This window comes from Arachis ipaensis, chromosome B7 (assembly GCF_059453495.1).
Source record: "Arachis ipaensis isolate K30076 ecotype BB chromosome B7, ASM5945349v1, whole genome shotgun sequence".
In the NCBI taxonomy this organism is placed as follows: Eukaryota; Viridiplantae; Streptophyta; class Magnoliopsida; order Fabales; family Fabaceae; genus Arachis; species Arachis ipaensis.
The window spans coordinates 73333191-73405279 of NC_142442.1; positions in this window are offsets into that span (position 1 = coordinate 73333191).

Genomic DNA, 72089 nt, shown 5'->3' on the forward strand with positions numbered 1-72089 from the left:
TCTACAAATCGGCAAAGATGAACACAGAATAATGCAAGAAGTTATCGAAAGTGATCCGAAAAAAGAACCTGACGAGGTCTTATGGATTGCTAAATAATAACTTAAAAACTGGCTGGCATAAAGAATTCGGACCAAGTCAACCCAAGTTATCAGCAAATCCCTGGAAAGAGGTCTGGCCAACCCTATAAAAGAGGAATTGCTATAACTTAGAAGAGATCGACCTAACGAAGTCGGTCTCCTACAAAAACAAGTTAAAAAAGTAATCCCTGAAAGAGACCTGACAAAGGTCCAAGAAAGAGGATTACAAAAATAACTTAGAAGAGGACGACATGAAGAAGTCGACCTCCTACAAACAAGTTATAAAAGTAATCCCTGAAAGAGACCTGACAAAGGTCCAAGAAAGAGGATTACAAAAATAACTTAGAAAAGGACGACATGAAGAAGTCGACCTCCTACAAACAAGTTATAAAAGTAATCCCTGAAAGAGACATGACAAAGGTCCAAGAAAGAGGATTACAAAAATAACCTAGAAGAGGACGACATGAAGAAGTCGACCTCCTACAAACAAGTTATAAAAGTAATCCCTGAAAGAGATCTGACAAAGGTCCAAGAAAGAGGATTACAAAAATAACTTAGAAGAGGACGACATGAAGAAGTCGCCCACCTACAAACAAGTTATAAAAGTAATCCCTGAAAGAGACCTGACAAAGGTCCAAGAAAGAGGATTACAAAAGTAACTTGGAAAAGGACGACGCAAAGAAGACAGTCTCCCACAACCAACAAGTTATAGAGTAGCCCCTGAAAGAGACCTGACAAAGGTCCAAAAAAGAGGACTACAAAAATAACTGGAAAAAGGACCAACAAAAAGAAATCGATTATGGATTGCTAGTAAGAGCCAGAAAACCGAAATACAAGTGGGATCCAAGCTACGAGCAATAAGCACAAAAGCAATTAAAAGAGGCCGAGCAGCAAGGTTTCAGCATCCTCAAAACCCAGAAAAGTGCCAAGACAAGTGCAAACAAGCATGATATAAAATACAATATTATAAACAAGCTTCAGGGTCGAGCCCAAAAGCTTGAAAGCTACTTGTTGGTTTTTCAAAAATCAAATGTTGTTGAACAAGCAACCGGAAGGAGTATCAACAGTCAGTAAAATATTCAAATTACAGAAAAAAAAAGTTTAAAAAGCCCACAAGTCGGGCTATCTACACAAACATCCAAGAAAGATTAGTTAAGATTGGGAGCCTTCTCAGTGGCATCAGTCTGGGGTGAAGGAGGGCGAGTTTGGAGAGGCACTGCATCCACCGTACCATCGTCCCTGTTCAGAATTTGACAATCAGGATCTAATTCTGGACGAGCAATCCCAGCAGGAGGAACTATAGAGGTCGACACTTTAACAGCAGGCGAAGAGGGTGGTTCGACATCATCGTCATCTTGGTCGTCGGGAACAATTTTTCCATCCCTCACAATATTGTCCAAGCTAAAAATAGTCAGGTCAACCTCGGGAGCAATAATTCGGACCTGGTCCTTTAGATTCTCATAAGCAGCATTCACACTGCCAATGAGATGCCCCTGGAGCTCGGAGTAATCAACTCGGGCAGACTCCAGCTCCTCCCTCAGATGCACCACCTCCTGATAAGATGTAACATAACTGTCCTTATGCCTCAATGCCATGTCCTCAGCCTACCGCACAGAAGCCGCCAGAGCAAGAGAACTTGCCTTCTCATTCTCCAGATCCTTCTCCAGTTTGGTCACCTTCATCTCAAGCTCCTCTTTCAAGCCCTTCATCCGATCGAATTCCTATTTGGCCTCCTCCATGAAGGCTTTGGTGGCATGGAGAGAAAGATTCTGAGCCGTTCGGTACAAGACAGCTCCCATATGTGCCATTTTTACACTACTCCGAGTTATAAAGTCCAAATGACGAAGGAGTGATACATCATCCATAGGAAGGACACCGTAAGGACCGATCTGCTGATCTATGAACTCGACCGCGTCAAAGTCAGGGGCATCAAGGTTGAAAGGCTCAATTGTTTTTTGTTCCTTGTTGGGAGGAGCACCAGAGGTAGCAGCGAAAGACTGTGGAGGCTCGGCCAGGCGAACCCGAGGAGTGGGAACCACCTTCCTCGGCCCAGGAGAGCTCGCTACGGGTGGCTTCACCTGAACTTGCGAAGACCCCTCTTCCGCCGCCTTGGCCGAGATATTTTGAGCAGCAGCAGCCTTCTTCGCTTTTTTGTAGGCCTGTATAGAATCGGTGTTCTTCGACATCTTTGAAAAAACTGAATCAACCATAGCAATGGGTTATAAAAGAAGAAGTAAAACTAAAAAGCAAGTATGTAAACAAGTCGGACAGTACCTAAAATAGTTCGAACCAAAGACGGGTCACTCAAAAACCTTTTTGTATCAAGATGGGGTGGTTTCCCCCATAAATCTTCGAGAACAACTACAAAAGCTCGTTCAACCTCGTCAAGCATGTCCCAGGTATAGTGAGACACTCTCACATTCTTTTGCCATTCCAGAGGAAAGGAAGGCTCATCATTTTCATCAAGAAAAAAGGGGCGGGCCCTCTCAACATCACGGACTCAGAAGAAATAATTCTTAAAATATTTAAAAGATTCATCATACATGGCAAAAACTTTATGCCCTTGGGCAGACCTGAAAGAAACCCAGGAAGCTTTCTTTTTGGCAGACCCTCCGGGCTTGGCGGATAAAAAAAGATAGAGAAAAAGAGCCTGAGAAGGTGTTATGCTTAACTCTCGGCAAAGCAGCTGAAAAATATTGATAAAACCGCAGGAATTCGGATGAAGCTGGGATGGAGCAATATTACAAGACCACAACAAATTGTTTTCGAAAGCAGTAAAGGGAAAGGTAATGTCCAACTGGCTGAAGAAATACTCATAGGCATAGAAAAAGGGATGCTCCCCCTCAACCGAAGTAGGAAAACAAATCCTCTCATCAGAATCGGGAACTACAAGCTCATAATCCCTCTCTCGGGCGCCGCTACCACAAATCCTATGACGTTTCCTCAGCTCTACACAAAAATCAGCATCCACCACAGAGACACACATCAAGACAAGTGAGTCCAGCCAATCAGACATCCCCTCGGGAACTTTAGAAGACATCTCTACAATGTTATTGCGAGAAGACATGAGGCCAACTAATCCTACAATAAAGAAAAGAAGATGGGATTACCAAAAAACAACTCGGACAAACGGTAAAATAACTCGGCTAGTATACAGAAGAACAAACAAAAAAGAAAAACCCCAAGACTCAAACCAAAGTCCTGGGGCATCCTTTGGAGGCAATAACAAAGCAAGGTTTCAGGGGAAATCTACAGCTTACGTCTCGGCATCCCCCAAACAAGAAAAGAAGAATTCAAACAGCAAGCATTTTCATAGGAGAAAAGACAAAACACAAAAAAGTACAAAAAGTCAAAGCCACTGTCTTTTTATAGTCTATCAACAAAAAGCTTCGACAACACCAAAAATGCCAAACAGAGAATCGTAAAAAACACAACCTTTTTGAACCAAGCAAAAAACCATCATCAGAAGCACAAGCAGAAACGGCGACAACATGCAAAAAAACCCTAAAAGCATCAAGCAACAGGAAAGGCGAAAAATACGAAGAAACACCAGAATACGCAATAATCAGGTGCAGTAAAAGCAAAAAGATCCAAACTTTCTCCAAGCAAAAATCAAACTCAGGCATAAAATGATAGAGGAGGAAAAATCGAACCTGGAAAATAGAAGAAAACCTTGAAAGAAAGCTGAAGATCAAAGAAGCGACAGAGCCACCCCTCGAACGGAAAAAATTCGCCGGAAGAAGACAGAAAGAGAAACCCAGAATCACTCCTTTCCCACATGAAGTGGTAGAAGAGCAAGCGTCACAGGAAGAAACTGTGAAACTCTAAGGAAAAACAGAAAATGAGAGAGTAAAGGGAGAAGTTACGAAGAGGAACGAAGAAGAAAAACCATTTCTGATGGCAAAATTCAAAATAAAACCAAGGGGAAACGGGGCATTTGAAGTCAATTAATGAGGGTATTAAACCCTCGCACATTTCCAAAGCGCTGATATAAAAGCACGCACCTTTAAAGGAAAACATTCCACATTCAAAAAAGGCTCTACAAAGAAAGGAATCGACAAAATGCTTGAGTTCGACATCGCCAGAGAAGGACCGAAGTCAAAGACTCGACCTCAACAAAAAGACCGAGCTCAGGCAAGGGCACTGTTCATACCCTGGGTCGAGCTATCCGACCTGGGATGATTGGCGACAAGCAACCGACCTCTTCAGGTCAGACTACCCGACCTCTTCTCAAAGAGGTCGGCCAAATCGACAGGAAAGCCCAATAAAGGGCCTAAATAGAAGAACACGACCTAAATCCAAAGGCAATCCAAGCCTATAAAGATAAAGGCGGTTCCCTTGAAGATAAGCTGACTTCACTCAAATAAGATAAGATAAGATAAGATAACTAACTTATCTTATCAGAAAGGTTAGCCCACACTACTATAAATATACTGGAGCACCCAGGTATAACTCATACTCTGATTCTACTAAAAACCTGCTTAATACCCGTGCTAACTTAAGCATCGGAGTCTCTTGCAGGTACCCCCACCCTCTGGTGGCCAAGGATCAGCAGTACAGCCAGTCAACAGGTCAGACACGACAGCTCCGGCCGCTACTCACCAGCCGGACACGTCGGCACCGACCAGTACAAAAGATTTCGACCGAGATCGACCTCCAGTTTTAGGTAACCCTCGAAACAGTTATAATTGTGTTTTGAATTGTGACATTATCTTGAATTGAATTTTGATTGAGAGGATCCATTGCCGGTTTGGACTATACTCACAATGGAATTACTTTATCTAGTCTTCTGAATTGGCATAAATTCCCTCTCTATAACCTTTTTTAAAGAGCTTTTCCTAGGCAGTATGAATGACCAAACTGTTCCAAGCATAGGTTCATTAAGTCTATGCTGAGCCAATTTAGTTTTTCATACTTTACTAAGCTAAAAACAAAAACCATTCACGGCCTTCGACCTATCACATAATCAATCACGGCCATAGGCCCAAACATTTCAATCAACAGTCAATCCACCACAATCCAACCAGTTTTCAGTCACAAACACAAGTAAGAAGGTTCAAACACAATCAAGCAGTTATATCAAGTAGACAAATTATTAATTAGACATAATTATTCACGTAGGTAAACCAATTACAATATGCACACCCAAACAATGTTGTTCACACCCTGGGTCAAGCTATCCGACCTGGACTGATTGAAGATAAAGAGACCGACCTCTTCAGGTCAGGACCCCCGACCTCTTCTTTAAAAGAGTTCGACCAAATCGACATAAGAAGCCCAATCAGGCCCAAATGAAGGGACACAGCCCAAATCTAAAGGTAGCTAAGGCGTAGGAAGATAAAGGCGGTCTCCCTTGGAGATAAGATGACTTCACTTAAAGATAAGATAAGATAACTAACTCATCTTATCTAGAAAGGTCAGCCTACGCTACTATAAATACACTGAAGCACCCAGGTATAATTGATACTTTGATTCTACATAAAAAACCTGCTTAAAGCCCATGCCAACTTAAGCATCAGAGTCTCTTGTAGGTACCACCCCCTCCGGTGATCAAGGATCAACAGCATCACCAGATCCAACAAGTCAGATATGACAGCTTCGGCCACCACAGTAGATCTCCTCCGAGATCGGCTTTCGGTTTCAGGTAACCCACGGAACATTGGCGACATTGCTGGGGAACCTGGAAGTCATCCCATCATTATGACAGATAACCTTGACAACGATCACAACTCTGGTCTAGAAGAAAGAACACCGCATAAGAATGCGGACATCACACCAAAGGATACACCTCAACCGAACGGAGACAAGCATTCTCCAAATACATAAATTTTAGATGTCCTTCGAGAGTAGTAGGATCGCCTCAAACAGCTCGAAAAAGAGGCCGAGCATCAATGAGAAGCTGAGAGAAACCTACAGAGAAAAACTAGGCGACAACGAGAGCTAGAGGACAAGCTCCTAAAGCTCGAAATAGATCTCAAAAACAAAACTACTCATTCCAACAATGAAGATAACTCCCACAAGGATCAAGATCCCTTCACCAAAGAGATCATGAAAGCTAAAGTTCCAAAGGATTTTAAAGCTCCCGACATGACGTCATATGATAGTACCTCAGATCCCAGCCATCATCTCAGCAATTTCAGAAGCAGGATGTATCTCACTGATGCCTCGGACACCGTTCGATGCAAAGCCTTCCCGACCACCCTGACAAAGACAGCAATTAAGTGGTTCGACAGTTTGCCTCCAAGATCCATCACAAGTTTTGACGACTTAGCCAAAAAATTCCTTGCCAGATTTTCCATCCAGAAGGACAAAGCCAAACACGCCCCAAGCCTATTAGGGATCAAGCAAGGAGATTGGGAAAGTCTTCGCAACTACATGGAAAGATTCAATAAAGCATGTCTGGACAAAGTCTACTAACGGAAGCAGCCATCATGGGTCTCATCAATGGCCTGCGAGAAGGACCTTTTAGTCGCTCCATATCAAAAAAGCATCCAACAAGAGGTACAAGAAAGGACAGAAAAGTACATTAACATGGAGGAAAACTCTCGATTAGGAGAAACCTCAAAATCTGGATTTTCCTACCCACATCGGGACAAGGATAAAGAATCCAAGAAAAGAGGAGATCAAATCAATGAGAAGCCTAGAAAATACCATAATTACACCCCCTTCGGGTGTCTCTTGTAGATATTTTCCGAAAAATATGCAGCACTGAGAAGATCCCACCACCCCGTCCAATCAAAAGCAAAAAAAGAGGGGGAAATCGGATAGAGTACTGTGAGTACCACCGAATTTACGGACATCCCACTAATGAATACTTCGACCTGAAGAATGTCATAGAAAAAATGGCAAGAGAAGGTCGACTAGATCGGTACTTAGCCAACAAAATAGATGAATCAAGAAAAAGAAGAAGGGATGAAGAGGTCAGACGGACTGAACGACCACCTCACACTCTTGAGAGACATGTCCATATGATAAATGGAGGATTCGCAGGAGGAGGGATCTCTAAATCATCTCACAAAAGACACCTTAAAGAAGTATATCATGTAGGGGAAGGAGAGAGGTCATCCGACCTCCCCACTATTACTTTCACCCAAGAAGATGCAACAGGCATCATCCCGGGACATGATGATCCCATGGTCATCACCATTATATTAGATAATGCTAACCTCCACAGAACATTAATCGACCAGGGAAGTTCCGCGGACATCTTATTTAAAATTGCCTTCGACAAACTCGGCCTACAAGAAAAAGAGCTCAGAGCATATCCAAATAGCTTGTTCGGACTAGGAGACATCCCGATCCAACCACTCGGGTATATCTCACTACACACAACCTTTGGAAAGGGAACCAGGTCATGGACACTTAATATAGACTACATTGTATTCGACGTGAGTTCAGCTTACAATGCCCAAATAGGTCGGACAACACTGAACCAGCTCACCGCAGTGGTCTCGATTCCACATCTATGCATGAAGTTCCCAACTCCAGAAGGGATCGCCACGATAAAAGGAGACCAAAAAATTGCACGTCGCTGTTATAATGAAAGTCTGAACCTCAAAGGCAACCCAAAAGGGGAGGAAGTCCACACTATAGAACTCGGAGGAATCCGAGCTCACAAAGAACTTTGTCCTCAGCCAGAAGGTGAGACTCAAGAAGTTCAAATTGGAGACGATCCAAGCAAAACAACAAATATAGGGGAAAATTTGAGTGAAGATTTAAAGGAACTACTAATAAAGCTCTTAAAAGACAACTTCAACCTCTTTGCATGGAAGGCCGCCGACATGCCTGGTATCGATCCCGGACTAATGTGCCACAAATTAGCTGTTTACCCAAGGTCTCGGTCAGTACAACAAAAGCGTAGGAAGCTCGGCCCAGAAAGGTCATAAGCTGTAGAAGAGCAGGTACAGGCCTTATTGGAGGCAGGGTTTATAAGGGAGGTAAAATACCCATTATGGCTAGCCATTATGGTGTTGGTCAAAAAGTCAAATGGAAAGTGGCGGATGTGCACCGATTACACCGTCCTCAACAAAGCCTGCCCAAAAGATCCCTATCCACTCCCAAACATCGACACACTAGTTGACGCTTCGTCAGGATATCAGTAACTCTCCTTCATGGACACTTACTCAGGGTACAACCAGATCCCAATGTATCAACCTGACCAAGAGAAGACATCATTCTTGACCCCAAAAGCAAATTATTACTACATAGTTATGCCCTTCGGACTCAAGAACACAGGGGCTACATACCAAAGATTGATGAACAAAGTCTTTGCAGAACACATTGGGAAGTCGATGGAGGTTTACGTAGACAATATGCTGGTAAAAACACAAAATGAGGAATCTTTGTTGCCCGACCTCGCCAAAGTATTCGACACCATCAGAAAGCATGCAATGCGACTTAATCCCGCAAAATACACCTTTGCAGTAGAAGCTAGCAAATTCTTTGGCTTCATGCTCACACAAAGAGGAATTGAGGCGAACCCAGATAAATGTCAGGCCATACTCAACATGAAAATTCCGACCTACATTAAAGAAGTACAACAGCTCAATGGAAATCTTGCAGCCCTGTCCAGGTTTCTAGCTGGGTCAGCCATCAGATCTCTCCGCTTTTACGACACATTAAGGAAAGAAAAGAGGTTTGAATGGACCACAGGTTGCGAGCAAGCGTTCCAAGATTTTAAAAAATTCTTGGGGCAACCACCCATTCTTACCCGACCACGGGAAGGAGAAGCACTCATATTATACCTCGCAGTAGGAAATCGGGCAATAGCCTCAACACTAGTCAGAGAAGACGAAAGTGGGCAACAACCCATCTACTTCATCAGCAAAGCCTTACAAGGGGCCGAACTGAACTATCAAAAGATAAAAATGTTTGCGTACGCACTCATACTCACTTCTCACTGACTTCGCTCGTACTTTCAAGCGCACTATCAAGGTTCGGACCAACCAGCCCATAAAAAGCATCCTACAGAAGACAGACTTAGCTGGAAGAATCCTACAGTGGGCAGTCGAGTTGTCTGAATTCGATCTTCTATATGAAGCTCGGACAGCCATCAAGTCACAGTATCTGGCCGACTTCATTGCTGAGTATACGGATACCCCGGAAAATCCCGTAAAATGGAAACTCTACGTGGACGGCTCTTCGAACAAAACTGGGAGTGGCGCAGGCGTGATAATAGAAAGCGATAAGGGAACTCAAGTCAAACTCTCATTAAAATTCGACTTCCCTGCTTCCGATAATCAAACCAAATATGAAGCATTACTGGCTGGTTTGAGGCTGGCTAAGGAGGTAGGAGTCCAAAAGCTCACCATCTTCAGTGATTCACAAATAGTTACCTCGCAAATAGAAGGGAATTACCAGGACATTGACCCCACTATGAAAAAATATCTGGATAAGACCAGAGAATAGCTCAGACAACTCGAAGAATATGAGATCCAACATATACCTCGGGAACAGAATGCTCGAGCTGATGCACTCCCAAAACTAGCCAGCACCAAACTAGGGGGCAATAATAGAAGCCTCATCCAAGAAACATTGCAAAGCCCATCAATCCTAGAGGAAGAAAATGTCCTAACCATATCAGGTCAGGATCAGGGGTGGATGACCACCATAATCAACTACCTCAAGACAGAGGCACTCCCCACAGATAAGAAGGAGGCAAAGAGGTTGATACGAGAAGCACAATACTGCACCATAGTAGGCAACATCTTATATAGAAGAGGGATCTCAACACCCCTCCTAAAATGTGTACCAACCTCCAACACAAGGGAAGTCCTGGAAGAAGTACACAGTGGCATGTGTGGCAACCACTTGGGGCGCAAGCTCTTTCCAAAAAGGTACTCCGAGCTGGATTTTTCTGGCCAACCTTACAAAAAGAAGCAACAGAGTTCGTCAAGACATGCCCACCATGTCAGAAGCATGCTAACTTCCACGTCGCCCCACTAGAAGATCTCATCAGTATAACGTCACCCTGGCCGTTTGCAAATGGGGGCTAGACCTCCTTGGACCCTTTCCCCAAGGATCGGGACAAGTCAAATTCCTCATTGTATGGGTGGACTATTTCACAAAATGGATTGAGGCAGAGCCCCTAGCCAATGCCACTGCTCAAAAAAGTCAAACTTCTATACAAGAATATTATTACAAGGTTTGGAGTCCCTTACTCTATCACCACAGATAATGGTACTCAATTTATTGATACAGGTTTCAGGAACTTGGTAGTTGACTTGAAAATAAAGCACCAATTCACATCTGTAGAACACCCACAAGCTAACAGACAGGCAGAAGCTGCCAACATAGTCATACTAGCCGGGTTAAAACGGAGACTACAGGACACAAAGGGATCTTGGGCCGAAGAGCTCCCACAAGTCCTATGGGCATATCGGACAACTCCGCACTCCACCACAGAAGAATCACCCTTCCGACTTGCTTACGGAATGGAAGCAATGATCCCAGTAGAGATAGAAGAAAGATCTCCCAGAATAATCCTCTACAATGAAGAAGCCAACTCCCAAAACCAAAGGGAAGAACCTGACCTACTACCCGAGGTCGGAGAAAGAGATCGGATAAGAGAGAAAGCACTAAAGCGTTGAATGACTTCAAGGTATAATTAGAGGGTAATCCAACGAAGCTTTGCCAACAACGACCTCATTCTAATCCGAAATGACATCGGAGAAGTCGATCAGGAGAGGGAAAGCTAGCAGCTAACTGGAAAGGACCTTACCGATTTGTAGAGGTACTGGGAAAAGGCTACTACAAGGTATCCGACCTCGAGGGACGAGAGCTACTAAGGTCATGGCATGCCTGTAACCTAAGAAGGTACTATAGTTAGAAAGTAATAAAGATCTTAGGTTAAGGAGCACTCTTTTTCCTGAAAAGGTTTTTTAATGAGGCCTCAAGCCAAGATCTACAAAATTACCCGATTTAGAAGGGTAAACACTCATATGTATATATTCTTGTCTATATGCCTATTTTCTACTTGAATAAAGTTTTTCAGATTCCCTAAATAGTTTCCTACCAAGACGCATTGATCTGAGCGCAAAAATTCACCGCCCGATCACGACAAGGTCGGCAAGGTGAAAACCAAATTCACCGCCCAATCACGACAAGGTCGGCAAGGTGAAAACAAAATTCACCGCTCGATCACGACAAGGTCGGCAAGGTGAAAGCAATCAAAACAGATCAATGCAAGAATTTATAAAAAGTAATCCATAGAAAGAGGCCTGACAAGGTCTGATTAAAAATGGACTACTAAAAATAACTTAAGAAGGACCGACAAGAAGAAGTCGGACTAAAACAATCAAAGCGACAAAGTTATAAAAAGTAATCCATAGAAAGAGGCCTGACGAGGTCTGATTAAAAATGGACTACTAAAAATAAATTAAGAAGATTCGACAAGAAGAAGTCGGATCAAATTAAAGCAACAAAGATATAAAAAGTAATCCATAGAAAGAGGCCTGACGATGTCTGATTGAAAATGGATTACTAAAAATAACATAAGAAGAATCGACAAAGAGAAGTCAGACCAACGAAAAGCGTGCGCTAAAAGGGACACAGCTCTGCCCAAAAAGCCACGACTCCACAACAAGGCTATCAAAATTGTTCAAAGACTGACTAAAAAGGTTCTGCCAGAACACTAAAAAGTCGTCAAACAAGTAAGCCCCAAGGGTCATCTCACCCAACCAGAAGACAGATAAAAGATCTAATCAAAAAAAGGTCGGCTAGTAGAGCACCAACACTCTATAAAGATCTACAAAATTTGCAAAGGTTGCAAAAGAACGATCAACATATCAAAAGAAACACAGCCATCATTAAAAGAATCAGAAGGCAGCCTGAAAGAGGGCCTCAAGAGTTCAAAATATTTTTTTTTCTACGGAATAAGTTGCATAAAAGTAACTAACAGTCAAGGTAACCAAAACCATAAACAAAGATACAAAAAACAAGAGTTCAAAAACCCACAAATCGGGCTGTACAGATAAAACCAAGAAGTCATAAGGGGATCAAAGTTTCCCCAGTAGTAGCATCCCTGGCGGAAGGAGGAGGAACGATATGCATAGGCGTAGCATCCACAGTCCCATCCTCTCGATTTAGAATTTGACAATCAGGATCAGGTTGGGAATGGTTGATAAACTACTATTTTATGGTTTATCTTGTGCTCAATTGAGTGGTTTCATCAAGTCTTTGCACACTTATTCATACGAATTGCATGGTTTTACAATTCCTTCCTAGTTTTGTTTTATGGTTGAAAACTTGCTTCCTAAGCCTTTAATTTGTGTATTTTAGTTCCCCTTTATACCATTCGATGCCGTGATCTGTATGGTCAGTGTTCTCAGGCTTTATAGGGCAGGAATGGCTTAGAGGATGGAGAGGAAGCTTGTAGAAATGGAAGGAGCACAAGAAATAAAGGAGACAACCAGCGAGCATTGACGCACACGCATGGCTCACGCGTGTGCGCAATCTGGAGATTTTCACAGTGACGCGTGCGCGTACCTGACGCGTGCGCGTGGATTGGAGTTCTATAAGACTACGCGTGCGCGTGTCCGACGCGTACGCGTGACACACGAAGATGACCAGCGACGCGTGTGCGTGCTTGACGCGTACGCGTGACATGCGTGATCTGTAGAAATCACAGAAAATGCTGGGGGAAATTTTGGGCCGAGTTTTGACCCAGTTTTCGGCCTTGAAACACAGACTAGAGCCAGGGAACGAGCAGAGACTCAAGAGAGATTCTCATTAGCGTAGTTTTAGTTTTAGATTTAGATCTTAGAGAAAAATTACTCTCCCTCTAGGTTTTCTTTTACATTCACATATTTTTAGTTTTATACTTTTGCTTTGGATATTGAGAAGAGTCATTACCTCCATTGAAGTTATTATTCTAGTTTGTTTTCTTATTCCCTTACTCTTCCATATCCTTAATCTTTGTTCAGAGTTACAATTGGATTGTTTTTAGAATTTATTAATGCAAATGATTACTTTTACTTTTAATTAATTCTCAATTATTGTTTATCATGTCTTTCTTTTATTCCTTTTTTAATTCTGTGCATGTTATATTCATGTCAATGGAGTAGACTCCCAACTTGACTTGGGGGTTGATTAAATAGAGTCCTTTGAGTTAGAATGCTCAAATGATTAGTAAAAATTGGAAGTTGTTGGCTAATTCTCTATTTACTAACGCTAGACCTTCCCAAAGGAGAGAACTTGGATTTGCGAATAAGAGTTAGCTTAATCACTTGACTTTCCTTTATTTAGTAAGGGTTAACTAAGTGAAAATAACAACCTCTTTATACTACACTTGGGAGAATTCCAACAAGGATAGAACTTCTAATTAATCATTCCCCCATTCAAGGCTTTTTATTCTGAATATATAAATATATTTTAATTTTCATTGCGTTAATTTACAATTATTTATTTCCTGTTATTCAACTCTCAAAAATTCTCAGAAAACTCCTGATTAATAAGATAGCACCCTTTTGTCAACTCGTTGGGAGACGACCTGGGATTCATACTCCTAGTATTTTTATTCTAATTTTGTGACACCCTTTCTAAATTGATAAGCGGATTTTAGCTGGTTAAGAACTGTACTTACAACGCTATTCTTATATTATAAATTCTTAATTGGCCAATTTCCGCCCGCATCAATTTTTGGCACCGTTGCCGGGGAGTTGCAATTATGTGCTAAGTTATTAGTTAGTATACATATTTTTAATTTTTGCGTATTTTATTTTATGTTATTACCATGAGCTGTATGTTTCTTTCATTGAATGACGCGTTCATTGCCTGATCCGAGCTTAGCCGCATTTGATCCTGAAGTTGAAAGGACTCTTTCAAGTATTAGGCGAGCTCGACGTAGGTTAGCCTCTGAGGGTGGTAAAGTGGTTGTTATCAATTCACCAGTCTAATCTGAAGGCGAATCTGAAGCGCTATCTGAGGAAGAAACAATCTCTTTTTCTACTAATTCGGTTGATTTACGTGCAGGTAATATGGAGGAGCCCAGGAGGATTACTCTTCAGGAAGCTGGAGCCCCAGACTTTACTCTGCAACCGTATCAAGTGTGTCACCCAAATCTGGCTATAGATTTTGAACTGAAGACTACATTAATCAACTTAATGCCCAAGTTTCATGGCTTACTTGCTCTGGAGCGTATCAAGCACCTAAGGGATTTTCAGACAGCCTGTTCTACTGTTAGGCGACATGGTGCAGATGAAACTTTTATTCTGCTAACCGCCTTCTCGTTTTCTCTTGAGAGAAAGGTGAGGGAGTGGTACTACACTCAGCCTGAATCGATCGTTACTAACTGGGATATGCTCAAGAGAGAATTCTTGGAAAAATACTTTCCAGCTAAAGTTACAGATAGACTAAAGAAAGAAATCTCTTGCATTATTCAAGGTGAATCAGAGACTCTTTATGAATATTGGGAGTGCTTCATGAATCTTCTTGACGCATGCCCCTATCACATGATTGACAAGTTGGTGATGATCAGCTACTTCACTCAAGGCATGAAGCCTCGGGATAAGACCACATTGGATGGTGCAAGTAATGATTCCTTGAAAAAGTACAAGACCGCAGATGAAGCGTGACAACTGATCAGCGACCTAGCTGAGTCCACTCGGAATCACAGGCACAGAAACAACCATCCCAAGGCTGTTGCAGAGGTCTCCTCTAGCAGTGAAACTACTACTTTCACACAAGCTCTATGTGAGATGACCAACCTACTGAAGCAGATACAGCTGAATCAACAACAACCTCAGCCTCCCTCACCACAACAAAGTCAACAGTTGGTTCCTCAAAGAGTATGCGGAATATGTGCTGATTACACTCATTACACTGATGAGTGTCCGCAGCTCCAACAATAAGATAACACCGTGGCAGCTACTCATAATTTCTATGACTGCCCAAATCAAGGATACAATCAACAAGGCGGTAATTACAACCAAGGTTGAAACCACAATCAAGGTTAGCAAGACAACTCCAACTAGGGGTGGAGAGATAATTCCAACCATGGATGGAGGGACAACTACAACAGAGGAGGAAGAGACAACAATGGAAATCAGAGGTGGAACAACAACAACAGACAGCAGAATCAAAACCAGCCTTACAGAGCATCTCACCAAAGGCAGTCCCACGCACTTCAGAACAACCAACAGCAGGTCCCTCAAATCACTTACCCATCTTCCTCCCCTAATGACGAGTTGCTTCACTCTCTTTCACAAAGACAAATGACCATAGAAAACACACTTACTGGTCTGACTTCTGCTATACAAGCTCTTGTCTCTCAGATGGGATCGTCGAGTACCTTCAACACTCAACCTTCAAGCTCCAGTATAATTCCTTCTCAACCTATACCCAACCCCAAGGGTGACATCAATGCCATCACTTTGAGGTCCGGAACCACACTACAAGAGAGGAATCATGAGGAGCCAAGCTCAAAAGAAAACATACAAGTTGATGGCGTTGTAGAGGCAGAGGATGCTGAAGAAGAGGATGTAGTACAAGACTTGGTTGAAGAAGAAGCAGCTCAGCCAAGGAATGGTGCACCAAGGAATGCAAAAGCTACAAGTGGCGCCATTCTTATCCCATTTCCACACCTTGCTAGGAAGTCCAGAAAGCAGATGGAACTAGACCCTAAAATGGTAGAAATATTCAAAAAGGTTGAGGTAACCATTCCACTTTTTGATGCCATTCAGTAGGTACCTAAATATTCTAAATTTCTAAAGGACTTGTGCATGCATAAAGATAAATTACAGAATTTAGAAACTATTCCTCTAGGTAGTTCCATTTCTGCATTAGTAGGTGATATACCTGAAAAATGTAGTGACCCAGGTCCATGCATGGTTACTATTACTATAGATGGTGTGAAATTTCCTGACTATATGTGTGATTTAGGAGCATGTGTTAGTATAATGCCATTGTCTGTATATGATGCTTTGAGGCTCCCTCCCTTAAAAAGGTCGGCAGCTAGTTTTGTTTTAGCAGATAAAAGCATTATCTCTGTGGTTGAAATTGCTGAGGACGTGCTGGTGAGCATTAAGGGGCTCACATTTCCTATTGAATTTTATATTTTGGAAATGCCCCCTAATGACTCAGGAAGACCATCATCCATCATGCTTGGAAGGCCATTCCTGAAGACTTCAAAATTCAAGCTGGATGCCTTCTCAGGAACTTATTCTTTTGAGATAGATAGCAGAACAGTGAGCTTCAATCTGGATGAAGCTATGAAGCATCCTCCTGAAGATCATTCCATCTTCCAGTGCGACATCATTGATGAGATAATAGCTACAGTTCACCAGGGGGAAGTAGAAGAGAGGCACTTGGAGCAAGATGCAAGTGTGGGGACACCCCCGGGACAAGATGAAGACACATTACAACCATCACTAGCTCCAGATGATCAAGTGCCTAGCCATGAACCGAAATTAGAATTAAAGCCCCTTCCACCCCACCTCAAGTACGCTTACCTTGAGGATAATTAGAAGCTCCAAGTTATCATTGCAAGGGAACTCACTTCCCAGCAGGAGGAGCAACTGCTCGGTGTGCTGAGAAGACACAAAAAAGCAATTGGGTGGAGCTTAGCGGATATAGTAGGCATCAGCCCTCAAGTTTGTAAGCACAGAATATTTTTAGAAGAGGGAGCAAGACCTATTCGTCAACCCCAAAGAAGACTGAATCCCACCATCTTAGAAGTTGTCAAGAAAGAAGTGACCCGGTTACTTGAAGCAGATATCATTTACCCCATCTCAGATAGTGAATGGGTCAGTCCAATATAAGTGGTGCCCAAGAAGTCTGGAGTCACAACAGTAAAGAATGAGCATGGAGAGCTCCTGAAAACTAGAGTGCAAAATTCATGGAGAGTTTGCATTGATTACAGGCGTCTCAACTAAGCTAATCTCAAGGATCATTATCCCTTGCCATTTATTGACCAGATGCTTGATCGCCTGTCAGGTAAATCACATTACTGCTTTTTAGATGGTTATACAAGCTATTTTCAAATTCATATAGCTCCTGAAGATTAGGAGAAGACTACTTTTACATGTCCCTTTAGAATGTATGCATACAAAAGGATACCTTTTGGCTTATGTAATGCACCGGCTACTTTCCAAAGATGCATGATGAGTATCTTCTCAGATCTTATTGAGAATTGTATGGAAGTTTTCATGGATGATTTCAGCGTATATGGTGATTCATTTAGTCTTTGCTTGGATAGTTTAGCTAGAGTATTAGACAGGTGTGTTAGTTCAAACCTTGTTTTAAATTTTGAAAAATGTCACTTTATGGTAAAACAAGGTATTGTACTAGGACATGTTGTTTCTAATACTGGTATTTTTGTAGATCCAGCAAAGGTAGATGTCATTTCTAGTTTGCCTTACCCCTCCTCTGTGAAGGAAGTCCGTTCGTTCCTTGGCCATGCAGGTTTCTACAAGAGATTTATCAAGGACTTCCGTAAGGTAGCATTGCCTTTATCCAGAATGCTGCTGAAAGATGTTGAGTTTGAATTGAGTAAGGACTGCATGAATGTATTTGATCAGCTGAAGATCGCCTTAACTCAAGCTCCGATTGTGAGATGACCGAACTGGAGCCAGCCATTTGAGATTATGTGTGATGCTTCCAACCATGCAGTAGGAGCGGTGCTGGCCCAGCGCGAATGTAAGGATCCTTTCGTAATTGCTTATGCTTCTAAGACCTTAGACGCTGCTCAGTCTAATTACACCACCACTTAAAAAGAGCTTCTGGCTATTGTTTTTGATCTGGATAAATTCTGAGCCTATTTACTTGGTACTAAGGTGGTAGTGTACTCAGGCCATGCAGCTCTAAAATATTTATTAGCTAAAAAGGAGTCCAAACTAAGGTTAATACGTTGGATACTGTTGCTACAAGAATTCGATTTAGAAATTAAGGATAGGCGTGGCAACCAGAATTTGGTGGCAGACCACTTGAGTCGCCTTGAGCACATTAAGACTGACTCCACTCCTATCAATGATGATTTTCCATTTGATAGCTTGCACGCAGTATCTGAAGTAGTTCCTTGGTATGCACCTGTAGCTAATTATCTAGTTAGCCATACTTTCCCTCCTAATTTTACTAAGCATCAAAGAGACAAGCTGAAAAGCGAGTCTAAATATTATATATGGGATGACCCATATTTATGGAGGTGTGGTGCTGACCAGGTAATTAGAAGGTGTGTGCCCCAATCAGAATTTCAGTCCATTTTAGAGACCTGCCACTCTTCTGAGAGTGGAGGACATTTTGGCCCTCAAAGAACAGCTAAAAAAATTTTAAACTGTGGATTCTGGTGGCCTACTCTTTTTAAAGATTCTACTACCTTCTGTAAATCTTGTCCCCCATGCCAAAGGTTTGGTAATATATCCAAGAGGGATGAAATGCCCCAATAGATTATGCTTTTCTGTGAAATTTTTTATGTTTGGGGCATTGACTTCATGGGTCCATTTCCAAACTCTAGTTGTTACCTTTATATACTGTTAGCTGTAGATTATGCTTCTAAATGAGTGGAAGCAATTCCTACCGGCACTGATGATGCTAACACTGTTATCTCCTTTGTTAGAAACCATATTATCTGTCGCTTTGGATCACCACGAGCAATCGTGAGTGATCAAGGCACTCACTTTTGTAACAGAAGACTAGCAGGACTACTGAAGAAGTATGGGATCGTTCACAAAGTGGCAACAGCTTGCCATCCCCAGACCAATGGGCAAGCAGAGGTGTCTAACAGAGAAATAAAGCACATTCTGGAAAAGATAGCACTAGACTTGTTGATGCGCTCTGGGCGTATCGGACAGCGTATAAGACACCCATTGGGATGAGTCCCTTTCGCTTAGTGTACGGAAAGGCTTGCCACCTTCCAGTAGAGGTGGAACACAAGGCTTTCTGGGCTGTGCAGGAATGCAACATGGGATTTGAGAAAGCTGGTGCTGAAAGGAAGCTGCAACTAGCAGAACTGGAGACCTTTCGACTCGAAGCATATGACAACTCCAGATTATACAAAGAGAAGGTGAAGGCTGTGCATGAAAAGAATATCAAAAGAAGAGAGTTCAGACCTAGAGATCTGGTTTTCCTTTACAACTCCAGGATGAGACTTATGCCAGGAAAGCTGAGGTCCAGATGGGAAGGTCCCTACAGAGTGGAGAAAGCAGAGCCATATGGAGTCTTCCACCTGAGTCATCCTTCAAGTTCCAATTTCATCAAGGTCAATGGACATCTCTTAAAGCTTTATCATGGTGAGAAGATGAAGGAAAACAAAGAGCTAGAGGTCTTCCTATTGGAAGATTCACCAACAGAAGCAGAATGAGCCTGAAGACCGTCCAACTTAAGGACGTTAAAGCAAAGTGCTGGGTGGGAGACAACCCACCATGGTATGATCATTCTTTTCTCCCTTTTTAATTTCATTTAGTGACTCTTCTCATAATTTCTGCATATAATCTGCATTTGCATCTGCATATTGCAGAAAAAAAGGGGGAAAAAGTGGCAGAAAGTTGCGTGGGAGCAATGCAGAAAGTGTGCCAATCGCACAAGCATCACCACGCGCACGCGTCCCCCACGCGTGCGCGTCATTTGATCATTTGGCACCTCACGCGTACGCCTCAAAGACGCGCACGCGTGACCTAGGAAAATCGACGTAAAAAGGTGTCAGGCCAAAAGTTGTGATGGCCTAGTGCGGGAACTGTGCCCAAGGCACTAAGTCACTCACGCGTATGCGTCCCTAACGCGCACGCTTCGTATACCATTTTGGCACACACCCCAAGACAAACAGAGAGTTGTGCGCACGCAAGGCAGCCTTCGCGTGAGTAGCACAAACACGGTCACACGTACGCGTGACCGACTACGTGTGACCGACGCCTACGCGTCGCCACCCCATTTGAGCGACCCACGCGTATGCATGGAGTACGCGTGCGCGTCACTCGCGCAACACAACCAGATCCCTGCGCCGCCACTTTTCTTATCTTTTCTTTTCCAATCCTAATTTCTTTCTTCTTTCTTCTTTCTTTCTCTTCTTTCTTCTTTATTCTACATCTTTTTTCTCCTTCTTCATTCTTTACTCTTTTCTTATTCTTTCCCCTCCCATCATATTTTCTTCACTTCACCTCCTCTATTACATCTCTTTGTCACCATCTTCTCAAGGTTCTTTCTTTCTATTTTCTTTCTTCTCTTCTTATTATTTATTTATTTTTGCATTATTTTACTTGGTGTTAGAAATCTAATTGGGTGATTGATAAACCCCAATTTTGTGGTTTATATTGTGTAGAATTTGGGGGTTTTTGTCAATATTTTTCACACTTATCCACAAGAAATGCATGGTTTTGTGTTCTCTTCTTAATATTGCTTCATGATGAAAAACATGCTTATTTTGCCTTAGAATTGCTATATTTTGATCCTCTTTTATTACAATTCGATGCCATGATGTATTTATTGAGTGATTTCAGGATTTATAAGATAGGAATGGCCTAGAAGAGAGAAAGAAAGCACGCACAAAAGGAAGGAACATGAAGATTTGGATTTTGGGAACTTCAGCACCGACGCGCACGTGCACCTCGCGCGCACACGTGGATGAAGATAGTTGGAAGCGGCGCGCAAGGATGGATGCATCCGTGCGGATCAGAGAATTTCCACCGACACGCACACGCACATGGCACGCACGCGTGGATCACAAAAGCAATCGGCGCGCACGCACGCATGGCGCACACGCGCGGAAAGCTACACGTGACCTCATTAAAGAAAATCGTGCCTGGCAATTTCTGAGGCTCATCAGGCCTAATTTCAAGCTGTTTTTGCATGGAAAAGACCCAAGGATGCTAGGGAAAAGGGGGGATCAATCATTTTACACTTAGACACAATTTTAGTTTTTTTGGGTTCTTTTGTTCTTCAAGAGAGAGAAACCTTTGTTCCTCTTTAGATCTAGCTTTAATTTGATCTTCCCTTGTTGAATTCTAAATTAGATCTTGTTAATTACTAGTTTTAATTATTTAATTTGAATTCTCTAGTATAGTTTTGTTTAGATCTTGTGTTAGTTTTATGTTTCTTTGTTGTTTGTCATTTTATACTCATTTCATGAATTTTGTAGATCTTGATTTGTTATTGTTGCATTGATGATTTCCATGATTAATTGTGTTGTTTGAGTGATTGTATGTTGATAATTGTTAGTGGGTACTTGTAAGTTCCAATTTAATTGCTATTTAATTAAATCTTTTATTAATGCTTACCATGTGTTTGATGAAATGTTTCTTTTGATTATGGAGTAGTTCTCTTTACTCTTGGCCTAGGCTAAGAAAATTAGATAAGCTTGAGTCATTGGGTCTAATGGATTTGATGATTTGGGAACCCTTAGTGGTCAATTTGATAGCCATTGACACTAGCCTACTACCAAGTTAATTGGTAGATAGGTTGGACCTTATGGGTTGATGTTGACCAAACCATTTAACATACTTCAAGTATAGAAGTAGACTTAATGAGTTTGGTTCCTCATAATTGTCAAGATATGGTTATTAGACAAAGATAGTGATCTCAATTCCCATGCCTACCTAAGAGTTGCTTTTATCATTCATATTTGAAAACCCAAAAATCTTGATTGCTTTATCTTAGTTGTAGTTACTTGTTTAGTTTATAATAGAATTACTTTGGATGTTATTTTATGATTTTGGAGTTATTTACATTTTGCTCTAATTGTTTGCATTAGTTTCTTGCATTCCAAGATTACTTGCTTGTTAAGATTCCTAGTTTAATTTCTTGCTCATGACTTGCAACCTCGGATTTCTAACCAATGTTGAAGCACATGTTTGCCCATTCCTTGTGAGACGACCCGAGGTTTGAATACTTCGGTTACTTTTATTGGAGTTGAACTTATGACAACCAAATTCCTTCTAAATTTGATACTCGAGGATTGTTGTTGGGAAGAGCTATACTTGCAACATGCTTTTATTGAGAAATTCTATACCAACATAGTCCACGGGTCACATCAAATTTTTGGCGCCGTTGCCGGAGAATGGTTGCAACATATGCCTTGATATTGGTTATGTGAATATGTGAATATTGTAGATAGTTTACTTTCTTTTAATACTTAGCTATAGTTTAGATTTCTTTTGTATGTGTGCTATGACTCCCAAGTTTGATGACTCGGTCTCAACCGAATTCTAGCTTAGCTGAGTTTGACCCTGAGATTGAAAGAACCTTATTACACATTCGGCAAGCTACACAGCGGTTGGATTATACGGCTAGTACTTCGGCCTCTCTTGAGGAACATACCGAATCACTAGACGGCACCAAGAGTGACTTGGAGTCCGCTACTTCTTATTCTTCTGTTGGCACTACTAATACATCTTTGCATCCTACAGGTGAGCCATACATGGCAGAGCCACGACGGATCACTTTGCATGAGCAAGGAGCTCCGGACATCATACTTCAACCTTTGCAAGAAAGGTATCCCAATCTTGATCCAAACTTTGAGTTAAAGAGTAGCTTGATAAATCTACTTCCTAAGTATCATAGGTTGCCGGGTCAAGACCCCATCCGACATCTAAGAGATTTTCAAGTTGCTTGTTCTACAGCGCGAAGGCATGGAGCCAATGAGTTGGCTATTATGGTTTTTGCCTTCCCTTTCTCTCTTGAAGGGCAAGCAAAGATGTGGTTTTATTCACAACCGGATGAGATTGTGACCATTTGGGATTTCTTGAGAAGAGAGTTTCTAGATAAATTCTTCCCACCGAAGAAGACCGACTACATCCGAAAGGAGATTTCGGTATAATGCAAAAGGATCAAGAGAGTTTGTATGAGTATTGGACTCGGTTCAAGATGCTATTGGAATCTTGTACACACCATGGATTGAACACCCACTTGCTCATTAGTTACTTCACTAGAGGTCTTTGTGCGGAAGATAGAAGATTGCTCACCGCTTCTAGTGGCGGTTCCCTTTCAAAGAACAAGACGGAGGGAGAAGCTTGGAAATTGATAAATGATGTTGCCGAGGCTACACAACATGTAAGGGTGAGAAGTAATCCTCTCAAGGGTGTGGTAGAACCATCCCTTCCGAAGCAAGCTTACCCAAGGCGCTTGGGGACATAACTACTATCCTCACTCAAATACAAAAAGATCAAAAGGAATACTATTCCATCCAAGCCATTCAAGCCCCATCTTAAGTTGCTCAACTTGAAGGCCCTCCTCGAATTTGTGGTTTGTGCTCTAACACCACGCATTACACCGATCAATGCCATCAAATTCAAGAGGAGCATGCTCTTGTTGTGGCCAATGTGAATTATAACAACCGTCCGCCCTATCCTTCTCAAGGCCAAAACAACTACTCTCATGGTAGTAATCAAAATCAAGGGTAGAGAGACAATACACAAGAGAGCAATCAAAACCAAAGGTGGAACAACTCTTCTTCTCATTACAACAACAACCAATCTTCATCTCAATACCATCACAACAACAACAACCACCAAGCCAACCAAAATCTCCACAACCAAAACCAAAATAACTACACCAAATACCAAGCACCACACCATAGACAACAATCCAACCAATCCTCTTCATCTTCCACCAATCAAGTTGATGAGCTTAGAGCCACTGTGGATAAATGGGACGAGGGCTATAAGGCTTAATTCGAGGCCATGAATGCTCAATTGGCCAATATCACCGATATGATCTCAAAGATGGCCATGTCCTCCAACAACACCAACCAACCCTCAAGCTCTTCTAGCCTTCCTTCCCAACCCCAACCAAACCCCAAGGGTGGTCTCAATGCCATCACTCTACGGTCAGGGACTACATTGGAGGAGATACCTCCTAGGATCATGGAAGACATTCATGAGGAAGAAGTGGTTGTTGAAGCTCCACATAAAGAGGAGGAGGTAGACAAAAGGCAAGATGAAGAAGGTGTAAGCCTTAAGGAACCCAAGAGGAAAGCTATAGTGGATGAGTCCATTCCTATCCCATTCCCTTCCTTGGTAAAGAAAGCAAAGAAAACTCCAGAATTTGATTTAAACATGCTTCAAGTGTTCAAGAAAGTTGAGGTAACCATACCACTTCTTGATGCTATCCAACAAATTCCGAAGTATGCAAAATTTCTGAAAGACTTGTGCACACACAAGGATAGGATAGGAGAGTTGGAGACATTATCCTTGGGTAGTTCAATTTCTTCCTTGATGGAACCTATTCCAAAAAAATGTGGTGACCCTGGACCTTGTTTGGTGTCTTGTTGTATTGGTGGACGTACTTTTCATGACTGTATGTGTGATCTAGGAGCTTGTGTAAGCATCATGCCACTTTCTATCTTTATGCGGTTGAATTTAGCTCCATTAAAGAAGTTGGCGGCGAAGTTTGCCTTAGCCGATAAGAGTGTGATCACTGTGATGGGAATAGCAGAAGATGTACTTGTGGCAATCAAGGACTTGGTATTTCCGGTTGACTTTTACATCCTTGAAATGCCTCCAACAGAAAATAGAAGCTCATCCTCCATTCTACTTGGTAGACCCTTTCTTAAGACCTCTAAATTCAAGTTAGATGCTTTCACCGGCACATATTCCTTTGAGGTTGGAGACAAGACTATCAAGTTCAATTTGGAAGAAACCATGAAGCATCCTCCTAAAGAGCATTCCGTTCTCCGATATGATGTAATTGATGAAGTGGTAGCGGAAGTATGAGAAGAAGACCACAACAAGTTATGCTACCATATTATTGAAGAGACGGATGACCAAGAGGATGAACAAGAGAAAGTTGTTGAGAATGAACTCCGTGAGCTTGATGAAAAGGAACCTCAGCTTGAGGCAAAAAGTAAACTGAAGCCTCTTCCATCTCATTTGAAGTATGCTTTCTTAGAGGACAACCAAAAGTTTCCGGTCATTATTGCTAGTGAGCTTTCGAGGGAAGAAGAAGAAAAGTTCCTAGATGTTCTAAGAAGGTACAAGAAGGCAATTGGTTGGAGCCTAGCTGATATTGTGGGGATTGACCCTCGCAAGTGCATGCATCGTATATTTCTCCAAGAGGGAGCTAGGCCGGTTAGGCAACCGCAAAGGAGGCTCAACCTGACCATCCTTGATGTGGTAAAGAAGAAGGTCACTAGGCTACTTGATGCAGGTATCATATACCCAATTTCTGACAGTGAATGGGTGAACCCGGTCCAGGTTGTTCCCAAGAAATCGGGCATCACTGCGGTTAAAAAGGATGATGGAGAAGTGGTCACCAAGAGAGTACAAAATGCGTGGTACATGTGCATCGATTATAGGAGATTGAATGCCGCTACAAGAAAAGACCACTACCCTTTTCCCTTTATCGATCAGATGTTGGACCGTTTGGCGGGTAAATCCCATTATTGCTTTCTTGATGGATTCACTGGTTACTTCTAGATTCACATTGCTCCTGAAGATCAGGAAAAGACCACATTCACTTGCCCTTTTGGCACCTTTGCCTACAAAAGGATGCCATTTGGACTATGTAATGCACTTGCTATTTTTCAGCGGTGTATGACCAGTGTCTTTTCCGATCTAACGGAGAATTGTCTGGAAGTCTTTATGGATGACTTCAGTGTTTATGGAACTTCATTTGATTGTTGCTTAGAGAACTTGGCCAAGGTCTTAGCTAGATGTGTTGATACTAACCTTGTCTTGAATTTTGAGAAATGTCACTTTATGGTAAGGCAAGGTATAGTGTTAGGACATGTAGTATCTCATGAAGGCATTTCGGTAGACCTGGCCAAGGTCGATGTTATCACCACTTTACCTCACCCCTCATCTGTGAGGGAAGTTCACTCGTTTTTGGGACATGTAGGATTTTACAGCCGCTTTATCAAAGATTTCAGCAAAATTTCTTTGCCATTGTCGCGCCTAATCCAAAAATATGTGGACTTTGAGTTTGACAGTGCATGTGTGAAAGCATTTGAAGAGCTAAGGAGAGTTCTTACCACGGCACCGGTTGTGTGAGGCCCCAACTGGACGTTTCCATTCGAGATAATGTGCGATGTGTCAAACCATGCTGTAGGTACCGCGCTTGCACAGCGCGATGGTAAACTCCCTTATGTCATTGCTTACTCTTTTAAAACACTGGATGCAGCACAATTCAACTATACCAATACAGAAAAGGAACTCCTAGCTATTGTTCATGCTTTAGATAAATTCAGATCTTATTTGCTAGGGTCCAAGATAGTGGTATACACAGATCATGCAGCTTTAAAGTACTTATTGACAAAGAATGAGTTAAAGCCTAGACTCATACGTTGGATCTTGCTTTTGCAAGAATTCGACATTGAGATTAGGGACCGGAGTGGGTCTCAAATCTTGGTTGCGGATCATTTAAGCCACCTTGAGAATTTAAAATTTGACCCATTTCCGATCAATGACTCATTCCCATTGGATAGTTTGCATGCTGTGTTGGATAGCTTTCCTTGTTTTGCCCCAATGGCGAACTACTTGGTTACAAAAATCTTCCCTCCCAACTTTTCTAAAAACCAAAGGGACAAGTTGAGGAGTGATTCCAAATACTACATTTGGGATGACCCTCACTTGTGGAAAAGGAGCGTGGACCAAGTAATTCGAAGATGTATGCCAGAATCTGAAATTCAACCTATTCTTGAAGCTTGCCATTCGTCCGAATGTGGTGGCCACTTTGGCCCACAAAGGACAGCTAAAAAGGTGTTGGATTGTGGATTCTGGTGGCCAACCTTATTCAAGGATGCTAACCGGTTCTGTGTGTCTTGCCATCAGTGTCAGAAGTCAGGAAACACGTCCCAAAGGGATGAGATGCCTCAGCAACCTATGTTGTTCTGTGAGATATTTGATGTATGGAGCATTGATTTTATGGGACTGTTTCCCAAATCAAGTGGGTATCTATATATTCTGTTAGCGGTTGACTACGTGTCAAAGTGGGTAGAAGCAATACCTACCCGCCTTGACGACGCCAATACCATTGTTTCTTTTATTAGAAATCACATTGTATGCCGTTATGGGTCGCCACGAGCAATCGTGAGCGACCAAGGATCCCACTTTTGTAACAGAAAAGTAGAGACACTGCTCAAGCGCTATGGGGTATTGCATAAGGTTGCCACTGCTTATCATCCGCAAACCAATGGACAAGCGGAAGTGTCCAACCAGGAGATCAAGAGAATCTTCGAGAAAGTGGTCAATCCACAAAGGAAGGATTGGAGCTTCCGGCTAGGAGATGCACTGTGGGCGTATAGGACGGCCTACAAGACTTCATTAGGGATGAGTCCCTTTCGGATTGTCTATGGTAAGGCATGCCACCTTCCGATGGAAATCGAGCACAAAGCCTATTGGGCGGTAAAGCAATGCAACATGGATCCAACCAAGGCGGGAGTGGCCAGAAAATTACAGCTAAAGGAGCTCGAGTGTTTGAGGAATGAAGCATATGAGAATGCCCAGATTTACAAGGAAAAGACTAAGGCAATTCATGACCATCACATCCGGAAGAAGGATTTCTAAGAAGGTGATGAGGTTCTCCTCTACAACTCGAGGCTTAGATTCATGCCTGGCAAGCTCCGTTCTAGGTGGGAAGGACCCTTCAAGGTGAAGGAGATAAAGCCCTATGGAGTGGTGAAATTGTTTGATCCTAAAAGTGAAGCAACTTTCAAGGTGAATGGACATAGAGTGAAGAAGTACCATCGCTACAAGCTCCCAAAAGAGCTAGAGGTGTTCCTGCTAACGGATGCACCTAGAGGAGGAGAAGCTTAAGCGACTGAGTGTCCAACTTAAGGACATTAAAGAAAAGTTCTTGGTGGGAGGCACCCCACCATGGTAAGATCTTCCTTGTGTATACCATCTTGTTTTAGCTATAGGTTCTTGTGAATTTTGTGACTTCTTGATGTTGTTGATTGCATAGGATTGCTAGTTTTATTGTTCTTGTTGGATAGTGATAAACCACTATTTTATGGTTTATCTTGTACTCAATTGAGTGGTTTTTATTAACTCTTTACCCACTTATTCATACTATTTGCATGGTTTTATATTTCCTTCCTAATTATGTGTTTTGATTGAAAACATGCTTCTTTGATCTTATATTTGCTTATTATTAATCCTCTCTTATTACCATTAGATGCCTTGATATGTGTGTTAAGTGATTTCAGAGATTACAAGGCAGGAATGGTTTAGAGGATGGAAAGGAAGCATGCAAAAGTGGAAGGAATATAAGAAGTTGGAGAAGTTGCTAAGTTGTCCAGCCTGACCTCTTTGCACTCAAACGGCTATAACTTTAGCTACAGAGGTCCAAACGACGCGGTTCTAGTTGCGTTGGAAAGCTAACGTCCGGGGCTTCGATTTGATATATAATATGCTATGGTTCCCCTGAAGCTAGGCAACGCGACCGCGTGATCCATGCGGCCACGACGCAGTGACGGAAATCAGCGTGTTTGAATTCTTCTCCAGCGATTTCTGGGCTGTTTTCGACCCAGTTCGCGGCCCAGAAAACACAGATTAGAGGCTATAAAGTGGGGGATTTTATTCATTCATAGGGAGGCTTTCATAATTCATAATTTTAGGAGTAGATGTAGTTTTTAGAGAGAGAGGTTCTCTCCTCTCTCTTAGGATTAGGATTTAGAATTTCTCTTAATTTTAGGAGTGACTCTCAATCCCAGGTTTAATATTCCTTTTACTTTATATTCCTCTTTTTACTTTCAGATGCTTCAATGCTTGTATTAGATATGTTGCCCAATTGGCTTATGAACTTTTCATGTTAAGATCTGCATATTTTATTTAATATTATTTGAGGTATTTCAGATTTAAGATTACTTTGCTTTATTTATATTAATGCTTTTAATTTAATTTAGATATTTTCTTCCTTTTGGCTTTGAAATTGGCAGATTCTACTTGATCTAGATCTCTCTAAAGCTAGTCCTCCCACAGGGATTGACTAGGACTTGAGGATCAAGCTAATTAGTCCACTTGACTTAACTAAGTGGGAATAAAATCCAATTCTCATCACATCTGATAAGGATAACAAGGACAGGATTTCCAGTTCTAATACCCTGCCAAGAGTTTATTTTATTATTACTATTTTATTTTTCTTATCATTTAACATACTTCTTCCTTACTTTCAAAACCCCAGATTACAAGACTCATAACCAATAATAAGAACATCTCCCTGCAATTCCTTGAGAAGACGACCCGAGGTTTAAATACTCGGTTATCAATTTTAAAAGGGGTTTGTTACTTGTGACAACCAAAACGTTTGTACGAAGGGATTTCTGTCGGTTTAGAGACTATATCTACAACGCGACTGTTTTTATGAAATTCTTTACTGGCAAAAATAACTAACGTCAAAATGGCGCCGTTGCCGGGGAATTGCAAACGTGTGCCTTATTATTGGTTATTGTAAATATTTTTTTTTACCTGTTTATTTGTTTTTATTTTTTCTTTTTCTTAAGTTAAGAGGTTATTGGTTTTTATTTTAAAATTTTTATCTTATCTTATCTTATTTCAAAAATCAAATTTCAAAATTCAAATTTCAAATCTCAAAAATTCAAAATTCAAAATTCAAAAATTTAAAATTCAAAATTTCAAAATTTAATTTTCAAATTCAAAATTTAAATAACCTTTTAATTTAAATTTGTTTTAATTTTTATTTACTACTATGAACTCTCACCTCTTTGGCTATGAGTCTGGTTACAATAATGTTGCAGGAAGAAGAAATTACAATGAGAACATGCATCAAGGTTGGAACAATCAAAGATGGGAGGAGCCACAAGGATTTGATCAACACCCTTATGGCAACAACCACCTCCAGTAGACTATCAACAACCACCACCATATGCCTATGAACCCTTTCCTCAACATAACTTTGGACCACCATACTCACAAGCACCTTTCCACCATTCACCTCCATATGACCTTAACCCACATCCATCATACCAACCACCTTATGAACCAAATGAACCATACATAGATCCACCCCAAACCTCCATGGAGAAAGCACTTGCCAATCTAAACTCTACTATACAAGCTCTCGTCGCCCAAATCAGACCACCAAATACCTTCAACAATCAACTCTCAAGCTCTAGTGCACTTCCTTTTCAACCACATAATGATCTTTTCATCCCATCACCACCCTCCATGGAAGAACACCCACATCCATCAATCCAAAAGCAAGATGATCCCAATTACGCTGTTGATATGGAACAGGAAAGAAGGAATCATCTTCGCGAATCCATACTTCATAAAGAGCTAGAGGAGGCCCTACGGGTAAGGATAGGAGAGACCCTTGAAGATGAAAGAATAGTTGAAAGGAGTTGTCATGGAAAGAAAAACATCGAGGATGAGTACGATTTTATACTTAAACAACTGGACAAAGCAGCAATTATTAAAAAGGAAGAAGTGGTTGCAGACTTAAGAGATGTTGTACCTCCATTGGAAAGTCCAGTCACAGAGCCTCCTTCCACGGTGTTTGATGTTGATGTTGAGAAGAGCGTACAACCTCCAAGGCAGATCATGGTTGAAGATTTTGTAGAGGTTGATCAAGAGGTAGAAGATGTCAAAGAAGAGCACAAGGGAGTGGAACTTGAAATTACCTTGCCAAAGTTGTTGGAAACCCCTCCCCCTAAGTTGCCATCATCCTTCACAACATTCAAGTGGGTAAAATTCATATCCCTTAGCTTTCTAATCCCACTTGAATATGGGCTACTGGAGACGGATGGTCAACTTAGAGCTCTTTGTGGCATTAAGAGTAAGAGGAAGATGGCCAGTGGTAAGAATTGTCCTGCAAGGTTCATTATGGTTGGAAGCTTTAAGTTCAAACGCAAAGGTTGGTGTAAAGCTCAACTAAATGGGTCTAGGAAGCTGTTTGGTAGCTGCAGTGAGAATTCAAATTACTTATCACCCAATTGGAAAAATACAGATCCCGATAAAGATGGGTGTAAAAGCAAGATTTGGGATCCTGGAATCTGCTCTGACATTTGTCACCCCGGGAACCTAAGAATCCGTTTGAAGCTTCTTAAGGGCTTTACATGCCTAGTTTAGGACCCCGGAGGTGACTGGAGATACAAACATTGGTGGAGATTCCTGGATGAGTTCAAGCACAAGCCACCATAACAGAAGAGCACACCAAACGTCCAACTTAAGGACTCTAACTAAAAGTGCTAGGTGGGAGACAACCCACCATGGTATGATCGTTCATTTTTTTCATTTTTATTTAAGTTTTATTTGTTTTTGAGTTTTATTTTATTATATTGAACCTGGAGTTTTGCATCACATTCATATTAACACTGCATTCTGCATCTTTTCAGATTAAAAAAAAAAAAGCGACCACGCGACCGCATCAGCGATGCGTCCGCGTCGCAAGGAGATGGGAGACAATATTAATATGAACAGAGAGTTTCGCAGGAGCAGCGCTAGAGGCGTGCCAATGGCACAAATCACCCCACGCGACCGCGTCGCTGACGCGGCTGCGTCACTTGGGAATAATGGCCTCCCACGCGACCGCGTCACCCACGCGGCCGCGTGAACTGAAAATCGACGTCAACCGGGTGCACGGCGAAAGTTGAGCTGGAGTTGGGCTGGACTCGTGCTAGAAGCCCAAGCCTCACCACGCGAATGCGTGCCCCACGCGTCCGCATCATATCCCCATGATGGCCACTCACGCGATCGCGTCGACCACACGATCGTGTCACCCAAAATTTTGGCAAAAAGAGTTTCGAACAGAGAGTTGTGCGACCGCGAGGCTGCACTCGCGCCACTAGCACAAATCAAGTCACGCGATCGCATGCCCCACGCGTCCGCGTCACCTGACCTTATTGCGCACCACGCGACCGCGTCACCCACGCGACCACCCATGCGACCCCGTCGCCAGCGTCGCACAACCTATCCAGATTAGTGCCAATTTTCTTATCTTTTCTTTTCTAATCCTAAATTCTCCCTTCTCTCTTCTTTCTCACTTTCTTTTTCTACTTCTCATTCTTTTTCACTTTCATTTTATTTTATTTAATTGCATACTCTCATTCATTGCATATTTTTATTTTTTCTAAATTTATTATTGGTGTTCAAATATTCTTATTCAACTGTTACATCTTTTCTGGTATTTTCTTGGTGCTTCATGACTTGTTTTATTCTGATTGGGTAATATTATTTAAATCAATGCTAATTTTTATATTACTGATATTCCTTTTGCATTGACATGAATTTACATTGTCTTTCATTACCCACCTTTTTCCCCATGGTTGCAAATTTTGCACCACTGGTATGCCATGGCTTCTATTGTTTTCTCCCTTACATGTTGAAGCTTCCATGTAAATGAGACCCTTATCATTTGGCATTAACCCATACTTCTTTTATTTTCTTATCTCTATTATTGGGTTACCTTTCTTCCCCTTTTCTTTCAGGATGGCCACCAGGAAGAGAACCGGAAGACGTTTACATGGGGAGACAGACAAGTCCATCTGCACAATCCTTAGAGAAAAGCAATAGTTGAAACAACCTGTCCACCTGCAAATCTCAGCATGCACCGAGGACGGTGCAATCTTTAAGTGTGGGGAGGTCGATACCGATCTCCATGGGTTAGTACTTTCCTGTCTCAACACCAATGTTTAAATTTTTCTTTGTAGTTAGTTGTTGCATTTGCATGTTTGATTGCATGATTATTTGATTTTTGTGCATATTTTACCACTCGGTTAAAGTAATATTTTCTTTTTCAAGAAACTTTTTAGAGAATTTCACTAATTTGAATAAAATTTAATGTTACACTTGTTTGAAGAAATATTATACTGGAACATGGTTTAGAACTCGAACACACAAAACCTGTGAGATTTTTGAGCTTATTTGAATTGGTTGCATTTTATCAACCAAAATTTTGTTTTAGTGTGTATTTTTCTCTCTAAAATTGTGATCTTTGTCTTGCTTAATTCTATATTTCCATGGTTTGATGTATGCATGCACTTACATGATTGAGGCCTTTGTTTCACTGAGCTTACATACCCATATGGCCTTACCCTTTCATTATCCTTTGCAAACTAATTTGAGCCTATTTTACCCCTTTTATTCTTTACTTTAGCACATCATTAACTCTAAGCGGAAAACAATAATGTCCCTAATGAGAATCCTTGGTTAGCTTAGACTAGTAAGAGTGCTCATGAATTAAGTGTGGGAAATTGGGATTGAAAATATTTGGTTTGAGAATTGAGTATGTTAGAATTTTCTAAAAATGTGAAAGAAATAGGACATGTTCATGCATTCAATAATTTAATCATATGCATTGAAAAAAAATTAAAAAAAATAAAAGAAAAAAATATATAATAAAAAAAAGAAGAAAAAGAGAAAAAGAGCAAACAAGTAAAAGGGGACGAAATGCCCCAAAATAAATGGTGAAAGCAACGCATATGAGTTGCACTAAAGTTAAGATGCATGAATATGTGGAAAACATGGTTAATGGATAGTTGGATGTGGTATTATGATTACATGGATTGTCTAAAGTTAGGTGGAAAGTTTAAGTTAATTAAGGATTCAAATTTTAGTCCACTTGGCCAAATACAATCCTACCTTGACCCTAACCCCATTACAACCCCTAAAAGACCTCTTGATATGTGTATCTGTGCATTAAATTTATGTTGATTGTTAGATGAAGAGCAAGCCTTAGAAAGCAAGGTTAGTAGAGAATTGAGAGAATCGAACCTAAAAACACTTGAGTGATTAGAGTGTATACACTACCAGTGAGGGTTTGATGCTCAATTCCTTGTTCCCTGCTTTCATGGGCTTTTTTCTTCTTGCAAGTCTATTTGTACTTCATTTTCATGATTTGAATTAGTGAAATTCAGTTCATATTTCCTCTTGAAAGATTTGTTTACTTTTAACTAAGTAGGTAGAAACATTTTGCATGTAGTTGCATTCATATAGATAGGTTGCATTTCATACATTCTACCATTTCTCTTCATCTTTATAGCTTCTCTTAAGCTTAGCATGAGGACATGCTATTGTTTAAGTGTGGGGAGGTTGATAAACCACTATTTTATGGTTTATCTTGTACTCAATTGAGTGGTTTTTATTAACTCTTTACCCACTTATTCATACTATTTGCATGGTTTTATATTTCCTTCCTAATTATGTGTTTTGATTGAAAACATGCTTCTTTGATCTTATATTTGCTTATTATTAATCCTCTCTTATTACCATTATATGCCTTGATATGTGTGTTAAGTGATTTCAGAGATTACAGGGCAGGAATGGTTTAGAGGATGGAAAGGAAGCATGCAAAAGTGGAAGGAATATAAAAAGTTGGAGAAGTTGCTAAGCTGTCCAGCCTGACCTCTTCACACTCAAACGGCTATAACTTTAGCTACAGAGATCCAAACGACGCGGTTTTAGTTGCGTTGGAAAGCTAACGTCTGGGTCTTCGATTTGATATATAATATGCTATGGTTCCCCTGACGCTAGGCGACGCGACCGCGTGATCCATGAGGCCGCGTCGTAGTGACGGAAATCAGCATGTTTGAATTCTTCTCCAGCGATTTCTGGGCTGTTTTCGACCCAGTTCGCGGCCCAGAAAACACAGATTAGAGGTTATAAAGTGGGGGATTTCATCCATTCATAGGGAGGCTTTCATAATTCATAATTTTAGGAGTAGATGTAGTTTTTAGAGAGAGAGGTTCTCTCCTCTCTCTTAGGATTAGGATTTAGACACTACAAGAAAAATACCCATTCAGCCACACTTTTTTTAGGCTACATTTGAAAAGCATAGCCTATTCTAGGAATAGGCTACGCTTTTCTCCGTGTTTCCTTTTTGTAGGAGAATAGGAAACACATTTGTGACATCACTTGAAAAGTGTAGCCTTAGGTATTATAAATATCACTTATAAAGTGTAGCCTTATCTTAGGGGCTATGGGTTCACTTTTTACACCAAAGAATACACTTTCAAAGAGTAACCTATTTCTCAAGTTTCAGGTACGCTTTAAAAGTGTTGCCTAATGTATCTCAGGTCAAATATCCAACACTTTAATAATTTTTTGTTCAATTTTTAACAAATGATACACATATAAACACTTAGCCAAATAAAATGAAAACATAAAACCCCACTTTGACTTTTCCCTTCTTCGCGCCACCCCCAACCCAGAGAAGACTCTGCGCCATCACCACTCACTGTAACATCCCTAATTTCTAACCCTAAATCTCAAAATCCCAAATTAACTCAGAAAATCCTAATTTCCCCAATTCCTAACCCTAACAGCCGCAACCTCACCCTCCTTCAATGTAACAAACAAAAGCAGCCACTGTAGAGAGAAGAGGGATCGGGAGAAGAAGAGAAGAGAGGAAAGGCCTGTCCAGCTGTCACCACCGCAGCGCCGCTGCAGCTATTGCCACCTTCAGAGTTGCGGAAAGTCGTCCTCCCTGCCGTCGAATGCCGCCATCGTGTCGCACATGAGAGAGAGAGAGAGAGACAGATTCGAGAGGAGCTACCCACGATCGCTGCCGTCGAAGCCAGGCTCGTCGCCGTCACCACCCAAGAAGCTGTGAGGAGCCGCTGTCGTGCTCGTGTCGCTGTGCGCCATCGAGCTTCCCTCACCCTGAGCCGTCGATCTGTCTCCACCGCTACAAGGGCTTGTCGCTGGAGCCACGACTGTCACTGAGCTTCCGTCGCCGCTGCCGTTCAACCCGCTGCTGCCGTCGATTTGGAGTTGCTGCGATTGGAGCCACTAGCGGGGGTGAGTTGCTACTGCCTTGTTGCCGTCCTAATCATATTCAACGTCCACTGCCCTAAGCTGTTTCTGACCTTGAGTTCGTTGAGTTCGGATTCCTTGTGCTACTGTAACTGTCATTACTGCTGTGGAAACCAACGTTTCTGTTTGGCTGCTGCTGAAGGTCTTCCCCCATCACTGGAGCTGCCCAGAATCATCGTGGAAGCTGCCAAGATATATGGTTGATTTCTAATTATGCCAAGACATCATCACTAATTAAGTTTTATGTTGATTTTTTTTGTTTTATTTTATGTCCTGACTGCATTATAACTTGTGAATCCCATTTCCTTTTTGATATTCAATGTTTTGACAAACTGCCATGGTTTATAATCTATTGATATTTGCCATTTTCATGCTTAATCAGTCTTATTTAGAGATATTTTGGAGCTGACTAAGGCTTTTAACATGAAAGAGACTGAGGCAAAGGCATATATATATATTTAAAATCCAGATTACTTTCCTTCTTTACATCACAGCCTTTAATGCATCAGCTTGCTCTTTTTATTTTGTTATGATTCTGTTTTGTGTTGCCTCCTTAATAGTAAAAAAGATTAAGGAGGCTCTATCTTGTGTTTTAGTTAATAGTTTAAGGATTAAGACATGATATTGACTAATGAATATGAATGAATAGTATTATCCTATTGTGCATTTCACCAAAACCTCCTTATTTAGCAGCTAATATTATATATAGTTCTACGTTCCTAGTAATCTTAGTGGAAAGTAATTAGCAGAAGTTGCTGGTTTTTGTTGAAAAGTGGTAGTTAATTACTACACTCACCTAACTATATCAGCTTATAACTCTCAAGAGGTAAAATATCTATATAAAGGTATTGATGCTTTATTTGAGTGTATTGATTTTTGTTTATCTATATAAAGACTTGTTTGAGAAGTGCATGGAGATTGCTCAGAAGTGTCTTGATGATGTACATGATGTTGTCCTTGATAGTTATTCAGATGATTGTTACTAAGAAAGTTATAGATTGTCCTTGATAGTTATTCAGATGTTGTCCTTGATTGTCTTATGGATTTTGTGCTGGAGTTATAGATTTTCTGTTCTTGGTATTAGATTTCTTTGTTTTCTCTTTTCTCTATAATCATATCCTTGTATATTTGGTCATGTTTCATTATTTTTTAGAGCTGATGAAGGTGCCACGAGTAGAGTCAAAGTTAAGAGTATTCTCTTTCAAGATTCAATTTCTGTCTCAGGTATGGTGGTGCTTGCTATATTTTTCTATATGTTTTGTGGAATTGAACTTTTGACTCAGTTATGCTTTCTTCTTTTTGCAGGTTACAGAATTTAAGAAGAGTTTAAATGCTGTGAACTCTGCTTGTGAAGAGGTACATTGTGCATGAAACTAACAAACTGTGTTATTGGCATTTCTTTGACCTCATGCATTTTCTCTTGGGAATAGGTCCGAAAGTCTGTCAAGCTGAAGATCATGAAGAAAATTCTTTTTGGGTAATACATTAAATCAAGGAACAGCTAGAGGTATGTACTTTTTTCCTTTAAATGTTAATGTTCTTATCATTCTCTAGGACATTGTTCTAGCTCTCTCAATTTTCTATGTTTGGATAATCACAGGCCCTTCTTAATTTTTCAGCAGTTAAAATTTAATTTGATTCTGTTAGATCTTGTCTAACGTAAACTTACAATTTATGGACTACTATTTATTTATTTAATTTATGCAGGATCCACAATTGGATTCAAGACTTCAAGTTGGATAGTCTTTTAAAGCTTACTGACACTCGTGCTTCTAACAATAAGATGACACTGATGCACTATCTTTGCAAGGTATAATAACAATTGCACTAAAGGAATATATCATTTGATCACTTACCTTCTTTCCATTTTGCTATTTTGGCTCTAGGTTCTAGCTGATAGGTCGCCTGGACTGCTTGACTTCCACTTAGACCTTGTAAGCATGGAAGCTGTGACTAAGGTGATGATTTATGCTTGGTTGGAAAAAAAAAATTATTCAACTGCTAATTGCTAGTTTGGTTGGTTTATTGGTTCTGTTTCACTTTGTTCCCCTGTAAAACTGAGCACATATCTCCTCCTCTGACTTCTTGCAATGATATGTGTGTCACATGAATTAAGAGTTAACTCACACTTTAGAAGTATGCTACTACTGATCAATGCTACTACATGAATTAAAAAAATAATAATTATTTAAAAGTTTCAAAACATTAGCATCTGTGTGTTCTATTTCATTGAGTATAAAAGTTAACTCTCCCTCTTGTTCATAATCATGTTCTATATGTTGCTGCTGCATGTAGTAGTAGTAGTTGGAGGAGTAATAATTCAAGATTGGCTTGTGTAGGAGAGTTCAACTTTTCAAATGTGAAGAGAATAGGGAAACTTTGTGGCAACAGTTCTGATTTTGGCGTTGTGGGAGGTAGGGGATTTTTGTCTAGCTGCCAGGGTAATGTGATTTTTTAAATTATAGCTCTTTATGTTATGGTTTATAACTTATGTTTTTTTTATCTTTGAATTCTAAATTTGGATTTGTGAAACACTACTATGCATTGGTAAAAACACTAAAGATACAATCGATAAATTGAAATTGAAAATAGACTGAAAATCAGGTACCTGACTAGTAGATATGCATCAATGTGTTTCTCAAGATCAAATGTACTCTCCTTGTTTTCAATATGTGCATCAAGTTAAGCAATTTTTACTTACAAGAAATTGCTTATTCTTCCTCTGACCTATCCATTTAATAGCAAAGGTTGTAGAATTGATAAACAGTGCACCAGAGGATATTCGACCAAAAGTTTTCGTTAGTGCAACAGCTGTTGGTTACTATGGTATGTTCATATGCCAAATCTTCTTCTCTACTGGTCGATTATTTTCTTGCTTATTGATTGTTAACTGCTTTGGTGCACTCTTTAGAATCACTTGAAATGATAGAGAAGTATGCATGATTTTAGATATAAAATGTCTTTCACTTCTTTTCACTGTTCAGGCACCAGTGAAACACAAGTGTTTGATGAACAAAGTCCATCATGAAATGATTACTTGCTGGTGGACCTATAGGCTCTGGAAAACAATAGTATGTCCCGCATCTTCTAGTTGTTATTGATTAGTTCCCAGCTGCGTCTTAATTTTAGAAAGGCGCCATAATTAAGTTATTTTTCTTTCTTTTTGTACAGGTTTTCCTGGATTGATTTGGATGACATTATTAAGGTGAACTCTTAACTCTCATATCTCCAAAGCGAAATTTATTGAAATTTTGAAAAAACAAAAATTAGTGGATATAGAACATTGGCTAGCATAGATAGTTTGGATGGTGCAATTCTCGATTCTGACTTGTGTGATTTGATTACCATGTTCATATATATCTTTGCAAGTGTGGCCAGCATTTAGTAAAGAATAAAGAAGGCAGAGGTGAATTAATGATATCAGTCATTGATAGTTTTGAGTTTGATTTTTTAATTTTTATAATTGCGAATGTCATTATGAATATTTTTCTAATAATTTTCTATATAATTATGCAGGATAATCTTGAGGATGAAAATAAAGATTAAGCTTATTATTATTGTGGTTTATTAGCTAAGATAGAGTAGTGTTGGAAATGGATACATATATGGTTGACTACTAATGACTTTTATTAGAAGATACTTATGTAGGATATGTTTTTCATAGAGTATTAGTAGTAAATTCTAAGTGGTATCATGGTTATTTTGATATGGCTATGCTTATTTTAGTGTAAGATGTATGAATACTCACAATTAACTTCATTCTAGTACTTTTGGATCATTATTATAAATATATTTTGGTTAGAGATAATTTTTATTATTTAAAGAAATTAGTTAGTATAGTTATGTATTTATTTTTATTTTATAATATTTAACTCGTTTAATTAAATGTGCAGAATTAATATACATGTAATCATATTATTAAATATTATATTGTATCAATAATTATTAGAATATTATATATATGTATAGAAAATAAAAAAAATTAATAAGGGACCTAAGGCTACACTTATATACAATAGCTATAGAATACAAAAAAAAAAGGGACCTAAGGCTACACTTATAAATGGTAGCCATGGTATATAATGTGGCTATGCTTTAAAAGTGATGCAGTAGCATTGAAAAGCGTAGCCTATTCTAGTAAAAATGGAAGCAGAAAAGCATAGCCTTTGATCCTAGATAGCATCACTTGAAAAGCGTACCCTATTCCTAAACGTCAAAAGCGTAGCCCTTGGTGCAGAAAAGCATAGCCTTTGAGAATAGGCAACGGCCGAATAGGAATCACTCCAGAAAGCGTAGCCGTAGCCCAGAAAGCGTAGCGGTAGCCTAAGGCATCATTTTTTTTCACTTTTGGCTACACTTTTCAAGTGTACCTGAATGGGTGTTTTTCTTGTAGTGAGAATTTCTCTTAGTTTTAGGAGTGACTCTCAATCCCAGGTTTATATTTTCTTTTACTTTATATTCCTCTTTTTACTTTCAGATGCTTCAATGCTTGTATTAGATATGTTGCCCAATTGGCTTATGAACTTTTCATGTTAATATCTGCATATTTTATTTAATATTATTTGAGGTATTTCAGATTTAAGATTGCTTTGCTTTATTTATATTAATGCTTTTAATTTAATTTAGATATTTTCTTCCTTTTGGCTTTGGTTAGGTAATTGGTAACACTTGAGTTGTCAAACTCAGGAGTGGTTGAAATTGGCAGATTCTACTTGATCTAGATCTCTCTAAAGCTAGTCCTCCCACAGAGATTGACTAGGACTTGAGGATCAAGCTAATTAGTCCACTTGACTTAACTAAGTGGGAATAAAATCCAATTCTCATCACATCTGATAAGGATAACAAGGACAGGATTTCCAGTTCTAATACCTTGCCAAGAGTTTATTTTATTATTACTATTTTATTTTTCTTATCATTTAACATACTTCTTCCTTACTTTCAAAACCCCAGTTTACAAGACTCATAACCAATAATAAGAACATCTCCCTGCAATTCCTTGAGAAGACGACCCGAGGTTTAAATACTCGGTTATCAATTTTAAAAGAGGTTTGTTACTTGTGACAACCAAAACGTTTGTACGAAGGGATTTCTGTCGGTTTAGAGACTATATCTACAACGCGACTGCTTTTATGAAATTCTTTACTAGCAAAAATAGCTAACGTTAGATAGATAGGATGTTCATATAGTTTTAATAATTCTTGGTATGGATGAATTATTGAAGTTAGAGAAAATGCTTTGTCATGAATGGTGCATGAATTTAAAAGTGTTTTCTTGCCTACTAGCTTAAACACCTGCCAAAATTGTGTTAGAATAGCTTTTCTCTATGTTGTGTGAAAAAAAAAAGAGAATCAAGGAAAACGGGCGCGGGGGTGGTTCATTTCATACTCCTGGTCCAAAAACCCGAGAGTCATGCCCACTTTGTGCCCATTTCATGCTAGGCACCGACGCGTCCGCGTACGTGCCGCGCGCGCGCACCTTGCACTTTGACCATCGACGCGCAAGCGCACTGTGTGCGCGCGCGCGCCGATGGTGCTACATAAACCCCCTGGTACAAAAACCATAGAGTTGTGCCACACTTGTGCCTAGCCTGTGCCCATACCGACGCGTCCGCGCACTGCTCGCGTCCGCGCTGGTCGCCAATTCACTCAGGCCCGCGTCCGCGCACTGTGCTACATGCCAACTCTGGTACAAATTACCCAATACTTAGGCCAAATTTGTGCCAATCCTATGCTAAGGGCACAGCTACACTCGCGCATCAGCGCCATTGACGCGTACGCGTCCCTTGCCCAACCCTCACCAACGCGCCAGCGCACCGTGCGTGCGCGCGCCGGTTGCGTGAACCAGTTTTAAAACTGGCGTGCCCTGTTCTGTCCCTCTCCCACCTCTCTTTCTTATTTCTTTCTTCTTCTTCCTACTTCATCACCTCTCTTCTCTTCTTCTTCCACAATCCACCACCACCGTCTCTAGTTACTTACCGGCAACCACCACCGCTTCCGGTGTCCCTATATCTCTTCTAATCTCTTTCTCATCTTCATAAAAGAGAATTCTACCTTATTCTCTTACATTTTTCAAGGTGCTACTTCTTCCATATCTCATCTATTACCCTCTTTGCACAATCTCTTCTTCTAGTTAGAATTTTCTTGTTTGTTTACTTATTCTCTATTTTAGTTACATGATTACAATACTTGCTTTTTATTTGCTTACTTTTCCTTTTTTCTTGTTCTTCCATGGATGTTGAATTTGAGTTTTAATTTGCTTTGATAGATCTTCTTGTTGTCTCTCATTGTCTTTGTCTTGTAAGTGATGTTGTGGGATGATTGATGTTTCATTTTGAGCTTCTAGTTGGTTGAGTATCTCATAATTGCTCATTGCTTGATAATTGCACACCAAGTGTTCGAGGAATTGCACGAATGCCATCTTGGTTTATTTTAATCATGTATCTTCAATTTGGTACTCCCTCCTCATTCACTTGCTCTCTTCTAAATGCATTGAGTCCACTCTGCTTATCACTTGCTAATTAGATACTCATTAAATATGACTTGCTTTTTGTTATGGATACTTGAGATTATTCTTTTCATGCTATTTTGCATGCCTCACTCCCTCTTGCATCCCATGTCAAGTGTTGTGACCCATGTCTCTATGATTACTTTGTTGCAATATTTCTTTTGGGCACAATCTTTCACTTGCATGTTTTTGTTGAGATGATTCTTTAGGTTTCATGTTTTCCTTTTTCCCTTCCTTTTTCAGGATAGCCACCAAGAAAGGCAAGGAGAAAGCTTTAAGGAAATCGGCCGCAAGAAGGGCACCCCAAAGGTCAAACTCTAAGGTGCACTCTTCATTAGGAGCCAAACCCCTATTTAAGAGGGCGAAAACACCCGCTCCTATTGATGAAATCGAGAAGAGCAAATCGGCAAAGGATTCTTCAAGATTCCCTAACCGCTTCTGTGAACTTGTGTTCCCCTCTATGGTTGAGAGGAACTATCATGCGGAGTGATGAGCGGATATTTTATACGCTTTTTGGCATTGTTTTTAGTATGTTTTTAGTATATTTTAGTTAGTTTTTATTATATTTTTATTAGTTTTTAAATAAAAATCACATTTTTGGATTTTACTATGAGTTTGTGTGTTTTTCTGTGATTTCAGGTATTTTCTGGCTGAAATTGAGGGACCTGAGCAAAAATCTGATTCAGAAGCTGAAAAAGAACTACAGATGCTGTTGGAGCTACAGAAGCCCAATTGGCGCGCTCTCAATTGCGTTGGAAAGTAGACATCCTGGGCTTTCCAGCAATATATAATAGTCCATACTTTGCCCGAGATTTGATGGCCCAAATTGGCGTTCAAAGTCAGCATAAAAATTCTGCCGTCAAAACGCCAGAACTGGCATAAAAGATGGAGTTAAACGCCCAAACTGGCACAAAAGCTGGCGTTTAACTCCAAGAAAAGTCTGTACATGTGAAAGCTTCAATGCTCAGCCCAAGCACACACCAAGTGGGCTCAGAAGAAGATTTCTGCATTAATTACTTATTTCTGTAACCCTAGGCTACTAGTTCTCTATAAATAGGACCTTTTACTATTGTATTTTATATCTTTCAATCTATCCTGGAATCATGTTTTGATGATTGAACCCTCTTTGGGAGGCTGGCCATTCGACAATGCCTAGACCTTTTATTCTTATGTATTTTCAACGGTGGAGTTTCTACACACCATAGATTAAGGTGTGAAGCTCTGCTATTCCTCATGAATTAATGCAAAGTACTATTGTTTTTCTATTCAATTCAAGCCTATTTCTTCTCTAAGATATACACTCGTTCTTCAACCTTACGAATGTGATGATCCGTGACACTCATCATCATTCTCACATATGAACGCGTGCCTGACAACCACTTCCGTTCTACTTGCAATAGCTTGAGTGCGTATCTCTTAGCCTCCTGGTTCATGACGCATGGTTGCCTCGCCTAACAACCGAGCCTTCCATTCCGTGAGATCAGAGTCTTCGTGGTATAGGCTAGAATTATTGGCAGCATTCCTGAGATCCGGAAATTCTAAACCTTGTCTGTGGTATTCCGAGTAGGATTTGGGAAGGGATGACTGTGACGAGCTTCAAACTCGCGAGTGTTGGGCGTAGTGACAAACATAAAAGGATCAATGGATCGTATTCCAACATGATCGAGAACCGATAGATGATTAGCCGTGCGGTGATAGCGCATTTGGACCATTTTCACTGAGTGGACGAGAGGTAGCCATTGACAATGGTGAAACCCAACATAAGCTTGCCATGGAAAGGAGTATGAATGATTGGAAGAAGGCAATAGGAAAGCAGAGGTTCAGAAGGAACAAAGCATCTTCATACGCTTATCTGAAATTCCCACCAATGAATTACATAAGCATCTCTATCCTATTTTATGTTTTATTCATCTTTTAATTATCAATTCTCCATAACCATTTGAATCTGCCTGACTGAGATTTACAAGATGACCATAGCTTGCTTCAAGCCGACAATCTCCGTGGGATCGACCCTTATTATTACTTGGACGACCCAGTGCACTTGCTGGTTAGTTGTGCAAAGTTGTGACAAAGAGTTGAGATTACAATTGTGCGTACCAAGTTGTTGGCGCCATTGATGATCACAATTTCGTGCACCAAGTTTTTGGCGCCGTTGCCGGGGATTGTTCGAGTTTAGACAACTGACGGTTCATCTTGTTGCTTAGCTTAGGTAATTTTATTTTATTTTTAAGCTTGTTATTCTTTTAATTTTCGAAAAAAAATACAAAAAATTATTATTTTGTTCTTCGGAACTTTTAAGAATGAATTCTAGAGTTTCATGATGATTTGTGGAAGTCTGGCTAGCTGTGAAGCCATGTCTAACCGTTTGGACCGAGGTTTCAACTTATCATCACAAGAGCTTGTTAATTTCTATTAATCTTGCTGTTGAATGTAATGATCTGCTAAAGCTTGGCTGGCCATTGGCCATGTCTAGTATTTTGGACCAAAGCTTTCACTGAAAGCTTGGCTGGCTAGTAAGCCATGTCTAATTCCTAGACCGAAGTTTTAGACTAACATTGCATGATTCCTAGAATTCTCATTAAAAATTTTGAATCTCTTTATTTTCTTTTCCATATAATTTTTGAAAAACCACAAAAAAATTATAAAATCTTAAAATAAAAAATATTTTATGTTTCTTGTTTGAGTCTAGTGTCTAATTTTAAGTTTGGTGTCAATTGCATGTCTTTATTCTTCTAATTTTTGAAAACGTATGCATTATGTTCTTCATTAATCTTCAAGTTTTTCTTGATGATTTCCTTGCTCTGATCTTTAAATTCTCTTGTTTTGTGTGTTTTGTTGTTTCTCATATGCATTCTCAATTTGTCAATGTCTCTAATATAAAAATTTCTAAGTTTGGTGTCTTGCATGCATTGTTTATTTGATCTTGATTTTCCATGATTAGTTTAATTTTATTGTTTCTCATCATTAAAAATTCAAAAAATTTTCAAAATTATGTCTTTTCAAGTCAATAATACAGAGAATTGAAGATTCAGAACAGACAGCAGAGAAATTACACAGAAAAAGCTGGGCATTCAAAACGCCCAGTGAGGAAGGAAAACTGGCGTTTAAACGCCAGCCAGGCTGGCTGGGCGTTAAATGCGCAAAAGGGTAGTATTTTGGGCGTTAAACACCAGAATGGATACCATTCTGGGCGTTTAACGCCAGGATGAAACAAGAGGGAAGATTTTATTTTTAAATCAAATCTTTTTCAAATTTTCATAATTTTTCAAAATCAAATTTTTTTCAAATAATATCTTTTCAATCATATCTTTTCAAAATCAATTTCTTTCCATTTTTTTCATTTTCGAAAATCCTTGCTACAATTAATGATTTAATTCAAAATTTTCAAGTTGTTACTTGCCTATTAAGAAAGTATCAAATTTTAAATTCTAGAATTATATCTTCTAATTTCTTGTTAGTCAAGTAATCAACTTTAATTTTAAAAATTTCTTTTTTTAATTTTATTTTCAATCATATCTTCTCAATCATATCTTCTCAATCACATCTTTTTCTAAATAATTTTCAATCATATCTTTTTAATTTCTAATTTCAAAATCTTTTTCAAAATCAATTAACTATTACCTCAATTTCAATTTTCGAAAATCATCAACCATTTTTTTTAAAATTTCTTTTGATTATTTCAAAATCTTTTTAATTTGTTTTCAAAAATTCTTCCCCTCTTTTCACATCCTTCTATTTAAGGACTAACACTCCTCCACTATCAGCAATTCGGACTCTCTCTCTCTATAAGTTCGAATTGCCTCCTCTCTACCTCCTCCTTCTATTCTTCTTTTCCTCTGACACCTCAAGGAATCTCCATACTGTGACATAGAGGATTCCATACTTTCTTCTTCTCTCTTTCATATGAGAAGGAGCAAGGACAAAGGCATTCTTGTTGAAGTTGATCCTGAACCTGAAAGGACCTTGAAGAGAAAGCTAAGAGAAGCTAAAGTACAACTCTCTGTGGAGGACCTAACATAAATTTTCAAACAAGAAAAAGCCATGGCAGCCGAAAACAACAACAATGCCAACAATGCAAGAAAGGTGCTTGGTGACTTTACTGCACCTACTCCCGACTTCTATGGGAGAAGCATCTCTATCCCTGCCATTGGAGAAAACAACTTTGAGCTTAAGCCTCAATTAGTTTCTTTAATAAAACAGAATTGCAAGTTTCATGAACTTCCATTAGAAGATCCTCATCAGTTCTTAGCTGAATTCTTGCAAATTTGTGATAGTGTTAAGACCAATGGGGTTGAGCCTGAGGTCTACAGACTTATGCTCTTTTCTTTTGCTGTAAGAGACAGAGCTAGGACATGGTTGGACTCACAACCTAAAGAAAGCCTAAACTCTTGGGAAAAGCTAGTCAATGCCTTCTTGGCAAAGTTCTTCCCACCTCAAAAATTGAGTAAGATTAAAGTGGAAGTCCAAACCTTCAGACAGAAGGAAGGTGAATTCCTCTATAAAGCTTGGGAAAGACATAAGCAATTGATCAGAAGGTGTCCTTCTGACATGCTTTCAGAATGGAGCATCATAGGTATCTTCTATGATGGTCTATCTGAACTGTCCAAGATGTCATTGGACAGCTCTGCTGGAGGATCTCTTCATCTGAAGAAGACGCCTGCAGAAGCTCAGGAACTCATTGAAATGGTTGTAAATAACCAATTCATGTACACATCTGAAAGGAATCCTGTGAATAATGGGACAAATCAGAAGAAAGGGGTTCTTGAGATTGATACTCTGAATGCCATATTGGCTCAGAACAAAATATTGACTCAGCAAGTCAATATGATTTCTCAGAGTCTGTCTGCCATGCAAGCAGCAACAGGCAGTACCAAAGAAGCTTCATCTGAAGAAGAAGCTTATGATCCTGAGAACCCAGCAATGGAAGAGGTAAATTAAATGGGAGAACCCTATGGAAACACCTATAATCCTTTATGGAGAAATCATCCAAATCTCTCATGGAAGGACCAACAGAGGCCCCAACAAGGCTTCAACAACCGTAATGGTGGAAGAAATAGGTTTAGCAATAGCAAGCCTTTTCCATCATCTTCTTAGCAACAGACAGAGAATTCTAAGCAGAGCCACTCTGACTTAGCAACTATAGTCTCTGATCTAATTAAAACCACTCAAATTTTCATGACTGAAACAAGATCCTCCATTAGAAATTTGGAGGCACAAGTGGGTCAGCTGAGTAAGAAAGTTACTGAACTCCCTTCTAGTACTCTCCCAAAAAATACAGAAGAGAACCCAAAGAGAGAATGCAAGGACATAAACACGTCCCACATGGCCGAATGCATAAAAGAGGGAAAGGCAGTGATTTCCACTGAGGAAGACCTCAATGGACATCCACTGGCCTCCAAGGAGTTCCCTAATGAGGAACCATGGGAATCTGAGGCTCACACTGAGACCATAGAGATTCCATTGAATTTACTTCTGCCAATCATAAGCTCTGATGAGTATTCTTCCTCTGAAGAGGATGAAGATGTTACTGAAGAGCAAGTTGCTAAGTACCTTGGAGAAATCATGAAGTTAAATGCCAAGTTATTTGGTAATGAGACTTGGGAGGATGAACCCCCTTGCTCACCAAAGAACTAGATGACTTGACTAGGCAGAGATTACCTCAGAAGAGACAGGATCCTGGAAAGTTCTCAATCCCTTGTACCATAGGCACCATGACCTTTGAGAAGGCTTTGTATGACCTAGGGTCAAGAATAAACCTCATGCCTCTCTCTGTAATGGAGAAGCTAGGGATCCTTGAGGTACAAGCTGCAAGAATCTCACTAGAGATGGCAGAAAATTCAAGGAAACAGGCCTATGGACTTGTAGAGGATGTCTTAGTAAAGGTTGAAGACCACTACATCCCTATTGATTCCATAATCCTAGACACTGTGAAGTGTATGGATGAATCCATCATCCTTGGCAGACCCTTCCTAGCCACAGCAAAAGCTGCGATTGATGTTAACAGAGGAAAATTGGTCCTTCAAGTGAATGAGGACTCCCTTGTGTTTAAAGCTCAAGGATCTCCTTCTGTAACCATGGAGAGGAAGCATGAAAAGCTTCTGTCAATGTAGAGTCAAATAGAGCCCCCACATTCAAACTCTAAGTTTGGTGTTGGGAGGTCATCATCATGCTCTGAGTATCTGTGAGGCTCTACGAGAGCCCACTGTCAAGCTATTGACATTAAAGAAGTGCTTGTTGGGAGGCAACCCAATTTTATTATATCTATTTACTTTCCATTGTTATTTTATGTTTTTTGTAGATTGATGATCATGTGAAGTCACAAAAACAACTGAAAAAGCAAAAACAGAATGAAAAACAGTATTGAAAACAGCACACCCTGGAGGAGAAGCTTACTGGCGTTTAAACGCCAGCAAGGATAGCTGAATGGGCGTTAAACGCCCAGTCTGGCACCATTCTGGGCGTTGAACGCTAGAATGGGGCACAGAGCTGGCGTTTAACGCCAGAAAGGGGCACAGAGCTGGCGTTTAACGCCAGAAATGGGCAGCAACCTGGCGTTTAACGCCAGGATTGGCACAGGAAGGGGCGTTTACACGCCAACATGGTGCAGGGATGAGAAATCCTTGACACCTCAGGATCTGTGGACCCCACAGGATCCCCACCTACTTCATCTCTCTCTCTCTCTTCTTCACACCTTTTCATAACACCCTTCCCCAAATATCCTTCACCAATCACCTCAATACTTCTTCCCCAAATACCCCTCACCTATAAAATCCTACCCTCTTCTCCATAATCTCTTCACCAATCCACATCCATCCATCATAAAACCCCACCTAGCTCACCATTCAAATTCAAACCACTTTCCCTCCCAAACCCACCCACACATGGCCGAACCCTACCCCTCTCTCCACTCCTATATGAACCCCTCATCCCTCCTTCATTTTCACACATTTCAAACACTTATTTCCCCACTTGTCCGAATCACTCCCACTTCTCCATCTCTTCTATTTTCTTCTTTTTCTACTCTTTTCTTTCTTCTTTTGCTCGAGGACGAGTAAACCTTCTATGTTTGGTGTGGTAAAAGCATCGCTTTTTGTTTTTCAATAACCATTTATGGCACCAAAGGCCAGAGAAACCTCTAGAAAGAGGAAAGGGAAGGCAAAAGCTTCCACCTCCGAGTCATAGGAGATGGAAAGATTCATCTCAAGAGTACATCAAGACCACTTCTATAAAGTTGTGGCCAAGAAGAAGGTGATCCCCGTGGTCCCTTTCAAACTCAAAATGGGTGAATATCCGGAGATCTGACATGAGATTTGAAGAAGAGGTTGGGAAATTCTCACCAACCCCATTCAACAAATCGGGATCTTAATGGTTCAAGAGTCCTATGCCAATGCATGGATCACCAAGAACCATGATCAAAGTGTGAACCCAAACCCTAAGAATTGGCTTACAATGGTTCGGGAGAAATGCTTAGATTTCAGTCCGGAAAATGTAAGGTTAGCATTCAACTTGCCCATGATGCAAGGTGATGCACGCCCCTACACTAGAAGGGTCAACTTTGATCAAAGGTTGGACCAAGTCTTCATAGACACTTGTGAAGAGGGCACTCAATGGAAGAGAGATTCAAGAGGGAAGCTGGTTCAACTAAGAATGCATGATCTCAAGCCTGTGGCTAGGGGATGGTTGGAGTTTATCCAACACTCAATCATTTCTACTAGCAACCGGTCTGAAGTTACTATAGACCGGGCTATCATGATCCATAGCATCATGATTGGAGAGGAAGTAGAAGTTCATGAGGTTATATCCCTAGAACTCTACAAGGTGGCGGACAAGTCCCCTACTTTGTCAAGGTTAGCCTTCCCTCATCTTATTTGTCACCTCTGCAATTCGGCTGGAATTGACATAAAGGAAGACATCCTCATTGATGAGGACAAGCCCATCACTAAGAAAAGGATGGAGCAAACAAGAGATCCCACTCATGGGCAAGAGCATGAGGAAATTCCTCATCATGAAATCCTTGAGATGCCTCAAGGGATGCATTTTCCTCCACAAAACTATTGGGAGCAAATCAACACCTCCCTAGGAAAATTAAGTTCCAACATAGGACAACTAAGGGTGGAGCACCAAGAGCATTCCATCCTCCTCCATGAAATTAGAAAAGACCAAATAGTCAAGAGGGAGGAGCAACAAAGGCAAGGAAGAGACATTGAGGAGCTCAAGCACTCCATAAGATCTTCAAGAGGAAGAACAAGCCGCCATCACCAAGGTGGACCCGTTCTTTAATTTCCTTGTTCTTATTTTTCTGTTTTTTGAAAATTATGCTTTATGTTTTATTTATGTTTGTGTCTTTACTACATGATCGTTAGTGTCTTAGTGTCTATGCCTTAAAGCTATGAATGTCCTTTGAATCCATCACCTTTCTTAAATGAAAAATGTTTTTAATTGCAAAAGAAAAAGAAATACATGAATTTTGAATTTTAAAATAGTTTAATTATTTGATGTGGTGGCAATACTTTTTTTTTGTTTTTCTGAATGAATGCTTGAACAGTGCATATTTTTTGAATTTGTTGTTTAAGAATGTTAAAATTTTTTGGCTCTTGAAAGACTAATGGAAAAAGGAGAAATGTTATTGATAATCTGAAAAATCATAAAAATGATTCTTGAAGCAAGAAAAAGCAGTGAAAGGCTTGCAGAAAAAAAATATATGTGCGACAAAAAAAACAATCAGAAAAAGCCAATAGCCCTTTAAACCAAAAGGCAAGGGTAAAATAAAAAGGATCCATGGCTTTGAGCATCAATGGATATGAGGGCCCACAGGAATAAAATCCTGGCCTAAGCGGTTAAACCAAGCTGTCCCTAACCTAGTTTTTGTGGCGTGAAGGTGTCAAGTGAAAGGCTTGAGACTGAGCGGTTAAAGTCGTGGTCCAAAGCAAAAAGAGTGTGCTTAAGAGCTATGGACACCTCTAATTGGGAACTCTAGCAAAGCTGAGTCACAATCTGAAAAGGTTCACCCAGTTATGTGTCTGTGGCATTTATGTATCCGGTGGTAATACTGGAAAACAAAATGCTTAGGGTCACGGCCAAGACTCATAAAGTAGCTGTGTTCAAGAATCAACATACTGAACTAGGAGAATCAATAACACTATCTGAATTCTGAGTTCCTATAGATGCCAATCATTCTGAACTTCAAAGGATAAAGTGAGATGCCAAAACTGTTCAGAAGCAAAAAGCTAATAGCCCCGCTCATCTAATTAAGACTAATCTTCATAGATGTTTTGGAATTTATTGTATATTCTCTTCTTTTTATCCTAATTGATTTTCAGTTGCTTGGGGACAAGCAACAATTTAAGTTTGGTGTTGTGATGAGCGGATAATTTATACACTTTTTGGCATTATTTTTAGTATGTGTTTAGTATATTTTAGTTAGTTTTTATTATATTTTTATTAGTTTTTAAATAAAAATCACATATTTTGGAAATTTACTATGAGTTTGTGTGTTTTTCTATGATTTCAGGTATTTTCTGGCTGAAATTGAGGGACCTGAGCAAAAATCTGATTCAGAGGCTGAAAAAGGACTGCAGATGTTGTTGGATTCTGACCTCCCTGCACTCAAAGTGGATTTTCTGGAGCTACAGAAGCCCAACTGGCGCGCTCTTAATTGCGTTGGAAAGTAGACATCCTAGGCTTTCCAGTAATATATAATAGATTATACTTTGCCTGAGATTTGATGGCCCAAACTGGCGTTCCAAGTCAGCATAAAAATTATGGCGTCAAAACGCCAGAACTGGCATAAAAGCTGGAGTTAAACGTATCTACATGTGAAAGCTTCAATGCTCAGTCCAAGAACACACCAAGCGGGACCGGAAGAAGATTTCTGCATTAATTACTTATTTTTGTAACCCTAGGCTACTAGTTCTCTATAAATAGGACCTTTTACTATTGTATTTTATATCTTTCAATCTATCCTGGAATCATGTTTTGATGATTGAACCCTCTTTGGGAGGCTGGCCATTCGACCATGCCTAGACCTTTTGTTCTTATGTATTTTCAACGGTGGAGTTTGTAACAACCCTGATTTTCGAGTATGCGAGATCTTTTCCGAAGACACGGATTTCGCCAAAAGATCAGTAAAGGGAACACCTTTTCTATATCAACAAGTATCTCAATCCTCATTGGCATTATGTCATCCTTAAGCTAGAACCTTTTCCGAGGCAAGCTCGATAACGCGGTCACGAAGAACCTAGTTTTTGAACCGTATCGGTTGGCAGTTTTGATTCTGATTTTCGTAAATAGTCTCTGCTTGACGAATCAGACTCGATTCATGATAGAAGAGAGATAATAGTATAATATTATCATTATATTAGTATTAGAAGTTGCTTGAAAGATATTATAAGGTTACTTGATCTATTTTAGTTAAAAACAGGAAATCGGTTTAACCGGGTTCACGGTTTACTGGTGCAGCTTAGCAGCAGCACTCTCTGATGACTTTAGCAAGGCTAAGGCCTCATCATACATGTTTTATTCTCATAATAAATATGTTACTAGTGTCATTTATGCTAGTAGCTCAGAAAATAATTTTTAGAGATGTTTTTACAAGTGTTCCGAAACATCTAGTTTTAGTAGTTATACACCTGAGATATTTTAATATTATTTTAATCCACCTCCAAGCCAACCAATCACAAATCACCCTACACCCCCAAGACCTCCAAGGCTGTCTCATTTCATCATTTTGGCGGAAAATAACAAGAGAGAAAAGAGAGAAACTTTCATGAACACTTAATCTTCAAAGCTTGATTTCTTCTGAACTAAAACTCAAATCAAAACTCCGATTTCACCAAAATGATCCTCTCTTCTTCCTCTACATAACCATGTAACTTATCAAGGATGGAAATAAGGTGAGATGGCTGTCTCCCTCCCATTTCAATTCGGTTTTCAAGGAAACATGCTTAAACATGTGTTTTCTTGATGTTCTTCCTTAGAAATCATGCTTAACTTGATTTGAGGGCCAAGAAACGTTAATTTCCAGCAAGTCTAAGGTGAGATATCTCTTCCTAACGTGCTGAGGGATATTTGGTCAGTTGAGAGATTTTGGATTTAAAGTTGTTCTTGATGTGATTTAGGAGGAAAAAGTGCTTAAGAACCACCTGAAAGTTTAATTGAATTAGGAGCAGCAAAACCAGGTAGGGTGTCACGAAATTAATCTTGATTATTTGTGTTTGAGTTGTGTGAATGTTGTATAAATTGGCTGTGCTAAAAATTGGTTGCATATATGATTGATTCTTGGTGAAAATTTGGTGAAATTTTGATGAAATTTGATGAAATTCAAGCTTTAAAGTTCATGTTCTTGGGGCAGCTGGAAAAACGAAACCCTAAGCTTAAATTGAGGTTCAATTTGTGTTGAAATCATGTAGAAAAGATGGGGTTTTAGTGGCTGCTAATTTATTATGAATTATAGTTAAAATCGGTTGCTGAAAAGACTGAAAAACGGGTAAAAACAGAGAAAGAATCTGAAGAATTTATGAAGAACATGAAGAACACTTTGAGTGTGATGAAGAACAATGAAGAAAACCTTTTTGATTCATAAAAGGGCAAGGAAGTAATTAATTTGGTGTTTGGGGGGTTATTTGGTAATTTCTGAAAGTTAGGGTGGTAAAAGTAGAAATATTAAAAGTTACGGGTGGTAAAAAGTGAATTTTAAAGGTTAAAAGTAAAAGTAAGTTAATTTTCGAAAATAAAAATAATAAATAATAATAAAATATTAAATAATAATATTTAATTAAAAATATTATTTTAATAAAAATAATAAAATAATGCGAAAAGGCAGTTTTCTGTAAAAGCTTTAGAAAGACAACTTTAAGTGCAGAATCTCATAATTACCTTCATAAAACACTTAGGGAGTGGTAATAACATGTTAGTGAGGCAAAGATAAATAAAAGATAAAAAGTTAAAGAAAAGATAAATATCGAAGAAAAAGTCTGTAAAGTTTTAATAACAGAAAACAGACAGAAATTAGTGAACGAACTAGGGCAACATAGTTAGTCCTTGAGTTGCGAATAGAGTTAGGTATTATATGAAAAGTTAAACTATTTCAGTATAGACTTAATGAACCTATACTTGGGACAGGCTAACTATTCATGTCGAAATTTACATAAGATTTAAATACATATGTTAAGCAGAGAAAAGAGTAACCAGAGCAGAGTAAAGAGATACAGAGAATAGAGTAACCAGAGTAGAGAAAAGAGATCAAGAGAAAAGAGTAATTTGATAAAGAGAAATGGTTTGAGTTAAGATGTTGTAAAAGTAAAAGCTGTAGAGTTTGTATAGTATGATTGAATAGAGAAAGAAAGAAGTCTTGCATAAGAATGTGAAAGTGATGATGAATAATGAGAATGTTAATGAATGATGATAATGAAAATGATTATGTAAGAATCTGCTGCAGAGAGGCAGTCAGATAGATGGTGGTACGACCACTGAGAACGCTTTCCTGGGATACCTTGCTATAATGCTTTGTTGTAAGACAAAGGTTGCTTACAGAGGTATCGAGATGAGTGTGCTCCTGTAAGACAGAGGTTTCTTACAGTGAGTGTGTTGTTGCTCCTGTAAGACAGAGGTTGCTTACAGTGAGTACGTTGTTGCTCCTGTAAGATAGAGGTTGCCTACAGTGAGTCTGTTGGGCGTATATCGGCTAATAAGTGCCGCCTTGCAAGACAAAGGTTGCTTGCAGTGGATATTGCCAACAGGAAAGCCTTATCTAGACAGAGGTTGCTGGGTAACGTTGGGAGCGGGTATGTAACCGACTGATGAGCTCATTACCTGCACTAGGGCTAGACATGCATCATACTTGGCTGTGCTTTTTCCTCTGTTATGATTGTTGTATGAATGTATTCTTTCCTTGTTTGTATTCTATTCTCTGTGTCTGTGTTGTATTTTCTTGTATTTTTTCTGTTTGTGTTCTGTTTTCTATTTTCTCTATTTCCTCTATTTATATGTATCTTCTATTTACTGCTTCTTGTATTCTGCTATTTGTCTGCTAAACAACACAGAATTAATGAACTTAACTAATAACCCCGACCCTACTAAGAACTCCCAAGTTCTTACCCCTTCTCTCTCCCTTCCCCCTTCAGATGGAAGCTTGGGTACACTTCCGTAGTTCGCTGATGACCGTTCACAAAGAGGATTCCGCTCTAGGTAGTCTTCTGAGTCTAGGGTGAATCCCATTTTCTGTTCATATGCATATACGGTGAGACCAGCCAACGTCTACACCCCGTTTGTACGCGAACTTTAACCTAAATCCTATGTACGAGACTCTTGTTATGTGGCTACTTGATGAGGTACTGGAGTGATGTCATATGGCAATATCTGATCGTGCAGAGGAGTAGAAGATGATGTTCCACCTTTTGATGACGTTCCACCTGACTTGAGTTTTGAAGACCTAGAACGTACTTTCCCTCGCTTTAGTAGTTTAGAAGGACTAGGTGAGTATAGAGTCTAGGTTAGCCTGGGTGCTAGCTTAGGGACTTCTTGAACAGGTCAGGACCTGGGATATTGTATATATATATATATATATATATATATATATATATATATATATATATATATATATGTATATAGTTATTATTTAGCTATGTCTAGGGGTGTTCTAACTAAAAGGCTATACTCTAATAAAGCTGGATCACCGAATATTGTCAACTACTTGTGACGTAGTTATGTGTGGTTGTTTATAACTGTATTATCTGTTATCATTTGTGACTTGATTATTAATGATTTTGTTTATTAATCCAAATGTTTTCAAAAAAAAAAAAGTACCTCGCAAATTAACTACGTTTTTAACAATGACTCAGGCTCATATAATAAATAATAGATAATAATTACGAAGACAAGTTGGTAGCGCTCAGTTTCTAGTATGATCATGACGTACCAGAAATTGGGTCGTTACAATTTGGTATCAGAGCAGTTCATTTCCAGTAGAGCCTGGGGAGTGGACTGACTATGCTTTACTGCATACTCTGCTTGTGTGTCCCATGCTTTTAGGGTATCTTCAGATACATTTGGCATGAATGTCTATGAGTGCTCATTTTGGGAATGTTCGTACTTAACTTGAGATATTAAGACTGATCACCTTAATGTTGATTGTTTGGTGCGGATAAGACCTCAATGACTGTGAATAGGCATGGTTTAATCGAGCTCCGAACGATGAATCGACGTGAGCCACAGCTATCTTCATAGCTGTTATGATCTTCATGGCTATGGCTGTGTGAAATTTGGATGTTGTAAGGAACGTACCTATCTCTTCGTTAGGATGGCTTGAAGGAAATACACCGCTTGAAGAAAGATTGTTGCACGCGGCTGAAATTTTGAGGGCCAAATTTTCTTTTAGGAGGGTAGAATGTAACAACCCTGATTTTCGAGTATGCGAGATCTTTTCCGAAGGCACGGATTTCGCCAAAAGATCAGTAAAGGGAACACCTCTTCTATATTAACAAGTATCTCAATCCTCATTGTCATTATGTCATCCTTAAGCTAGAACCTTTTCCGAGGCAAGCTCGATAACGAGGTCACGAAGAACCTAGTATTTGAACCGTATCGGTTGGCAATTTTGATTCTGATTTTCGTAATTAGTCTCTGCTTGACGAACCGGACTCGATTCATGAGAGAAGAGAGATAATAGTATAATATTATCATTATATTAGTATTAGAAGTTTCTTGAAAGATATTATAAGGTTACTTGGTCAGTTTTAGTTAAAAACTGGAAATCGGTTTAACTGGGTTCACGGTTTACTGGTGCAGCTTAGCACCAGCACTCTCTGATGACTTTAGCAAGGCTAAGGCCTCATCATACATGTTTTATTCTCATAATAAATATGTTACTAGTGTCATTAATACTAGTAGCTCAGAAAATAATTTTTAGAGATGTTTTTACAAGTTTTCCAATACATCTAGTTTTAGTAGTTATACACCTGAGATATTTTAATATTATTTTAATCCACCTCCAAGCCAACCAATCACAACTCACCCTACACCCCCAAGACCTCCAAGGCTATCTCATTTCATCATTTTGGCCGAAAATAACAAGAGAGAAAAGAGAGAAACTTTCATGAACACTTAATCTTCAAAGCTTGATTTCTTCTGAACTAAAACTCAAATCAAAACTCCGATTTCACCAAAATGATCCTCTCTTCTTCCTCTACATAACCATGTAACTTATCAAGGATGGAAATAAGGTGAGATGGCTGTCTCCCTCCCATTTCAATTCGGTTTTCAAGCAAACATGCTTAAACATGTGTTTTCTTGATGTTCTTCCTTAGGAATCATGCATAACTTGACTTGAGGGCCAAGAAACATTAATTTCCAGCAATTCTAAGGTGAGATATCTCTTCCTAACGTGCTGAGGGATATTTGGTCAGTTGAGAGTTTTTGGATTTAAAGTTGTTCTTGATGTGATTTAGGAGGAAAAAGTGCTTAAGAACCACCTGAAAGTTTAATTGAATTAGGAGCAGCAAAACCAGGTAGGGTGTCACGAAATTAATCTTGATTATTTGTGTTTGAGTTTTGTGAATGTTGTATAAATTGGCTGTGCTAAAAATTGGTTGCATATATGATTGATTCTTGGTGAAAATTTGGTGAAATTTTGATGAAATTTGATGAAATTCAAGTTTAAAGTTCATGTTCTTGGGGCAGCTGGAAAAACGAAACCCTAAGCTTAAATTGAGGTTCAATTTGTGTTGAAATCATGTAGAAAAGATGGGGTTTTAGTGGCTGCTAATTTATTATGAATTATAGTAAAAATCGGTTGCTGAAAAGACTGAAAAACGGGTAAAAATAGAGAAAGAATCTGAAGAATTTATGAAGAACACTTTGAGTGTGATGAAGAACAATGAAGAAAACCTTTTTGATTCATAAAAGGGCAAGGAAGTAATTAATTTGGTGATTGGTGGGTTATTTGGTAATTTCTGAAAGTTAGGGTGGTAAAAGTAGAAATATTAAAAGTTACGGGTGGTAAAAAGTGAATTTTAAAGGTTAAAAGTAAAAGTAAGTTAATTTTCGAAAATTTAATGATAAAATAATAAATAATAATATAATATTAAATAATAATATTTAATTAAAAATATTATTTTAATAAAAATAATAAAATAATGCGAAAAGGCAGTTTTCTATAAAACCTTTAGAAAGACAACTTTAAGTGCAGAATCTCATAATTACCTTCATAAAACACTTAGGGAGTGGTAATAACATGTTAGTGAGGCAAAGATAAATAAAAGTTAAAAATTTGAAGAAAAGATAAAAATCGAAGAAAAAGTCTGTAAAGTTTTAATAACAGAAAACAGACAGAAATTAGTGAACGAACAAGGGCAACATAGTTAGTCCTTGAGTTGCGAATAGGGTTAGGTATTATATGAAAAGTTAAACTATTTCAGTATAGATTTAATGAACCTATACTTGGGACAGGCTAACTATTCATATCGAAATTTACATAAGCTTTAAATACATACGTTAAGCAGAGAAAAGAGTAACCAGAGCAGAGTAAAGAGATACAGAGAACAGAGTATCCAGAGTAGAGAAAAGAGATCAAGAGAAAAGAGTAATTTGATAAAGAGAAATGGTTTGAGTTAAGATGTTGTAAAAGTAAAAGCTGTAGAGTTTGTATAGTATGATTGAATAGAGAAAGAAAGAAGTACTGCATAAGAATGTGAAAGTGATGATGAATAATGAGAATGTTAATGAATGATGATAATGAGAATGATTATGTAAGAATCTGCTACAGAGAGGCAGTCAGATAGATGGTGGTACGACCACTGAGAACGCTTTCCTGGGATACCTTGCCATAATGCTTTGTTGTAAGACAGAGGTTGCTTATAGAGGTATCGAGATGAGTGTGCTCCTGTAAGACAGAGGTTACTTACAGTGAGTGTGTTGTTGCTCCTGTAAGACAGAGGTTGCTTACAGTGAATACATTGTTGCTCCTGTAAGACAGAGGTTGCTTACAGTGAGTCTGTTGGGCGTATATCGGCTAATAAGTGCCGCCCTGCAAGACAAAGGTTGCTTGCAGTGGATATTGCCAACAGGAAATCCTTATCTAGACAGAGGTTGCTGGGTAACGTTGGGAGCGAGTATGTAACCGACAGATGAGCTCATTACCTGCACTAGGGCTAGACATGCATCATACTTGGCTGTGCATTTTTCTCTGTTATGATTGTTGTATGAATGTATGCTTTCCTTGTTTGTATTCTATTCTCTGTGTCTGTGTTGTATTTTCTTGTATTTTTTCTGTTTGTGTTCTGTTTTCTATTTTCTCTATTTCCTCTATTTATATGTATCTTCTATTTACTGCTTCTTGTATTCTGCTATTTGTCTGCTAAACAACACAGAATTAATGAACTTAACTAATAACCCCGACCCTACTAAGAACTCCCAAGTTCTTACCCCTTCTCTCTCCCTTCCCCCTTCAGATGGAAGCTTGGGTACACTTCTGTAGTTCGATGATGATCGTTCACAAAGAGGATTCCGCTCTAGGTAGTCTTCTGAGTCTAGGGTGAATCCCGTTTTCTGTTCATATGCATATACGGTGAGACCAGCCAACGTCTACACCCCGTTTGTACGCGAACATTAACCTAAATCCTATGTACGAGACTCTTGTTATGTGGCTACTTGATGAGGTACTGGAGTGATGTCATATGGCAATATCTGATCGTACAGAGGAGTAGAAGATGATGTTCCACCTTTTGATGACGTTCCACCTGACTTGAGTTTTGAAGACCTAGAACGTACTTTCCCTCGCTTTAGTAGTTTAGAAGGACTAGGTGAGTATAGAGTCTAGGTTAGCCTGGGTGCCAGCTTAGGGACTTCTTGAACAGGTCAGGACCTGGGATATTGTATATATATATATATATATATATATATATATATATATATATATATATATATATATATATATATATATGTATATAGTTATTATTTAGCTATGTCTAGGGGTGTTCTAACTAAAAGGCTATTCTCTAATAAAGCTGGATCACCGAATATTGTCAACTACTTGTGACGTAGTTATGTGTGGTTGTTTATAACTGTATTATCTATTATCATTTGTGACTTGATTATTAATGATTCTGTTTATTAATCCAAACGTTTTCAAAAAAAAAAGTACCTCACAAATTAACTACGTTTTTAACAATGACTCAGGCTCATATAATAAATAATAGATAATAATTAGGAAGACAAGTTGGTAGCGCTCAGTTTCTAGTATGATCATGACATACCAGAAATTGGGTCGTTACAGAGTTTCTACACACCATAGATTAAGGTGTGAAGCTCTGCTGTTCCTCATGAATTAATGTAAAGTACTATTGTTTTTCTATTCAATTCAAGCCTATTTCTTCTCTAAGATATACACTTGTTCTTCAACTTTATGAATGTGATAATCCGTGACACTCATCATCATTCTCACCTATGAACGCATGCCTGACAACCACTTCCGTTCTACTTGCAATAGCTTGAGTGCGTATCTCTTAGCCTCCTGGTTCATGACGCATGGTTGCCTTGCCTGACAACCGAGCCTTCCATTCCATGAGATCAGAGTCTTCGTGGTATAGGCTAGAATTATTGTCAGCATTCCGGAGATCCAGAAATTCTAAACCTTGTCTGTGGTATTCTGAGTAGGATCTGGGAAGGGATGACTGTGACGAGCTTCAAACTCGCGAGTGTTGGGCGTAGTGACAGACGCAAAAGGATCAATGGATCCTATTCCAACATGATCGAGAACTGATAGATGATTAGCCGTGCGGTGACAGCGTATTTGGACCATTTTCACTGAGAGGACGAGAGGTAGCCATTGACAACGGTGAAACCCAACATAAGCTTGCCATGGAAAGGAGTATGAATGATTGGAAGAAGGCAATAGGAAAGCAGAGGTTCAGAAGGAACAAAGCATCTTCATACGCTTATCTGAAATTCCCACCAATGAATTACATAAGTATCTCTATCTTATTTTATGTTTTATTCATCTTTTAATTATTAATTCTCCATAACCATTTGAATCTGCCTGACTGAGATTTACAAGATGACCATAGCTTGCTTCAAGCCGACAATCTCCGAGGGATCGACCCTTACTCATGTAAGGTTTATTACTTGGACGACCCAGTGCACTTGCTGGTTAGTTGTGCGAAGTTGTGACAAAGAGTTGAGATTACAATTGTGCGTACCAAGTTGTTGGCGCCATTGATGATCACAATTTCGTGCACCACAGAGCATCTACTCGCTCCGCCGGATAAAGTTGCTCCTTGTATTCTACCTCGCATTGAACGGCGAGGATGGGAGTTTCTTCTGAGAAAACCACAAGAGGTCAACCTCTCATGGGTGGTAGAATTCTACACTAACTACCATCTTCCCTCTCTTCAATCGGTATACGTGCGCCTGAAACAAATCTCAGTTTCAGAAGAGCCTATTCAGCATGTGCTTAATGTCTTACCAGTACCAAGTGATATGGATGGCTACCAAGAGGTCTTACGTCAGCGAGAAAAGTTTGGATTTGATTGGGACTCGATCCTCTGACTCATTGCTGAACCAGAGGCATTTTGGACCCATGGTCGACTCCAGATGAGGCCCAAGTGCATTGACGCTCGCTTCCTCACTATAGAAGCTAGAGCTTGGGCCCAGATCCTATCCCACTATGTGCTACCTAGCACTCACAAGTCGTCCTTCATGGCGGATCTCGCTTTTCTTGTTTGGTGTGTTCTCACAGAGAGACCGGTGAACATTCCACCTCTTGTCAAGAAAGCGATGGGTCAAGTCCACGGCCGTGGTAATTTGCCATTTCCAGCATTGGTATCTGATTTAGTTGCTGCTGCGGGTGTTCCTTGGGAAGATATGGACACGAAGGCTATAATTCCGGCTAAGGGCGATGTGGTCCCAAGCGGAAAATACTTACATCTTCCCATGAACAACCCAAGCCTTGACATAACCCTTCCATCTACTATTCCTTCTACCTCATCGTCACCACTACGGCAAAGATCCACACATCAAAGGATAGAAGATCTACACCGAAAGATTGATAGATATGAGCGGCGCAACCAACGCTGATACACTCACATCAATAAGCTTCTGCGTTGTGTTACCCCTAGCATGGAGGAACCCGAAATATTCACATCCACCTCAAACCCAAGTGATGGGAGCTCTGATGGAGAGGATAGTGAAGGTTCCAGTCCCGACCGTCCTTTGCGCATTGTTGGTAGCACGAAGGACCGTGCTAAATTCTAAAGTGTGGGGAGGTCGTTCGACCGATCTCCATGGGTAACAATCTCTTCCTTTCAACACCCATGGATTTATCTTTTGCTTAGTAGTTAGTACATTGCATGTGTAGTTAGTCTTGCTTGTAAATACTCCTTGCATGATAGCTAGTCTCTATAGAGTTACTTGGTGAAAATAATAACTTCTTCCCCATGAAACTGTGTTTTGGGGTTAACTACCAATTTTGAAAAAAAAAAAATAAATAAATAATTTTTTTTGCGATAAACTTGCTTCAAGAATGTATTTTGGAACATAGTGATTGAGCTAAGAACACAAGCATGTAAGTCTTGAGCCTATTGTGTGGTTATATCTTCCAACCATTAATTCCCATTCTTGTGTGCATTATTCTCTCTCTATGATTGTAATCCTTGCTTTGTCTGATTCTATATGTCCATTACCTGGTGTATGAATGCATTTACATGATTGATCCAATAGTCACTTTTCCCAAATGGCCTTAACCCTTTTATCTACCATTGCTAACTAATTTTGAGCCAATGATAAACCCTCTTTGTTCTTAAATAGAGCACATCAACAACCCTAAGTGAAAAACAATGAATGTCCCTAGCCTTGATTAGCTTAGGTAAGTTAGGGTGTGTGTCATTCAAATGGGAGAGTGTACTTGGGAACTTGGGTAGATAAAAAGGTATGTTTGTAATTGTAATTGGAAATTTTGGAAAGTGGGAACATACTCATGTATTGAATGATTGAGCCATGTGCATTGGAACTTTTGTACATGAAACCCCAAGAAAAAGGGGACCAAAAAGAAAAAAAAATTATGTGTATATATGAGAATGTAAGAAAAAGAAATAGAAAAAAATAGAAGAAACAAAAATAGAAAAAGAGAAAGCCATGAAAGGGGACAAAAATGCCCCAAGACAAAATAATAATAACAATACATATGAGATGTGAACTGAAAAGAATGCATGAGTATGCAAAAAAAAAAGTGAAACGTATGGGTAGTTAGTTATTGTATTATAGTTGTATAGGTTGTTTTATGTGTCTAGTGGGATCTTAAGTTAACCAAGGATTCAAATTTTAAGCTCACTTGACCATATACATCCTTACCTTCACTTTAGCCCCATTACAACCCATGAATAAGACCTCATGATACTTGTAAGCATGCATTAAGTAATTGTTGATTGTTAAATGAAAGACAAATCTTGGAAAGCATGATTAGGAGAGGAATGAGTGACGAACCCTATACACTCAAGCGAATAGAGCGGATACACTTCCGGTGAGGGTTCGATGCTCAACTCTTTGTTCCCGGCTTTCACAAGCGTTCAGCTAGCAAGTTATATGCACTTCATGTTGATGTTCAAATTGGTAGGATTCGTGAACTACATAGAATTTTCACCCCGTATACTCATATGTGTTCTTGGAGGATATATTTACTCTTGACCAAGTAGATAGATGATTTTACTTTAGTTGCATGCATTTATTTAGGAAATTTGCATTGCATAAACCCTTTCTTACCATGATCTTTGGTCTTTTTATTTTAAGCATCAGGACATGCTTGGTTTAAGTGTGGGGAGATTTGATAAACTCCAATTTTGTGGTTTATATTGTGCAGAATTTTGGGGTTTTTATCAATATTTCTCACACTTATCCACAAGAAATGCATGGTTTTGTGTTCTCTTCCTAATATTGCTTCATGATGAAAAACATGCTTATTTTGCCTTAGAATTGCTATATTTTGATCCTCTTTTATTGCCATTCGATGTGGTGATGTATTTGTTGAGTGATTTCAGGATTTATGGGACAAGAATGGCCTAGAAGAGAAAAAGAAAGCATGCACAAAAGGAAGGAACATGAAGATTTGGATTTTGGGAACTTCAGCACCGACGCGCACGCGCATCTTGTGCGCACGTCCGCGTGGATCAGAGAATTCCCACCGACGCGCACGCGCACATGGCGCGCACGCGTGGATCACAAAAGCAATCAGCGCGCACGCGCGGAAAGCTGCACGTGACCTCATTAAAGTAAATCGTGCCTGACGATTTCTGAGGCTCATCAGGTCCAATTTCAAGCTTTTTTTGCATGGAAAAGACCCAAGGATTCTAGGGGAAAGAGGGGATCAATCATTTTACACTTAAACACAATTTTAGTTTTTTTGGGTTCTTTTGTTATTCTAGAGAGAGAAACCTTTGTTCCTCTCTAGATCTAGCTTTAATTTGATCTTCCCTTGTTGAATTCTGAATTGGATCTTGTCAATTACTAGTTTTAATTGTTTAATTTGAATTCTCTAGTATAATTTTGTTTAGATCTTGTGTTAGTTTTATGTTTCTTTGTTGTTTGTCATTTTATACCCATTTCATGAATTTTGTAGATCTTGATTTGTTATTGTTGCATTGATGATTTCCATGATTAATTGTGTTGTTTGAGTGATTGTATGTTGATAATTGTTAGTGGGTACTTGTTAGTTCCAATTTAATTACAATTTAATTAAATCTTTTATTAATGCTTACCATGTATTTGATTAAATGTTTCCTTTGATTATGGAGTAGTTCTCTTTACTCTTGGCCTAGGCTAAGGAAATTGGGTAAGCTTGAGTCATTGGGTCTAATGGATTTGATGATTTGGGAACCCTTAATGGTCAATTTGATAGCCATTGACATTAGCCTACTACCAAGTTAATTGGTAGATAGGTTGGACCTTATGGGTTGATGTTGACCAAACCATTTAACATACTTCAAGTATAGAAGTAGACTTAATGAGTTTGGTTCCTCATAATTGTCAAGATATAGTTATTAGACAAGGATAGTGATCTCAATTCCCATGCCTAGCCAAGAGTTGCTTTTATCATTCATATTTGAAAACCCAAAAATCTTGATTGCTTTATCTTAGTTGTAGTTACTTGTTTAGTTTAGAATAGAATTACTTTGGATGTTATTTTATGAGTTTGGAATTATTTACATTTTGCTCTAATTGTTTGCATTAGTTTCTTGCATTCCAAGATTACTTGCTTGTTAAGATTCCTTGTTTAATTTCTTGCTCATGACTTGCAACCCCGAATTTCTAACCAATGTTGAAGCACATGTTTGCCCATTCCTTGTGAGATGACCCGAGGTTTGAATACTTCGGTTACTTTTATTGGGGTTGAACTTATCACAACCAAATTCCTTCTAAATTTAATACTCGAGGATTGTTGTTGGGAAGAGCTATACTTGCAACGGGATTTTATTGAGAAATTCTCTACCAACATAGTCCACAGGTCACATCAGTGATTGTTTTCTCCCATAATTGCTTGTGGATTATTAAGGAATTGTTTGACAATTATCACTAATTATTTTTGGGTTGCTTGCATGTTCAAATTTAATACTTTCAATAACATATTTACCATGCATACTAAGTGTTTGTGAAAAAGCCCGTATGGCCTTGTGCATTTTTAATTATTCTATCCTTCCACTCTAATGCCTGTTTTTCACAAAACCCTTTCAATATTTTATTAATTGAATATAATTGTCAATACAAACGTGACTGTTAGTTTGTTACGAGTGATAATACATTTTAGCTATTGATGCTTGATCTATGCTACTCATGCCTTTGCCGGCATGCTAATAAACATCTAGCATCTACTTGCCATACCATGCATTTGCTATATTTCCATTGATGAATTGATCACATGTATTCGCGACCATGTGTTAACGACATCCTTCTTTACCTTGGCATTGATTATCACTTGTACTGTCCTCCTCTTTGCTTTAACCTTTGGCTTTACACGTTACTTTCTTTTTCCCTTTTCAGGATGGCCACCAAGAAGGGTAAAGAGAAAGCTGCTCCTAAACGACCGGCAAGGAGAGGAACAAAAAGAGCGCTAGCTGCGGAACCATCCTCAACATCAGTCAAGCCATCCACAAAGCGAGTCAAGAGGATCATCAAGGTCGATGAAAAAGAGGAAGCCTTTCTAGCAAGGGACACGGCGCGGTTCACTAACCGCTACTGTGAACAGATGTTCCCCATCCTGGCTAAGCAAAACTACAACAATGAGCACCTACTCATCCTCCCTACCCACATTATTGAGTTGGTAGAGCCCTGCATTGAGCGCAGACAATGGAGATTCTTACGGAAACAGCCACGGCAGGTTAACCTTTCATGGGTAGTTGAATTCTACTCCAATTTTCACATGCCAACCCTGCAGTCTGTCTATGTCTGTCAGAAGCAAGTCCCTATATCTGAAGGGGCCATTCAGCAAGCCTTGGATCTCCCCCCTGCCCCAGAAGGATTGGACACATACCAAGAAGCCTCTGTCAAGCGCCAGACATACCAATTTGACTGGGACGACGTCCTAAGAGTTATAGCACAACCTGGCAGCAGATGGATCTATGGATACTATGGATCCCGACCTAAGGGCATATTGGCTTCAGCACTTACCTTGGAGGCTCGAGTGTGGGCACAGATTATGTCCCACTACGTCTTTTCGAGCACTCACGAGTCCTCCTTCACTGAAGATATTGTTGTTCTCCTCTGGTGTATCCTTACAGACCAGCCTCTCAACTTACCAAGACACCTCCGGCACGCCATGGGACACGTACAGATTGTGGGCAACCTACCCTTTCCCGCCTTGGTTTCAGATCTAGTCTCGGCAGCCGGAGTCTCCTACAGAGCTGGGGACACCAAGACCATACTTCCGCGGGATGATCAAATTGTCCCCAACGGGAAGTACATCAGACCTCCAGTAGCCACTATCAGCCGGACCGCAGACTCGGCTGGAGATATTCCTTCTCCTTCCACATCACAAGCACCTTCAACAAATCAGCTGCTCCTACAGATACTTGAGAGGTTGGACCGGCTTGGCCGGCAAGCAAAGCGAATGGAACGCTGTAACAAGCACCAATTTACATACCTCAAGGAGCTGATTGTTGCCAACCACCCACCTAAAGAAAAACCAGACACTCCGAACTCCACCTCACCTATCAAAACCGGGAGCCATGACAATTCCGACGGTGGAGATGCTGTTACAAGCCCCCCTTTGTTCCTAACTGATGGCACCAAGGACGGTGCCAAGCTTTAAGTCTGGGGAGGTCAGTCAGTACCTGACTCCCGGAGGTAAGTCCTTCTTCTTAACACCAATAGGTTATTTTTCTTTTGTTAGATAGAATAGATTGCATGATAATAATTGTTTGCATGTATGTTTACTTAGTTAAAGTAATAAATTTCTTTTCAAGACTCTATTTTATAATGTTTCACTAATTTAAATTAAAACTTTTTTGTTAAACTTGTTTGAAGACTGTAAATTAGAACATGAATTATAGCTAAGAACACACAACCTAGTGAGATTTTTGAGCCTAAATGTATGGTTACATCATCTAACCATGATATTTTATTCTTGTGTGTTTTCTTCTCTAAAATTGTAATATTTACTTTGTTCTTTCTCTGTATGTCGAATGTTTAGTGTATTCACATGCTTGCATATGATTGAGGCCATTATTTTATTAGCTCACTTATCCCAAATAGCCTACCCATTCAATTACCTTTGTTAGCCGCCTTGAGCCTTTTAATCCCCATTTGTTCTATATTTTACCACATCACTAGCCTTAAGCGGAAAAATAATTACTTACCCCAATTGAATCTTTGGTTAGCTTTAGATAGAGATTGTGTATCAACAAAGTGTGGGAAAATTGTGGGAACATGGGTTAATAGGGAATGTGTTATGATAAAATATTAGAAATTTGGGTACCTACTCATGTGAGACCAGAAAAATTAAAAATCCATGTGCATTGATATATTATGTCTACTTATATATATATATAAGAAAAAAAATCCAAAAATATTCAATAAATAAATAAATGAATAAGGGGACAAAATTACCCCAATGTTAAGTTAATAAAAGATTAATGCATATGTGATAAAATTAAAGAAAAGTTGATACATGAGTATGAGATACAAAAATAGGAATTTTGGTTAGCTAGGCATGATTTAAGAAGTATGTAGAGTGTTTATAGGTGAGAGCTTAGGTTAGTCAAGGATTCAATTTATAGCTCACTTAGCCATACATATGTCATCACCCTTACCTTAGCCCCATTACAACCTTGAAAAGACCTCATGATGTTTGCATTTGTACATTAAATACTTGTTGATTGGTTAGGTAAATAACAAAGTTTAGAAAGCATGACTAGAGAAGACTATAGTGGATTACCCTATACACTTGAGTGATTAGAGTGCACATACACTACCAGTGAGGGTTCAATGCTTAATTCTATGTTCCCTGCTTTCACGAGCTGTCTACTTACAAGTCTACTTGTGTTTACCGTATGATTTAAATTAGTGATATCTGATTTATGTTTGTCTTAAAGAACTTATTTACTTTTAACCAAGTATACAGAATCATCTTAGTATATAGTTGCCTTCATACATAGGTTGCATTTCATGAGTCTTACTTTTCCCTATCTGTTCTTTTGATCTCCTTGAGCTTAGCATGAGGACATGCTAATGTTTAAGTGTGGGAAGTTTGATAAACCACTATTTTATGGTTTATCTTGTGCTCAATTGAGTGGTTTCATCAAGTCTTTGCACACTTATTCATACGAATTGCATGGTCTTACAATTCCTTCCTAGTTTTGTTTTATGGTTGAAAACTTGCTTCCTAAGCCTTTAATTTGTGTATTTTAATTCTCCTTTATACCATTCGATGCCGTGATCTGTGTGTTCAGTGTTCTCAGGCTTGGTAGGGCAGGAATGGCTTAGAGAATGGAAAGGAAGCTTGCAGAAATGGAAGGAGCACAAGAAATAAAGGAGACAACCAGCGAGCATTGACGCGCACGCATGGCTCACGCGTGCGCGTGATCTGGAGATTTTCATAGTGACGCGTGCGCGTACCTGACGTGTGCGCATGGATTGGAGTTCTGCAAGACTACGCGTGCGCGTGCCCGATGCGTACGCGTGACACGTGAAGATGACCAGCGACGCGTGCGCGTGCTTGACGCGTACGCATGACATGCGCGATCTGCAGAAATCACAGAAAACGTTGGGGGCAATTTTGGGCCGAGTTTGGACCCAGTTTCCAGCCCAGAAACACAAACTAGAGCCAAGGAACGAGCAAAGACTCAAGACAGAATCTCATTAGCGTAGTTTTAGTTTTAGATTTAGATCTTAGAGAAAAATTACTCTCCCTCTAGGTTTTCTTTTACATTCACATATTTTTAGTTTTATGCTTTTGCTTTGGATATTGAAAAGAGTCATTACCTCCGTTGAAGTTATTATTCTAGTTTGTTTTCTTATTTCCTTACTCTTCCATATCCTTAATCTTTGTTCAGAGTTACAATTGGATTGTTTTTAGAATTTATTAATGCAAATGATTACTTTTACTTTTAATTAATTCTCATTTATTGTTTATCATGTCTTCCTTTTATTCTCTTTTTAATTCTATGCAAGTTATATTCCTGTCAATGGAGTAGACTCCCAACTTGACTTGGGGGTTGATTAAATGGAGACCCTTGAGTTAGAATGCTCAAATGATTAGTAAAAATTAGAAGTTGTTGGCTAATTCTCTATTTACTAACGCTAGACCTTCCCAAGGGAGAGGACTAGGATTTGCGAATAAGAGTTAGCTTAATCACTTGACTTTCATTTATTTAGTAAGGGTTAACTAAGTGAAAATAAAAACCTCTTTATACTACACTTGAGAGTATTCCAACAAGGATAGAACTTCTAATTAATCATTCCCCTAGTCAAGGCTTTTTATTCTGAATATATAAATCTCTTTTAATTTTCATTGTGTTAATTTACAATTATTTATTTCCTGTTATTCAACTCTCAAAAATTCTCGGAAAACTCCTGATTAATAAGATAGCGCCCTTTTGTCAACTTGTTGGGAGATGAACTGGGATTCATACTCCCAGTATTTTTATTCTAATTTTATGACACCCTTTCTAAATTGATAAGCGGATTTTAGCTGGTTAAGAACTGTACTTACAATGCTATTCTTATATTATAAATTCTTAATTGGCCAATTTTTGCACGCATCAATGGTCGACCTCAGCAGAAGGGTTTGAAGAAGTCGAGGCAGCAGAGGCTTTAGCTGGTGGTACAGGAGGAGGCCCATCATCATCATCGTCCGGAGCGGGCATAATTCTGTTATCCTCCACTACATTATCTAAGCTAAAGAGAGTCAGGTCGAGTTCAGGAGCAAGAACTCGGACCTGGGCCCTCAAGTTATCATAAGCACCCGTCACATTATCTACTAGATGACTCTGGAGATCGGCATAATCCGCACGAGCAGAGTCAAGCCTCTCCCTCAGCTTCAACACCTCGGCGTAAGTGCGGGTATAACTCTCTTTATGCTTCTTCGCCATTTCCTCCGCCAAATTTGTAGCCGCTTTAGCCCTGGTAGCGCGGGACTTCTCCTTCTCCAAATCCAACTCCAATTTAATAACCCTAGCATCAAGCTCATCCTTCAAACCTTTGACCCTATCAAATTCTGACTTGGCATCCTCCAAGAAAGCCTTAGTTGCATGAACTGGGGAACCTTGGACAGTACGAAACAAAGCCGCTCCCATATGGGCCATCCGGATACTGTTATTAGTAATAAAATTCAAGTGATGTAGGATAGACACATCATCCATTGGAAGTCGACCAAAGGGGGAAATATGATTATCAACAAACCCCACAACATCGAAATCTGAGGCATCCAAGTCATAAGGTTCAACAGTTTTTTGTTTTTTAGGAGGTGGGCCAGCAGTAGGAGAAGAGGCAGCACCAGTAGATGGTCGAATTGGGTCAGAAGGAATAATTTAGACCTGAGGGGTTGGAATAACCTTCCTCGGCCCAAAAGCACTCGATGTTGGTTTCTTTGGAGGACCCTGAGAAGACTCTCCCTTCGCAGTTTTGGCCGAGATGTTGGAGGCAGCTGTCGCCTTCTTAGCCCGATGATAGGCCTTCATGGAATCTACAGACTTCACCATTTCTGAAATAGGAAAACAGGCAAAATCAAGTTGCAATTAAGAAAGGGATAGATTGGCAAACAAACAAACAAACAAACAAAAGCTACAAATAAAGTTGGTGACTACCCAATTAAGTCCGAAGAAGGGAATGATCTCCTAAAACCTTCTTCGTGTCAAGATGGGGAGGCTCTCCCCAAATTTCTTCCAACACATTCACAAAGGCCTGCTCGACCTCATCAAGACTCTCCCAGGAATACCTAGCTACTATTACATTCTTCTGCCAGCACAAAGGGAAGGTAGGCTCATCATTTTCATCCAAAAAGAAGAGTCGAGCTCCCTCAACATCTCGGACCTTGAAATAATAGTTTTTAAAGTCCCTAAAGGACTCGCCATACATAAAGAAAACCTTTTTTCCTTGAATGGCTCGGAAAGAAACCCAAGAGGCTTTCTTATTAGCTGCCCCAGGCTTCGTCAACACAAAAAGATAAAGAAAAAGAGTTTGGGTAGGTCGGATATCCAGTTCCTGACACAACAATTGAAAGATTTTTATAAAGTCCCAAGAGTTCGGGTGGAATTGAGAAGGAGCTACATTACAGGACCACAACAACTCGGTCTCAAAAGGGGTAAAAAGAATGGTAATATTCAATTGACTAAAGAAATAGTCGTAAGCATAGAAGAAGGGACATTCCCCTTGAATCAAAGAGGGAAAACTAGCCCTCTC